Raw genomic sequence first — 72089 nt, 5'->3', positions numbered from 1 at the left:
GGGTATACAGTGGAATTCTTTAAATGTTTTTTTGGGAAGATCTGGGGAACTTCGTAGTTAGGTCTATTAATTATGGTTTTAGAAATAATCAGTTGTCTGTCACCCAGAGACAGGGTATAATAACTTGTTTACCTAAGGGAGATAAACTCAGGTATTTCATAAAGAATTGGCGTCCAAAATCGCTTTTAAACACTGTCTATAAAATAGCTTCAGGTTCCATTGCTATTAGAATTAAACCATTACTAGGAAAATTAACAAATGATGACCAAACAGGATTTCTATCGGGGAGATATTTGGGGGAAAATTCTAGACTTATTTTTGATATTATGCAATACACTGAAAATTGTTATATTCCTGGAATGCTTTTAATGGTTGACTTTGAAAAGGCCTTTGATTCGGTTTCATGGAAATTTATTAATGAAGTTCTGGATTTTTTTAAATTTGGTCATGACATAAAAAAATGAGTCAAAATTTTGCCTAGTAAAGCTAAGTCTGCCATAATTCGGGGGGAAATTTGTCAGATTTTTTTTAGATTAAGCGTGGTTGTCGGCAAGGTGACCCAATAGCACCATACCTGTTTATTCTTTGCGTAGAAATTCTAGCTATACATATAAGAAACAATAAAAATATTAAAGGAATAGAAATTGACAACTGTCCAATACTCCTGTCACAATATGCGGATGACACTTCCCTTATCCTAGACGGATCGGAATGCTCCCTCAAAGAATCCATTAAGGAACTTAATTTATACAAACAAATCTCTGGCCTTAAAATCAACATATTTAAAACACAGATTGTATGGATAGGGAGTAAAAAATATAGTGAGGAGGTTTTTGTACCAAATTTAAATTGGGGTGTGGAACATTTTACACTTCTGGGTATTGATTTCCATGTTGATTTGTTTAAAATTGTTAAACTTAATTATGACAAGAAACTTGTTAAACTCAAATCTCTTATCAAATGTTGGAGCCGTAGAACTATTACTCCTATTGGGAAAATAAGTGTAATTAAATCTTTATTGATCTCCCGGTTCAATCATCTTTTTATATCTCTTCCCAACCCGGATGAATCTTTCATCAAAAAACTGAATTTGATTCTTTTTAACTTTCTGTTGGGTGGTAAAATAGACAGAGTTAAAAGAGAGGTTATTGTACAAACTTACATTGATGGAGGCCTGAAAATGATACAGATTGATACATATATAGAGGCTCTCAAACTTGGTTGGGTCAGAAGAATTTTCAGATCTTCAAGTAAGTGGCTATTGATTTTGAAAAAAAAAAATGTGAATATTCAGATCTTAGCTAATTGTGGGAGGGAATATTTACTCCGTGCAAAAAATAGATGTAAAAGTACTTTTTGGGAAAATGTTTTTCAAGCTTGGTATCAATTTAGAGTTAAATAAGAACTCTTTAGAAATGATAATGAGGCCATACTTAAATTGCCTCTATGGTTTAATAAAATCTTTGACATAGATAATAAACCGCGTTTTTATGAAAAATGGTTTAATGCAGGAGTGAGAGTAGTAAAAGATTTACTAAAAGATTCTAGAATTTTTTTATTTGATGATTTTAATGAATTTTGTAATGTATATGGTCTAGTAACTAATTATTTACAGTACTATGGAGTAATCCAAAGTATAAAGAAATACTTGAGGCCTGTTCTTCCTCCAAGTGGATTGTTGATGTATCCCTCTATCCCATTGAGTCTTGAATCGATTTTAAGGGAAAAAAAAGGATCACAAGACTTGTATCGACTTCTCATTAAAACTGATGTAAACATTACAGGTCAACATAAATGGGGAAATATTTTTGATTTCAGTAAAGAGAAATAAAAAAAAAATATACAGTATTCCGTTTAGATCAACTCAAAACGCTAGACTCCGTTTGTTACAATTCAGGATTAATCACTTTATATTAACAACCAACTTATATGCACACAAAATTGGTATTTCAAATAACCCTAACTGTAATTTTTGTAATAGAGAAAGGGAGACAATTGTTCACATGTTATGGGAATGTAGTGAAGTTCAAAATTTTTTTGTCAGTTTTGAATCACTATTAGACGTTCTTACAATAGTGTTTCCTATAAATAAAGAATCTATCTTATTCGGTCTGGTAAATAATACTGGCATCTACAATCGAGTAGATAATGAAGTACTTCTTATTATTAAATCTTATATCTATAGGATTATTTTCATTTTCATAGATCAAATTGTTCAACGTTTAATATGTAAAGAACTGTGGGACTGTGTCATCATTTACGTTTTGACTTAATACAAATCAAAGGATTTTTTATTTTTTTTAAGTTCAAACTGCTAGTGGCGTTAGGTGGCATAAATTAAATGTAAACATAAGAAACGAAAGAGTCGTATCTGCCTATATGTCCACTTGTGTCAGGTTTAAAAGTAAAGATACTAGAAAGTTTTGTTTGAATCCATAAATACATAATAAAACCGTGGAGACACTACCTTAATGAATGCAAAATATTGTGTTATACGTTTACCTTTATTATGCACTAGAAGGAAAGCAGGAAAGCTTTCCCCTTTTCCTCGACTGTTTTCAACGCGACATATATACAGCCCGCTATCGTTATGTACTGTGTTGTTAATCACCAATGATGGTGACTCTGGGGATCCTCCATAATACTTCTTGTTGTCAATTTTGAGTACATGTTCCGTTTTGTCTTCATTGATTCGAAACCATGTTACAGAAGAAACAGCAGGAGATGACAACACTTTGCACGACAAAACTGTTATTCCCCCGGTAGTTGCAATATACCCAGCATGGTCAGTGCTTACTACAGGTTTATCCGAAGCAGTAGTATCTAAAACCGGAAGATATACATACTATTCATACAAACGTGTTGAAGACCACACCCATCCTAAATTGCTTGTACAACTCAGAATGATATCAAACAACCTCTTACAAGCTTTTTGGACTAAACCAACTCGTGATGTTTCTATGTGTTACTCTACTCAGAAAAGCAAACTGCAGAAAGGACGTTGTCTTTCCGTGTAAACGCGTTTGCATGTCTGTACCACGTTAGGTTATATTTACGAATAGGGTTTCTATTGTTCCTTCATGCATGTGATCTTTCTCTTGCTGTCAGACTTATTATGACAGCTCTGATATCAAACAGGCCTTTAATATTTTTTTAATATGTCACCTGTGAATAAAGCATTAACTGTTTATATGATAGTTTTTATATCGCTTATAGTTGATCATTTCTATGAAATGGATCCCAACATAAGGCATGCTTACATCTTAATCGTTGTATATAGAGTTTTACGAAATGAAATTTTTAGTTTGATATGTTTTTTTTGTGATCTTACTTTTTATAAAAGGACTTGTTTAATTCGGCTCAGCCCTTAATGACTCCTATTTTCGACAAAACAAAACAAAAACAAAAAAATAATAATGAATTAATAAATAGTTGTCATCACAGTAAAGCTTTCATATTAGTCACAAGTCCTTTCCGTTTATACCCATGTCAACTATGTGACCTTGACTGACTTTTGACATACATCTGAAAAAGAGTGCATGTAATTAGCACATGCCTTACACAGTACAGTTTCAATGTTCCACATCAGAATGTTGTTGCAAATGGGGACACAGTGTTTCATAAACACATCTCGTTTATTCATATATGCAACTATATGGATTAATTTAGCTGTCAGCAGATATAAATATGAGGGCATACTTTATATTTTTTTTTATGAAAAAAAATCAATGTATCTATCCATTCAGTATTCTGAACTTGAAAGCAGTTCATTGCTTTAGGAAAACGAACTTTCGTATATTTACCAGTCACTGTAACAATATTAATAATATTCAAGTAAGGTGTAATGAAGTATTTTTAGTGTGGTGGGATAGGCCTACATAATATTCCACACTAAAACACTGTATCTTTCATTCCAATGTTAACTTAATATTATAGTCTATTAAACATTCGTCTTGCGATAATGATAATGATCAATGTATATTGTAGGAGGTTGTGCGAAAATGTTTTAATGCTATTGTATATGTAGCAATCCGGGCACACGATGTCGGAAACTCCGTTTCAGAAATTATTTACCTGTACATTTGTTTAAATGTTTCCAGCGTAGAATGATTCATTTCTTGGTGATCTTTTTTCGATCAATTTCCGTGTATTAGTGTGAAGTATTTCGTTCCATCTCTTTACTTACGTATTTTCGTTCTGTTTGAGAGAAACCCGCAAAATGGTCTGCGTATCGAAACTTTTCCAACGAATAGTTCACGCGACGGGCAAAAAATTTAAAGAGGTAATATTACGAATTATTATGAAAGGAGTGTTCGTCGTTTATGGCCATTATTTGCTGTGCAGCAAACTGGGCATTTTGATGGTAAGATCACTGACCTCAGAAACAAAATTCCATACACACAACTAGGGAGTCTGAGATAGTAAGAGTGACACTGTTATCTCCCTTTAGAGTTCGGGTTCTGAAGTAATTCAGAAAGAGTATTTTACTTTTGTTTCAGACTGCCCAGGTATATCATTAATTTTTTACCGTATATATTTATTTGTAAGAAATTATATCATGTTACTGTGTTGTATATATCATCTGTTATCAGTTTTATCTAATATATAACTGACTCAAAAATAGTATATAACTTCAAGATTATTATGGAAAGCAAAACATTACATTTGTATCATCACATTATTCTCATAATACAGATAGATTGATGTATATGTGCTGAAGGTTATGCTGTAAACATTACGTAAATGTGTTGTTATCTACTTACCTTTGCTGTCATATGAGGCTTTTATCTTTATATTTGTAGAATCCGGACGTGTAGATAATGGATTTCCGGATTCATCACACAAACGAATGGAACCATTTTTTAGACCTGCTCTGAACCGTTCTGCCAAGGCTAACGCCGAGATGTCCCATGGAAAAGAGGCACCAGTGATGTCGAATGACACTATAATGCAATCTAAAAACAGACGAGTTTTGTCATATTTTAAGATTTAAATTATGCACTATAAAGAAATGGGTGTATGGGAGATGTTTAAAATACAAGCTTGCAGTATATTCATTCATTATTTTAGAACAAATATTGACCCAGTTTTTAGTACACTTATAACACATACACATTAGTGTACACATTCGAATGCATTTCCAGCTATTTTTGATACACATATATGTAATATGTACTACACGTTTTGTTTAAGCAAAATTTCCAGGATCACCCATGCATATATATAACAAAATAGCAAGTAATGAATTTCCATTTTGATTAAATCTACACCAATGATAACTACAAAATTATACTATCACGGAAACTTACAAGAAGATTTCATACATTGAAAACAAGTTTTCACTTATTTATCCGCAATATTCCTAAAGGCTTGTGTCATATCAAATCATTGAGCCCTTTTACATTATGTATAAATGTTGTGTATTACTCCAAATTCACATGCATTGTATCATATTGATTGTTTATATAAAAACCAGTTTATGATTATTTGTCACAATATAGTGCTAGGCAGATTTTTTCTAGAAAGCTCGGTTATTAAAATGACTTGTTTGTTTCCAGAAGTTTCTAAAGACACATTTCCAGAGAGAATTTTCTAGAAACCTTTAGTGTATATAAACATGATGGAACTGAGCCGGAGCAGCCTTTTTGAAGTAATAACACCTTGAGTGAGCTTACTCTGAGACTTCAGTCTGTGAAGTGTAGACTTTTACAATGATTTAGTGATAGTGCCTTGTGGACTTGCACTTATATATACCCAGCGAGGAAACCATTCTTGGATTATGCTTCGGTTGCCCTGGTTTCTGGACAATCTATTGTGAATTCTTCTGGATTTAGAGGATTTTCACAGAATGATAAGTTCTGACTTTTGATTAATAAGTAGCTAGCTCTGTACGCCATCGCAATATTTGTAATTTTACTGTATAGAATTTATATGTTGGTATCAAATTGTTGAATTTTAACCTAGCTGTTGGGTTTTATTTGCTGTACGTTAAATCTGTAACGTAACAACATATTCCATATTACATTGGCACTCATGTAAGATTTTTTACTTATTTATCTATAATACAGTAGACTGCAACTTAAAAATATCTGTTTTGTCTTACAACTTTAATATATTGTATGGTAACATGCTAGTGATTGAAGAGAAAATCTGTACTTCATTGATCAAGTAGTACATACGTTTTATCAATTCAACGTTGATAATCCTTTTATCGGCTTGCAATGCTTTTGCAATTTGTTTCTGTAGTATATTCGGCAACTCTTTAATGACTTCCACCTCCTCCTCCTCATGAACAGTAAACTTTACTGTGACTTCTCTGACATCCGGTTGAGCTCGAATCACGAATTCTAATACAAGTCATAACCATTTTGGAAAATTAAAAGGACAAAAGGTATCTGTTATTATTGAAATACATCAAGATTATACCAATATGATTATAATCCAATGTCATATTCCTTAAAACAAGAACAAGATGGGAACAAAAGAAAGATTTACATAGAGATTTCTGAAAACGTACAAGAAGAATAAGAGTAAGTGTCTTCTGCTTCATCGACACCCGTCATTTAAATCTTGGTCAATCAAAGTATGGAATGTCACGTTCTCAAATGAGAAAAATGTATACAACAACGGAACCAACAGGTAAACTAACGAGAATCAAATACGACCAGCTTTATATCGCACAAAGAAATAAAATATTTCAATGAGATCACAATGGCGACCATTATTTTTGTTTTTTTGTTTTTGGTGTTTTTTTTAAAAGAACCATGAATAACTCGTAACTACAGTTAATCACCTTATAAAAGCATTAGGTATGAAGTACAAAAATAATGGCAAATAACGATACTAATCTAGATTTAGATACACTAGAACCAAATACCTATATTGCATCATACAGCTATCCCTCAATTCGAATTTGGTCATAGGACCACCTTAACCGTTGAGTCCATTTTATTCCATTCCTGATATCTCACTATCTACTTACATTCATTGTTTTTCCTATCATATTATATCCAGAATAACGTAAATGGTAATAAGAATTTAAGAAATAACTTTCCTTTAAATCGAAAAATCATTACCGATTTGCTTCCACGAAAAAAGCAAGAAATATCAGGTTGCCAAATTACCAAGAAATGCATTTTTCAGTACCTGTCAACTGTCCATATGCTGCCACAAAATTTTCTGCTACAGATTGTGCTTCTCGGGTCCTTTCAGCAATACCTGCTAGCAACTTCTTAGAATCGCTGTCATTTGCAGCTAGATCAGAGGTAAAAGGTAAAACCATACTGCTCAAAACATTACAATCGAAACCAAACAAGAGGCCCATAGGGCCTGTACTGCTCACATTGATCAGTCACTTAGCTTTTTTGATGAAGCAAGACAAATGAGTCAATTCTTATATCATAACTTTCTTTCTCTTTTTATACCCAGTAAGAGTTTTTATATGGTTACCAGATTGATAACTCAACTATATCAAAAACATTACCAAGAAATAATGTCTCTTGAGGTGTGCCACACTCAAGGATCAATTCTTACATGACAAATTTGCTTCTTTTTCATGACAATCAATTATATATATTTATGATTATGGGGTGGAGATTTCAATTGTTTCATAGATATCACCCAAAAAGTCCAGAGGGGACGGGCAACAACCAAAGGCCGGTTCTTACATTGTGAATGTGTATATCTCTTAATGCCCAGCTTTGCCATATACATTGTCTAGTGTGGCGATCTCAACTGTTTCAAAGATATTACCATAAAAATGAGTCCCTAACGGCAATTCTGACATCACGATTTTGTTTATCTTGATATGCCAAACAATGCTGATAGTGATGAGATTAGGGATCTAAACAGTTTTCAAACATATTTCCCCCTATTGTAATAAGGGCGCTTAATGTAATAATTATCACAATAAGCGTTGCAATGGCTACGCTAAATGTAATAGTTATTTTTATTACATTAAGCGGCGCAACTGTTACGTTTAATATAATAATAATTATTTTATTACATTAAGCGCCGAAACTGTACTATTGACAAATTTAAGAAGGTCCATAGTGTAGTAAAGTCCGAAATGAAGGGGGGACATATTGATTCTTCTGTTTTGTATTGTTATGTCATTTTTGGTATTGTTAGGGCCCAACATCAAGATGCGGAAGCACTATAGAAATCACCCTGTCCGTCTGTCCATTCAGACAGCCGGATGTTCGGACGTCAGCACTTTTGTTTTCCGATGATAGCTTCAGTTATGATTAGATTAATGATTAGAATGCCATCAAACCGTTGCATGTGGCTAAAATGCCAGTTACCCCGTCAGCCGTGTCATATCAAAGACGTTTAAAATGGCACTTGAAGCCTCCCCCCTTAAAACATTAATACTGCAAGGAGCAAGGAACTGAACGGCCTGGGGTCAGTACAACGGTCAAATTGACGAGGAGAATTAATTGGTTGATTGTCCGATCAACATATTGCAGGTCATTTACAGATATGCCATTTTAAGTTGCAGAGGAAGACTCTAGAATATCTGCATAGAACCACCGACCTCCAGCAAGCAAATTTCGACCACAAGGAAAGGAAATCCCTAAAAATTATTATCTTCTCTGATTGGGTTTCGAACTCAAAACCTAGGAGGTGATAGGCTATAACGATCACGGGGCGCAACAGCCTAGACCGTTCGGCCACCGACACCCCGGCCCCTCCAAACCTTGACGGGAACATACACCATTATAGTATATTATTGTTATATTGTCTTGTAATCGACACGCAGTGTACTTCCGTAACAGTATAAAAATTGTTTCATTAGCGGTAATTTAAATACAACCATAACGCTTAGTGTAATAATTTATTTTGTATTACTCTAAGCGTAACAATTGCAACTCTTCATAACAAAGATAAGTTTATTACATTAAGCGTAACGGTCGCAACGCTTAATGTAACAATTATTGCATTAGCGCCGTTATTACATTTAGAGTTGCGTTATCCCCTCCGTTCCTAGGAGGCCGAAATCCACGTATAGAAAATTGATTACCCTTTGCCAAAACATGATTCATACCAAATTTGGACAAAATCCAATCATTCCTCCAGGAGGAGTATGATATTGAAGAACTTCTATTTCCCCTATTTGGTCCCGCCCCAGGGGACTCAGATCAACCATTGATACAAAATTAATCAAAAGATGCTCCTGACCAAATTAGGCTAAAATCCAATAATTCCGAAAGGATGAGTAGGGTTTTAAAGGATTTGCCAAATACCCAAATTTGAGCCCCGACGTCAGGCCCTGGGGGCCAGGACAAACTATTTATATGATGATGCTCATCTTCCCCAAAGAATGCTTATTACCAAATTTATTCTAAATTCCCTCTGTCGATCATGACTAGTAGCATTTTGCAGAAAAAAGTTGACAGACGGACGACGGATCTTGCGATAATCCATAAAACGCACTTGGCCCTTCGGACCAGAAGAGCTAAAAAGGATATGAGGAAACCCTGTACAAGTTATCTCTTAATGCGAGATATTAGAAACATGAAATATTGAATAGAGTTAAAGCTACATCAAATGACTAGTTTTAACAGACTTATCATTAAAACGTAAAAAAAATTCAAGAGAGATGAAACTTGCAGAATAAATATGACGTAATCTCATTACTTGCTCCTGACAACACAATGTAACCAACCAGGTTCTTGAACAGTATTACAAGTTTGTCAATCTCCGGTGAACATTATGGATGATTTTGTTTTCTGTTTGAGTTTGAGTTATACTTGTTTAACATTACAAACATATCAATTGTCTTCAGATGCAGGAAGGTTGTTGGAGACAAATAACTTTACTGTTTTCTTATTTCATAAGTCACCACAGATAAAATTGATTCTTTGTGTTTATTAGTTTAAGCATTCTAACTTATGTGCTGAATGTGATATAAAGATCTGCAATTTTGGATTCGGTTTAAATCTTTCTTAAAAATAGTAGCTTACCTTGATGGGCAATAGTGCCATCTTTACCTATGATGGAATCACGAACGTTGTTGTAATAGGTAAAATTTAATTTAGTATCTGATCGCTGTGCTATGTTCACCATCTCGTTAAATGCTGCTGGCACGACCGACACTGCATGAAAAATTGGGACAAAGCTAATGTATATTGCATATTGTATGTACATGGAGCAAAACATGGAATTCCATAATTCATATATATTTTTTGAGATAACGATAATCATTGAAATATGTTATCTAAATCCTCAATTTAATATAACGAATCGAGCATTTCAAGTAAATTGCGTAACAAGGGACTTTAATCCATTTTACTTATCCTATATAAGGAATGCACAAAGTTGTTAATTTGACATAATGATATCTGTAAAATATGTCATACATCTTATCATTAATCAAGAATGGACGATACCAACGTTGAAGTTATCTGTCTGTATCATGTTCTTATCATTTCTGTATTATTGGACTGATGCAATACCGCGTTATATATTTTTTGCTTTGGAGTTAATAAATTGATTGCAAACTGACTTTGAAATTAAAGACAAGAAACTTTATATTGACAACACTAAAGAGTCATTTCGTTTAATTTCCCTCAAAACTCGTTTCACGTCGGTGTTCAGAAACTTTGCTATCAGTTACCACGGAGTCCTTTGTTTGATTTCAATTAAGGTATCGGGGCAGAAATTTAAACATTGATAACAACAGATGAATATTCGAGATTCTTTTCCAGTGAGTTTTCATTCACAGGATTAAACTAGATCAATCAAAGAAATGTAATATTCCCCGAATGGAACAAAAGTTAAGTACGAAAAATTACAAAGGATAATAAGAGAGTTATAATTCTTGTGCACTGCCTCATTCTCGTTGAGATCAATCTATCTATGTCGGTACCTCTTATATTTTAAGTGTAATACTCCGTAAAGAATTCAAGTATTAAATACAACAAAGGGCAATGACTCCTAAATTATGCGAAAGCGAGTGGTGGTTCTGGCGCATTGCATTTCTTGTTGAGATTTACCTACTTATAAAGTTTCATGTTGATATCTCTTATAACTTTAGCGAAATGCTCCACACAAAATTTCAGATGAAAAAAAACCCACAGGGCAATATCTCCGAAATTATGCAAATAACAGTGATGGTTCTTGTTCACTGCACTTCTCCTTGTTGAGATTTATCTTACTATGAAGATGAAGTTGATACCTCTTAAAGTGTTTGTGCTATGCTCCGGAAAACACTTTTGACGGACGGACAAAGCGGCGACTATATGTTCTCCTTTCGGGGAGCATAACAATATAGGTACAGGTATTGCTATACGCTCATACCCTTGATTTTACTCTAAAAACTGAGAAGACATGCTATTTAAAGTGACATTATCTCAAAGATAAACTGCATTCACTGAATGTCTTATTTTCAACATTTTCTAAATTAGTTTATTCTTTCAAATAAAATAATATTTATTTTGGAATTGATATTTGTTGAAAAACAATAATTAGTTTATGTCTAAGGATTGACTATGCTAAATGAATGATGACCTCACTTCTTTAGCAAAACTGAAATACAATATTTTCAATAATATAATTCAAGAGAAAAAATGCGATGAAAAGATAATCCAAAACATTATATCAATTGTAAGTTAGAACAATGAATCATTTAGAACGCAAGGATAAATGAAATTCTACCCACTTTCTTTTTTTCTCTTCTCTGTAAAAAAAAACTTTTTTACGTTTTCCTTTGAAACTTCCTCAGTTTTGGCTATGGGTTGAGAAATCACTTCAGATTCAGAGCAATTCACTTAAATGTGTTTCTATCAATGCTATTCTCTCTGTAATATTTTACTTTTTCTTTCACTTCAAAACTAATAAAATGAACACGTAGTTACAAGATATAAGCAATTGAATAGAATCAATGGATTTCAAACACATAAGTTATATGCTGTATCAAAACCTTATGTTTCCGAAATCGCATTTTACAATGCAAATACGAGAAAAGTACATTAAAATAGCATAAATATGTTCATTGTATTTTCTTAAGAATCGATTAACTTCTAAACATCGATGTCGCTGCTTTCCTGTGATAAAATTTTGTAAACATACCATTTTCTTGAACAAGTGCTGTAACTGACACGTGAATCTCATTACTTTTGTCTTCTCCAAAGTCGTTGGTTGCATGACAGATATATATACCAGCATCCTGCTCTGTTGCTTGCTGGATTACCAGGGAAGGAGAGTCAGCAGATCCACCGATGTATTTTTTGTTGTCAATTTTTATATCGGTAAAGGTTTCATCAACTTCTTTTTTTATTCTCCATTGAATATTTACAACTTCATCTTCAACGTCACATTGTAGTATAACATTTTCTCCATTTGCGACATTGTAGGTAGCTTTTGATATTTTTACTTTTGGTGTACCAGAACTATTTTCTGCTACTGAAAATAAAAAAAGATCATCAGTCGGTGTTATAGCAATCAAAACAATCGAATGTTAACACACAAGCAACTAAAAACAATTGCTTCTAGTTATGTGTTTTCGATGATATATAGATATGAAATTAGGAAGATGTTATCTACCAGCAGTATCAGTGTCACTACCCTACAGGAATGGTTTTCCCTTTTGGTAATATGATATATAAAGTCGTAACAGAGGTTCTGGGTTGGATCCTGTGCAGAAATATATATATATATCTATTAAATTTAAAAGACCAACAAGGCAAATAAACTTGATTATGGCTAACGTTTTCAAGACGTGTTTCGGCTATCTTCAGACGATTGTTTTAATGTCTTACAAACAACATTATGACGTAATATCAACAATAATATATTAGGGGAGATAATGACGTTATTAATAATTTTAAGGCGTAACGACATTAATTAGCATTTACTGCCGGATTGAAGAGTTTGACAAACATGTCCTCTTTGCATAGTCTCTTGAATCGGACACCTTATGGAAAGAGTACACCCAGAATATATAATAATAGTTCAAAAATTGCCAAAAAATGCCCTGAAGGCTTTTCTTAGAAGTTCTTAGCCTTCGGCTGGTACAGATCGTTCAGCACAAATGTATTCTATGCAATCAATGTCAAAGTCAAGGACAAATTTTAAAGTATGGGACGTTATTGTGAGTTTGTTAAAAGTAGGTTGGAGGTGGGTTGATATAATATTGCTTCTGATAATCGATAGTGAAAATGACGACGGCATTTTCACAAAAGAACGTGTGTGCACTTTCCAAATGTTCTACATATCTTGCTAGGGATTTTATCATTTTCAAAATTTAAGAATAGATACATCTAAATGAAGCAAAATTTTAAGTTGTAATTTTCTTACAAATTCGAATAATCATTCGTATTGTACATGTACGCAGTCTTTCATGAGAAATAAAGATAAGATCACAATGTCGTTCTTTGAAAAGATAGATTCATTGTTCAGAATTCATTAAATGTTATTACAGCTATTGATTCATTATCAATAGTGACTTCCATATATCTTCATAATCAATATCAAGACTAACAATCGTATCAGATGTCTTCATAATAAAAGACGTCTATTCCCGGATTCGAAGACCTACATAGTTTCAGCAAGAGGGCTGTTGCAATGGGTTACAGAAGAAAAACTGTAAACATAATGTGACAATCGTTGGATTATATTAGGGATTAAATAATGTGTTTTCATTTTCACATCTCATAGAGATAGAGTTGTTCATAGGGTAGATGGGTACAATTCAGGTCTTTGCTTTATGTCAACCGGTGTCGTGTTCAGCTGTCAGATTACTAATATATATATGAATACCACAGGAAATAATATATTGTGTTCTTGTTGAGAAATTTCATTTTCAGATGTGTGCACTTTTAAAACTGAAATCCATATTGTACAGGGAGATTCAACCTTTGACTTCACACTGTCACGTGACCTCACAACTTATTTAAACTTTGACCTAGCGTATGCGGCTACTTTTAAGGAAGAAAACAATTTTCTTTTTAACTTTCAAAATAAATTTTCAAAATGTTTATGTTGTACAAAGATTTCAAAATAGTGTCCCATGTCTTTTAAAATGATAAAATCTGCATATTATAACAAGAGGCTAAAGGGGCCTGAATGGCTCATAATTCTAATTAAGCTATTTGATGAATAATTTCAAATATGACAAATAATTCTGATATAATTTCCCTATTTGGTCCCGCCCTTAAGGTCAAACAGAGGTCAAATTCACTATTCTTAAACAATTGCTTCAGACCAAACTTGGATACAGGAATGATTTTGAAGAACTTACATTTTCCCACTGGGTCCACCCCTCCTAGCCCTAGGGGATCGGGATGCACCATTTATACAGCACTTTTTCCGTTTCACCCAAGAATACTTCAAACCAAATTTGGGCAAAATCCAATCATTCCTACAAGAGGACCAGAGCTTAGAAGAACTTGCAAAATTTCTCCCTTTGGGCCCCGCCTCTCTTGCCCATATTAAGGAACCATAGTGAATCGTCATATCTTATTGAAGATAGTTCCATTAATTACCTCCCCTCCTCCTTGAATTTTTTTGTTTTTGTTACCCTTATTCGAAAAGACTTTTTCTGGTCATTCCAAATATTTAAAGTGCCAAAAGGGAACCCCTATGTGACATTTTAGAAAGATCCATCAAAACAGGTCACAAAGACCTTGCATAGTCGTTTAATTGACCATGCCAATCGTATATATCCAGCAGAATTGGTAATCAAGGACACAATAAAATTCTGCATCAGCCACTTATCTCAAATATTTCCTACAACGTAACTAACATGGATAGCTTTCCACTCAGTTTTACGATAAATTATTATTTCAATGTCCCTAGTGTGAATTTTCCATTTCTAGATGATTACAACTTACCTGCACCCCCAACCTAAGGTGTTTACATATCATCAATGTTTTTATACAAAAAAGCCTGTACCTATTATCTCAATTTAATTTATTGAAAGCGTCAACTTACGCACAAACTCGTAACACAGGGTTTCAAATGATGCAAGTTGATGGAAATTATAGGGAAGTTGTACGGTCGTCATAGTGAACTCATTATCCAATATTCTATTTCTTTGTACAATTTCAAGCTGGATGTGCTTGGTGTTCGTCAGTTTGCCTGTTGGTTCCGTCATTGTATACCTTGTTCTCATTTAAGAATGTGACGTTTCGTACTTGAATTGCTCCAGAATTACATGGCACGTGTATTTGAGGAAGCAAAAGATGCTTACACTTCTGGAACACCTACTCTTATTCTACTTGCTCTTTTCCAGGAGTCTTGGACATCCTGACTTGAATATCTAGTATAACACAATACTAGTCTTATTTTTGCGCCCGACTGACCGTTGAAAACCAGCTGAAGAGTGGTTTGAAAATTTCTTTCTTTTCTTGCTTTTTCTTACATGTTTTGTTTTAGATTTTTTATTTTCCCTTGGACATCTAAGATAATAATATTTCCTTTATTCCTTCGATGATTGCAAAACGTAATCACACATTCTACCGTGGAAGAAATATTAATCGATTTTTAACAGACAACAAACTAAAAACAGGAAAAGCTATGTACCTGCAGTATCAGTGTCACCAGCTTTCAGGGATGGATTTCGCTCTCGGTAATGTGAACTTAAATTAGGTCCTAATAGCGGTTCTTGGTGGGATTCTGTGGAGAAACAAAATAAAAAATATAATAAATCACAAAGGATATATTTGCAATGCAAATATAACTTTGATAAACAAAAGGCTAACACCACTCATCTGGCAAATTAGTGTTGAGGTATGTAATAAGATAATGCTAAGATCAATGGCCACATAGGTTAATAATGGGTTGGAAAATTGTTGTTTCAGCAGAAGTTATTAGTCAAAATTGCGGGTATGAAATAATATTTTAGTACATTTTTACAATTTGAATACAAGGAAATATTACATTGATCAGGGATAGTTTTCTTTCATTTTGGCGATGTGTAACCATATCACGTTGTACTTGCCTTTCTGGAATCTTTCAACACAAATTTATTCTATGCAATAAAAGTCAAGGACAAATTTTAAAGTTTGGGACGTTATTGTGAGTTTGTTAAAAGTAGGTTGGAGGTGGGTTGATATAATATTGCTTCTGATAATCGATAGTGAAAATGACGACGGCATTTTCACAAAAGAACGTGTGTGTACTTTCCAAATGTTCTACATATCTTGCTAGGGATTTTATCATTTTCAAAATTTAAGAATAGATACATCTAAATGAAGCAAAATTTTAAGTTGTAATTTTCTTACAAATTCGAATAATCATTCGTATTGTACATGTACGCAGTCTTTCATGAGAAATAAAGATAAGATCACAATGTCGTTCTTTGAAAAGATAGATTCATTGTTCAGAATTCATTAAATGTTATTACAGCTATTGATTCATTATCAATAGTGACTTCCATATATCTTCATAATCAATATCAAGACTAACAATCGTATCAGATGTCTTCATAATAAAAGACGTCTATTCCCGGATTCGAAGACCTACATAGTTTTAGCAAGAGGGCTGTTGCAATGGGTTACAGAAGAAAGACTGTAAACATAATGTGACAATCGTTGGATTATATTAGGGATTAAATAATGTGTTTTCATTTTCACATCTCATAGAGATAGAGTTGTTCATAGGGTAGATGGGTACAATTCAGGTCTTTGCTTTATGTCAACCGGTGTCGTGTTCAGCTGTCAGATTACTAATATATATATGAATACCACAGGAAATAATATGTTGTGTTCTTGTTGAGAAATTTCATTTTCAGATGTGTGCACTTTTAAAACTAAAATCCATATTGTACAGGGAGATTCAACCTTTGACTTCACACTGTCACGTGACCTCACAACTTATTTAAACTTTGACCTAGCGTATGCGGCTACTTTTAAGGAAGAAAACAATTTTCTTTTTAACTTTCAAAATAAATTTTCAAAATGTTTATGTTGTACAAAGATTTCAAAATAGTGTCCCATGTCTTTTAAAATGATAAAATCTGCATATTATAACAAGAGACTAAAGGGGCCTGAATGGCTCATAATTCTAATTAAGCTATTTGATGAATAATTTCAAATATGACAAATAATTCTGATATAATTTCCCTATTTGGTCCCGCCCTTAAGGTCAAACAGAGGTCAAATTCACTATTCTTAAACAATTGCTTCAGACCAAACTTGGATACAGGAATGATTTTGAAGAACTTACATTTTCCCGACTGGGTCCACCCCTCCTAGCCCTAGGGGATCGGGATGCACCATTTATACAGCACTTTTTCCGTTTCACCCAAGAATACTTCAAACCAAATTTGGGCAAAATCCAATCATTCCTACAAGAGGACCAGAGCTTAGAAGAACTTGCAAAATTTCTCCCTTTGGGCCCCGCCTCTCTTGCCCATATTAAGGAACCATAGTGAATCGTCATATCTTATTGAAGATAGTTCCATTAATTACCTCCCCTCCTCCTTGAATTTTTTTGTTTTTGGTACCCTTATTCGAAAAGACTTTTTCTGGTCATTCCAAATATTTAAAGTGCCAAAAGGGAACCCCTATGTGACATTTTAGAAAGATCCATCAAAACAGGTCACAAAGACCTTGCATAGTCGTTTAATTGACCATGCCAATCGTATATATCCAGCAGAATTGGTAATCAAGGACACAATAAAATTCTGCATCAGCCACTTATCTCAAATATTTCCTACAACGTAACTAACATGGATAGCTTTCCACTCAGTTTTACGATAAATTATTATTTCAATGTCCCTAGTGTGAATTTTCCATTTCTAGATGATTACAACTTACCTGCACCCCCAACCTAAGGTGTTTACATATCATCAATGTTTTTATACAAAAAAGCCTGTACCTATTATCTCAGTTTAATTCATTGAAAGCGTCAACTTACGCACAAACTCGTAACACAGGGTTTCAAATGATGCAAGTTGATGGAAATTATAGGGAAGTTGTACGGTCGTCATAGTGAACTCATTATCCAATATTCTATTTCTTTGTACAATTTCAAGCTGGATGTGCTTGGTGTTCGTCAGTTTGCCTGTTGGTTCCGTCATTGTATACCTTGTTCTCATTTAAGAATGTGACGTTTCGTACTTGAATTGCTCCAGAATTACCTGGCACGTGTATTTGAGGAAGCAAAAGATGCTTACACTTCTGGAACACCTACTCTTATTCTACTTGCTCTTTTCCAGGAGTCTTGGACATCCTGACTTGAATATCTAGTATAACACAATACTAGTCTTATTTTTGCGCCCGACTGACCGTTGAAAACCAGCTGAAGAGTGGTTTGAAAATTTCTTTCTTTTCTTGCTTTTTCTTACATGTTTTGTTTTAGATTTTTTATTTTCCCTTGGACATCTAAGATAATAATATTTCCTTTATTCCTTCGATGATTGCAAAACGTAATCACACATTCTACCGTGGAAGAAATATTAATCGATTTTTAACAGACAACAAACTAAAAACAGGAAAAGCTATGTACCTGCAGTATCAGTGTCACCAGCTTTCAGGGATGGATTTCGCTCTCGGTAATGTGAACTTAAATTAGGTCCTAATAGCGGTTCTTGGTGGGATTCTGTGGAGAAACAAAATAAAAAATATAATAAATCACAAAGGATATATTTGCAATGCAAATATAACTTTGATAAACAAAAGGCTAACACCACTCATCTGGCAAATTAGTGTTGAGGTATGTAATAAGATAATGCTAAGATCAATGGCCACATAGGTTAATAATGGGTTGGAAAATTGTTGTTTCAGCAGAAGTTATTAGTCAAAATTGCGGGTATGAAATAATATTTTAGTACATTTTTACAATTTGAATACAAGGAAATATTACATTGATCAGGGATAGTTTTCTTTCATTTTGGCGATGTGTAACCATATCACGTTGTACTTGCCTTTCTGGAATCTTTCAACACAAATTTATTCTATGCAATAAAAGTCAAGGACAAATTTTAAAGTTTGGGACGTTATTGTGAGTTTGTTAAAAGTAGGTTGGAGGTGGGTTGATATAATATTGCTTCTGATAATCGATAGTGAAAATGACGACGGCATTTTCACAAAAGAACGTGTGTGTACTTTCCAAATGTTCTACATATCTTGCTAGGGATTTTATCATTTTCAAAATTTAAGAATAGATACATCTAAATGAAGCAAAATTTTAAGTTGTAATTTTCTTACAAATTCGAATAATCATTCGTATTGTACATGTACGCAGTCTTTCATGAGAAATAAAGATAAGATCACAATGTCGTTCTTTGAAAAGATAGATTCATTGTTCAGAATTCATTAAATGTTATTACAGCTATTGATTCATTATCAATAGTGACTTCCATATATCTTCATAATCAATATCAAGACTAACAATCGTATCAGATGTCTTCATAATAAAAGACGTCTATTCCCGGATTCGAAGACCTACATAGTTTTAGCAAGAGGGCTGTTGCAATGGGTTACAGAAGAAAAACTGTAAACATAATGTGACAATCGTTGGATTATATTAGGGATTAAATAATGTGTTTTCATTTTCACATCTCATAGAGATAGAGTTGTTCATAGGGTAGATGGGTACAATTCAGGTCTTTGCTTTATGTCAACCGGTGTCGTGTTCAGCTGTCAGATTACTAATATATATATATATGAATACCACAGGAAATAATATGTTGTGTTCTTGTTGAGAAATTTCATTTTCAGATGTGTGCACTTTTAAAACTGAAATCCATATTGTACAGGGAGATTCAACCTTTGACTTCACACTGTCACGTGACCTCACAACTTATTTAAACTTTGACCTAGCGTATGCGGCTACTTTTAAGGAAGAAAACAATTTTCTTTTTAACTTTCAAAATAAATTTTCAAAATGTTTATGTTGTACAAAGATTTCAAAATAGTGTCCCATGTCTTTTAAAATGATAAAATCTGCATATTATAACAAGAGACTAAAGGGGCCTGAATGGCTCATAATTCTAATTAAGCTATTTGATGAATAATTTCAAATATGACAAATAATTCTGATATAATTTCCCTATTTGGTCCCGCCCTTAAGGTCAAACAGAGGTCAAATTCACTATTCTTAAACAATTGCTTCAGACCAAACTTGGATACAGGAATGATTTTGAAGAACTTACATTTTCCCGACTGGGTCCACCCCTCCTAGCCCTAGGGGATCGGGATGCACCATTTATACAGCACTTTTTCCGTTTCACCCAAGAATACTTCAAACCAAATTTGGGCAAAATCCAATCATTCCTACAAGAGGACCAGAGCTTAGAAGAACTTGCAAAATTTCTCCCTTTGGGCCCCGCCTCTCTTGCCCATATTAAGGGACCATAGTGAATCGTCATATCTAATTGAAGATAGTTCCATTAATTACCTCCCCTCCCCCTTGAATTTTTTTGTTTTTGTTACCCTTATTCGAAAAGACTTTTTCTGGTCATTCCAAATATTTAAAGTGCCAAAAGGGAACCCCTATGTGACATTTTAGAAAGATCCATCAAAACAGGTCACAAAGACCTTGCATAGTCGTTTAATTGACCATGCCAATCGTATATATCCAGCAGAATTGGTAATCAAGGACACAATAAAATTCTGCATCAGCCACTTATCTCAAATATTTCCTACAACGTAACTAACATGGATAGCTTTCCACTCAGTTTTACGATAAATTATTATTTCAATGTCCCTAGTGTGAATTTTCCATTTCTAGATGATTACAACTTACCTGCACCCCCAACCTAAGGTGTTTACATATCATCAATGTTTTTATACAAAAAAGCCTGTACCTATTATCTCAATTTAATTTATTGAAAGCGTCAACTTACGCACAAACTCGTAACACAGGGTTTCAAATGATGCAAGTTGATGGAAATTATAGGGAAGTTGTACGGTCGTCATAGTGAACTCATTATCCAATATTCTATTTCTTTGTACAATTTCAAGCTGGATGTGCTTGGTGTTCGTCAGTTTGCCTGTTGGTTCCGTCATTGTATACCTTGTTCTCATTTAAGAATGTGACGTTTCTTACTTGAATTGCTCCAGAATTACCTGGCACGTGTATTTGAGGAAGCAAAAGATGCTTACACTTCTGGAACACCTACTCTTATTTTACATGCACTTTTCCATGAATCTTGGAGATCCTGACTTAAATATTTACTATAACACAATACTTGTCTTATATTTGGGTGCGACTGACAGTTGAAAGCCTCCTTACGCATTCCTTTATGTTAAACGACGAGGATAACCCTCGGTGCATAGGAGGTGATGACCGTTAAACGTTTTTTCGGGACTGCATTGACCTTCTGTCTACCGGAGAATTTTTTATCGTAAAGTTTAGATGTAGGTCTGTATTATAGACTATTACTTACCATTTCAATCTTTTGTGATAATATAACCATTTAAGATTTTTTGCATTTGTCTTTTGCCTTTCAGTTTGTTTGATGTTATTTCTTCTACAAAATGATATTTACATCACTATGTCAACTGTCAACATATAGGACATCAATCAATATATCATAATTTTCCTTTGCGCATCTTTCAAAAATATTTTATATTCATGTATTGACAACTGTCAAAATAAAGGTTTTCCATGGCCACAAGTCCAGTTGTTGTTCCCTGGTATTGTTTCAAGCAGCAAATTCTGACATTTTTGCGTAGTTTAACACTCTAAAATAATTTCTGATTCATTCAAATTCAAGCGCTCATTGTAGTGGTTGCAGATTTGTGTCCTCTTATTGTCTATAATGTGTACAGAACTGCTATACGGTTCCCTTCCAATAATGCTGCAGTTTCAAGCTACAGACAGATAGTAATGCAAATGACTCATCAACGATATTCGAGTCCAAATGTATTACTTCTGATGATCATGAAACCATGTAATAGTCAGGGAATGTATTTCAGTTATGTGTTCAAATACGCTCTAAAGATTGCGATACTAAGTAACTGGCAACCAGCCCGGGTTTCATTTTTAATAAAAAGCAGTATTGAAAATTAATCAGGATACTCTATTGGAAATTTCATCCAAATTGGCAGAGAAAAATTTATGACTGACAGGTGTTAATTCATAGTAGGTGTATTTAAGATATCATAAAGAGCTAACTGTACAAAATTTTATTTACATGGTCAACTCATTTAAAATGTATTTATCCGGTGCTGACTGATAATTAACCGAAACATTACAAGCGCTAAGTCACATTATGTAGGTCCTAGTAAGATTACTTATGGACATATCAACAAATTCAAGAATGGCCTTCCGATGTATGTGAGGTGAGTAAATGAGTTCAATATAGTTTTGGGGAGGCTGCATTATGTTAAAGTAAGACTATTTGTGATAGTGCAGTGTAACAAAATGAGTAAAAAATGCGTTTAATGGTAACTTTGGAATGGTGTGTATCGTAGAGAGCAGCATCTTAGTTTAAAGTACACCAGGTCAAAGTCAGTCAATGCTGGACCGAGGTAAAAACCCCGTGGATGACAGGTAGTGATGCACGCCTGATAACGGGCGAGATGTGTACCCCAGTGTTGAAGCACCGTGGCAGAATATCGCCAGTATGATTGATCAGGACAGATAGATGCTCACTTTTGTATGCCTCGCGCTGGCGAACTTAATTGTAAGTAAACAATGTATAAGGTAGATCAAAGATGGGAAGTTGATAACGGGTACTCCTAGTCGTACGTGCCTTCATAATTAGATGCTCCGGGGGCTGGGTTATTGGTGTTCAATAGGGACTAGGCTGAAATTAAGGATTTGGGTATTATTTATACTAAGACAATAGCCAGCAGAAGTTAGTCGAGTCTGGGATCGAGTAGCTAGAGAGAGTTGGGAGTCGGACGTGGAGACGGGCAGAGACCCGTATGGGACCTGCTCCGCGATGGAGCGGGCCCTGGCCAAGTTGTCCCATGGACCTTTGTATGGAACTCTTTGATATGGACGGGCAGGTGTTTATCTTTTGTCTGCCTTACACAGGTATTTATTTTTTGGTGGCACGACATGCTGCTGTATGTTGATTAGGGACTATCTTTTGTAATGGATATTAACGCGAAGTACTAACTATGGAAAAACCATTATACGATGAAATAAACATTTCGGTCAACCCAAGTAAATACCGTGTTTCGTCATTGTGTAACATTGTGGTTATTTTTGGTGCCATGACCAGGATTCGAACGGGATGTGATGTATAACGTGGTCGCCATTAACAAGAATGAGAACTGTCCCTTGTAATGTTGGGCTTCACCTTTCGTAAAAATGAGAATTGTCACATGTAGGATTGATGAGAAGCCCAGCAAAGTGTCCAAACAGATTAAAGTAATATGTTAGTCATTACAGATGCACTCGGGGCTCGATGAAGATAGTGACATGTATACATGTACATGCAGCAACGTATCGTTTAGGTGAGCAACATTCAGCCACTTGCGGTACTATTCCATTTTGGCTACAAAGATTAAAACAATATGAAAATATGTTTATACTAAAAGTACAAAGGAACCTTTCAATCTTTCTAATCTAAATGATTTATATATTTTAGAAAATGTAAAATGTAGATTACTGTGTCTCCTTCCTCCTCTATTATCCATTTGAAGACATCCATCTGATGGCGCCGGGATATCATCTTGCATGTTCAATCTATGCTCCATTGCTGTCATTTTCTGACAGAATTGAATTGTGTGTTGCTACTCTTGATTTGTTCCTGCAACAAAAAACAATCTTTGGATTGATTGGCTACAATGTCTGTCGATTCATTTTACAATATTGACAGATAATGACAGAAGTATTTTATTGGGAGCTGGCATGTTTTTACATAAAAAGTAGTGTCGCAAATATTCCAAGAGAATTGACCAGATTCTTCAGGTTAACTCATGTTGTATAAAATAAAGCCAAGAGATTCCAGTGGAAGAGATTTGAAAGGTAGATGCGATTTTGAAATGATAGCGCGCTTTCATGATTTAACTGCATTTTATAGCAGCTTATTTTGACAACTAATAAACAAATAAAATACATGTATCATAAAATTTGCAAGGCACGAGTGTTACATTTGTGAGAGTGACAATAAACTGTCGGCCTAATTCGTTAGTAACTAGATGGTGCATGAATGTCAGTTATATACACAAAGACTAAATTCAAGCCAGAATGTTTTTTTTTATATTCTTAAGAGAACAATCACTTTTCATGAAAGCTTGGATCGTTAAACATTCTAATTAACGATACGAAATACAAAGGAATCGTGAAATATCGTTTTATTTGCTCTGGACACTAGGTAGCAAAGGTCATTTCTTCGTTCAATGAACTAAATTTGGATTAATGTAAGTATCGTCTTGACATCTGTTCCGGACCGTTATGTAGTTCGGAATGGTTTTTTGTCGAGCCGTATCACATGAACTATTGACCTTGGTGATCTTGCACCAGGATAATTATGGATGTGGTAACATGTCATGTTTCCATAAAGACTAAAAAATGTGATTTAAACCATTCACCATAAAATATTGGGGGTATATATTTCATTGGCAAATCTGTGTATTTTTCTTAATACACGTTTTAACATGCTAAACATCTTCCTAGATATGATGAAATAACCGATCAATTCCAATGTTTCGTTGTCGTCTGTCATGTGACTAAAAATCAATCAAGAATACTAGGCAACGCCTTCTCGCAATTTTGTGGCTACGAACGTCCAAACTTGTATTGAAAAAATGATGCTTTATAAACTAATGCGCCAAGGGTATTATTCGCTGGTGTCAGTGTTTTTGCAATCTTCAAGCCCTCCTCAGCAAACAAAAAGTGATAGAGGGTCATTTCACGTGGGCTTGGTTTTAAAATAATGAATATAACTGTTACTTCTTGTCACCTTTGGGTTTTAATTGAATATACGTATTCAATATGACAACAAAATTTTCTACTTTCGTTTTCATAAACTATAATTAACAGTTTTACAGGAAATAAAACAATGTAAAGTAACTCATTACCCTTGTTATACACAAAATAGTGACTGTGGGTGTTAATGTCCGTCGTTACGCTTAATATGGTAACCTAACGGAGGAATATTGACTTGATTTACCTGTAAGTAGACCAGTTTCTTGCAGTGATTTGTATAAAGTCCGGAAACGTTTTCTCTCCTCCCGTACAGAAGAGCTCCACATAAGTAATATTAAGGACTAAGACCACAATTAATTCACTATATGTTTCATTGTAACATTAAAATTCATAACTAAGTCCCAAAGTTTCATCTGCAAATTTCCATTTCACCTGGCCAAGATCAACATCTGAGAAGCAAAATGTAAAAGTTTTTTTGGAGATATACCTCCATATGTGTCACCAACGTCAATTATATACATCCGGGTCAGGGGTAAAGGTGAAAACAGGACTTTTTACACCGGATCCTGCAGCACAAAATACATGTTCAATATGAATGATTTACACACTGACAGCTAGATTTTCTCTATAACACATCTACAGCAAATTTATAGGCAAACATCCAATTCAAAGAGGCATATTATTTTTTTCCCAAATATACATACATTTTTTAGGGACTTCATTCGTGGGTACTGAACCCGGAAGTATTTAATTGTGGTCTTAGTCCATTTGTAGACACGGTAGACAGAACAACTTACGAATCAGTCACCAACACAATGCGTACAAATAAACCTCAGGCAAATGCCAACAGACAGGAAATACAACCCATGGTGGAATGACGAAATATAAATAATAAAACGCAGAGGGGAAATTATCAATGAAAAATCGTACGGAATTAAATATTCGGAATTATGAAATTGCAACAATTCAAGTTTAATAAAGTCTGCCCAAAGAACAAAGAGAAACACTAATTAGAATAATGTAGATTTTTTAACAAAACTAACACAAAAACTGTTTGGAATAAAAAAAATAAAGCCATTCAACGCATACCATCCAAAGAAATCCCTATATTAGGGAAAATGCAGAGGGTAAAACAAAGCAATTTCATAAAAGCATGCATAACAGATAACTGTTTTAAAGAAAATAAAACAATTAAACAAGATGAAATTAACGACAACCTCAAAGACACGAGTAAAGAAAACAATGACCTTAACATTTCATTTACATTTAGATGATTTTTTCAGGCGCTTCACTCCAAGAAAAGTACTTCCTCTGGCATCGATAGCCATATCTTACACAACACTCAAAAACTGCCAACCAAAAGTCAACGAACTAATCACAGATTTGATCAATAAAATCTGGACTTCCGGTTCATACAATTAGGCCTTGTAAATCCTAGAAACCATGAGTGAAATTGTTAAAGTTTTCCTCTATTTGATACTGCCCCTCTCCACCCTGGTGGACCCATTTTGATACAAAATTCATACCGCATTACCCAGGGATACTTCTGATCAAAATATCGTTATCCAAAAAGGAGGAGGATTTTAAAGTTTCCCTTCTGTTTTGCCTCCTTGGCAAAACAGGGATTGGGCCCACTGTTTCAAAATAAAACACCAACATGTCGTCATTATCCAAACTCTAATTCAATAAAATAAGACAAAATATAAACAAAAGAAAATATTACATGAAGACTCCTGAAACAGTACAAGTAGAATAAGACCAGGTGTCCTAAAGAGTAAGCATCTTCTGCTTCATCTGCCATGTAAACCATGATCAACCCAAATATCTTACTTACCGGTATGTTACATTCTCAAATGAGAACAACGGTTTACAACAATTGAACCAACATGCAAACAAATGAACATCAAACACGTCCAGCTTCATATAAAAAAAAAAAAGTTAAATATTTCACAATTAAATCACTCTGCCGACTGTACAACTTCCCCATAATTTTCATCAAACTACCTCTTTGGAAACCCTGTGTTACAGGTTTGTCTGCCAAAACTTGTACTAAAATCGTAATAATGGGGAAAGGCCAATGGATATCAAAATAACTAAGACATGTAAACACCATAGATTGAGAATGAAGGATTGTTGCTATCCAGAAATGGACAATTCACAATAGGGAAATTGAAATCCTCACATTCTCATACAGTGGAGAGCTACCCAAATTGGTGTCATTGTAGAAGATTGACAAAAGCTGCTGATGTAGACGAGTCTGTCATATCTTTGACTTCCAATTCTGGTGTGCGTACACAATAGATATGGTCAGTAAATTTCTTTTTATTTAAAGACAAGAGTTCAAAAATATAACATAAAGTGAGATTAAATAATTGTGAAAGCTCTTTGTGATCTGCTCTCCTAAGCTCTTCAATAAATTCAGCCTCATATGAAAACAAAATCGAGTCTCTGAATTCCCCCAAAATATACAGAATTAAGACAGTGTCCGTGATTCCTATTGAATAAGACTTTCAAATAATATGCTCAATTCTCCCTAGGTGTGCTGGATTTTCCTAATAGGACTCTGCCCCTTGGAACCCAGACCAACTATCAATACAAAAGTGGTTCCCTTCAGATTTGACCAGAATCTACTTTGTAGTTTACAACCTAAATTTCCCATGGGCTCCATGTTTTTCAAAGATTCATTATCACAGACTGCTTGGGACTGTCAAAATATGTGCGGAGGTTTGTAATGATGACGATGATAAGAAGAAAATGTTGACATGCAGTCTGACAATTGAGATGTTCCCTGGGATAAGCTCGCACGTCCTATGGACAACAGGATCTTAAAATTAATTGAAGAAAAAAAACACTGAAACTGTTAGTGAATGTTTTTAATAAGAAGCAAAATTTCACCCATATTATTATATCATCACACTACACCTTTAAAGCTTCTCATCCACAACAATGCACTTGGACAAATTATATACATATAAAACCAGGAATTGGAATATAAAAAGTACTTTAACTCTAGTTATTTTCTCTGGTCCAAAATCTTAAACAATGAAATTTTAACCCAAATATCGCACGCATTGTGAAGTTTTAAATAAAGTGGGTTGTTTTATCAGTCAAACCAAAAAATGACGATTTATAGTATATTCTATGTTCATAGTAACAATATGTATTGATTAACATACATTTTAACTGCAATTTTTTGTTAGTGACAGTAGCTATAGTCTTTTTTATAATATTCACACGTCATAATTTCACATGATCATGCTCATAAATACCCTACAGAAAAGGAAAAATATCCTAGTGCAAAGAAAAAAAAACCATCAATACACTGTTCTGTGTATCAAGTTCATTTAAAATTGTAGGTCTACTCTTCATACACAAAGGAAATATATACTTCTACCAGTAGTCATGGCATTCATAGAAATATAAATGCAATACAGGTAAGCATCACATCATATATCCATTTCAATAGTGACTGTTTCATTATTGTAATCATGATCTTAGGAATGTGTTGGTACTCATAATACACAAAAGTATGATTGTAATATATTTGTTTTCGGTTTTGTTTAGGAAAGTAGGTATGGATTAAAACAATTCACATGGCCATATTTCAAGTGAATTATGTCAAATGTTACTACAGTACTACAGAGCTATCAAATTAAGAATTACATGAAGACCATTAGTTTCCAAAAGGTCTTGTATTCACCCAGCTAGAACTTGCTGTTTTCAATGTTTGTGTATTGATACTGTTTTATGAATTGAAATGAATAAAAATATTAGAAATTCTTGCAGTGTTGCCGTTACAAAAAAGAAAACTTGCAGGTTTTTTCTCATTGCAATAGTTTGACACTGAATTTTTATGTGATTTGTGTACATAATATATTCTAATCTTGATATGTCTTTCATGCACAACAAAATTGTAAATCTCAATAGTATGTAACCCTGGATTAAAAAAAAAATAAATGAAAAAAAAAATTCTCACTCAAACTCAGACTTGAGATTGGCAATAAATTAGAATCGGTTTTGAATTCATTCCAATGCAACACATAGGTATCGCATTATCCAGACAGCCAAAATAGTATCATTTACTCAAAGTAAGGGGGTGGGCTTATAACAGAACAATTCAATTTTCCAGAACAGCAAATTGATACGGGTGGGCTTATTACCAAGCATGGGATTATTTAACTATACATGCAGTAAGTTTAGCACTGTTATCTTTAAAAGATATATACTTGACCCTGCTGTTTCATTATGATCCAATGATAATCTAATTACACAATAGCAGTTATACAGAGTGAACCCGAAAAAATTTTAACATTTTAACATGGTCAAGCCTGGTGAAAGTACACAAGTTTTTACAACATCATAAATAATTAGGATCATATCAATATTAATCACACCCATCTTTAATGTGAATTGTCAGATTTAAATTTCCCACAGTTAGTAGACATAATGATTTTAAGTATGTGAAAATAGGTCATCAATACTTTCCCAGTCAATCGATTCATCAAGATATGATGACTTTAAAAAAAAAACTTCCTTTTTCACACATTATACAAATGTTTTGAAAATACTACAAAGTAATTTCATTTAAAGATATCTAATACCTAAAATGACATATTTTCATTTCTTGGATTCTTGGATTAAGAGTTACCACAAAACTAATGAAAATGAAAGTATCAAAAGTTACATCTACCATATTGTCATCAGAATCATAAAGTTTTTCATGAAATAATTTAATTTCATCTAAAATATCTCTTGCTTTGTAATTATACTACCATCATCAAGTTGTAGTTTCCGAATAATTTTTGATGTAAAATTTCTGTTTTCAAGACTGAAAAAATGACTGGTTGGTTTCTCTCCTTCCTCTTCCCATTTAGCTCTAGATCTTACTATGCTGCCCCTAATTTTTCGTAATCCTAATTTCTTCCAAATCCCTTTTCTTACTCTCTATTTCTACTAAGTTAATAACATCTTGCTCTTCTAGTACCTTAATAGATTTAAATTTTGATAGTATCTTAATTCCCACCATTGCCAGCATGTACACTGTACACTCATTCTAATGTCCTACAAATTATATATATCATATTACACATATTAAACATAATTTTTAATTCTCATTGGACATAATAATACATAAAACCTTTTGTTAGATGTCAATAACATTTCATTGAAAATATAAACAATATACAGAACAACACACAAATGTAAACAGCATGAAACATTAAACAAAATGATAATTTCTAATACTTGATTCATATTTCTTTAATCTGTGGTAAATACTATGCATATGAAATGCAAGTTATATATTCAAACATCGCAACAATTTCTACGAAAAATGTATTGTGAGAAAACTCAATCTAATTACGCAGAATCTACAAAATTTTTATATCAAAATGAATATATTAAAGAATGTATATAAATGAATATAAAAAAAATTCCAATCCTAATACTACAGTTGGAAAATTAAGCAAATGAAGGCTTATATTATACACCTATTATATATATTTGTAGTACATGTAAATCATTCACTCTGTGTCTGAACTTGAAATTTTTGTTGGTATGTCTGTCAAGCATATGGTTAGCAACAGATATTTTCTAAGAGTCTGTTAAGATAATATGTGGTGGGTTACCTCTATATTATTGAGGTTCTACTTCAAGATGAATTCCAAATGACTTTGGTTGTCGTCAAGGCAACCCAGCAAACAAACAAATCATTTCAATGGATAGATTTGTTTTCTTTAAAACAATATACATAGCACTAATAATGAACCTCAAGACATTTAACACATACTTTTCTAAATTTCAATTTCTATTTTTTTTTTATGTTCGCCACATGTCAAATATCTCAGTCATTTTTTGGCTTGGGAATTTTTTTGATAAAATTTTCGATCATTTGGGGCATCAAAAAATCCAACATAACAATAAGAACAACAAAAAACATGAGTGGTCCCATGAAAGATTTCCCGACAATGTCCATTTTTCTGTCACAAATATCAGTCAGACGAGCGTTCTGAAATCCATGTGGGAAATGGGAGGTGTGACTGTCATAGCTTGTACAGATGCTAAGCAAATCCTGGTTCGAGATGGAAGGAGCAAGGCAGAAATAGACAAAGAGTGCTATGATAATTCCTTTGATGGCATAGGTGACCAATAAGGTAACAGGTGAGGTGTTTGGTCCCACTGGTGGACGTGGCACAACTACAGCTCCTACTTTAGGTGGTTCAGGAATGGTCTCTGGCACCACTGATGCTTGCTTCTCTGGAAACGTGTCGGTGAAAACCTCATGTCCAACCTGTACCTCATACACAGGGTCTAGAACCTGCATCAAAGATATGAATACACTAGAGATGGATACGTCAGTATAAGCTAAAGAGGCTCTGATGGCCATTTCAGAAGAGTGCCTATTTACAGGAAAATGATAGTGTATTCATTTAGATGATACCATACATCCAATTATGTTTGCATTCATGCCAATTAATTTCTCTATTTTACGATTTCATTGATATATTTTTGAAATAATGAAAAGTCTCCAACAGTTACATGAAGGAATAACGTCTAAACTGGGTTCTATGGGCTACAGCCATTTTTAAATGGTGATGGAGTGTGTTTTACGATAGTATGTATCCATGATACCAAGAATTGAGTAAAGAAGCAGTTCATAACTGCTCAGTGGACATGCTTGGTCTGGTTTGAGATTTTCATTCTCAGGCAGCTGAAGGTTAAAAACTAATTGCTTGCCATTTGGTAGCAGAAGAAATGTATGCAAGGTCTCATGCAGATATAAAAACATGGAAAACAAATCTGTTCTGCTACATATGACTGCAATGTCAAAGTTTGATTGATTTGATAATCATTGTATGTATTGTTTATCTTTATCAAATAACATTGTGCAAATCTGCTGCAAATTTGATTATCTTATTCAATGTTTAGCAATGACAAATGCATACCGATGTGTTCAAAAAGATAGATAAAAACTGAAATGAATTTCAGTGGATTTTGTTGGCAAGATCATTCCATGAAATCAAGTGCTAACGAAAGTTTGTATTTTTGTAAAACTAATTAGCAAAAGAGGTTGGTGTGCTAAAACTGACTTCAAATTGACTTGGAAAAATAGTCTTTTTGATTTTAATGGTTGTGTAAATGAAACAAATTATTAATACTCAAAACACTCATTGAAAATGCGCAGAATTTTGAAGCCAAAATTGAGACTAAAAATGCAATAATTTCTGTCATACTTGTCGCAGGAATTTCAAAGCAGGAACATCAATTCTTGGCAGAAACTTCTCTAGGCGTTCATCCGCTTCATCAACATCACTGCAGTAGTTAATCAGTCGAGCGTAACGCTGTTTAGCACCTAGTAATCCCAAACATTCTAAGAAATGCTTCTCCTTGTCCTTGAACTCTGTAGACTCCAGATTGACACCATCAATTTTTGTCAGAATTCCAAAGACTGGAATGGCTGTGATTTAAGAATTTCACATTAGATACAGCAAAGTATTGTTTTCACTAGAGTTTTTTTTATCGTATAGAAAAATCAAAACTGATATTATTTTTTTTATATGTCAATGGTAAAAGAAACAAGGCCCTTAAATATCACTTGTTATTAACACCTTCCTCTATGATGTAATTTACTTCTGTGAAAATCTTAAAAAATATATCTGTTATGTAAATATACATTAATATAAATTAATAGAGAAAAGGAAGTAGCCCCAGACTAGACAAATGCAAAATGCTGTGTGAATTAGAACAACTATATAAATGTAGTATATAACTGAATCCTTACCACTGACAAACCCCTATGATTCTTTGACATCTAAGCCACATCAGAGACAAACCTCTATAATTCTGTGGTAACTTATCCACATCAGAGACAAACCTCTATAATTCTGTGGTAACTTATCCACATCAGAGACAAACCTCTATAATTCTGTGGTAACTTATTAACATCAGAGACAAACCTCTATAATTCTGTGGTAACTTATCCACATCAGAGACAAACCTCTATAATTCTGTGGTAACTTATCCACATCAGAGACAAACCTCTATAATTCTGTGGTAACTTATTAACATCAGAGACAAACCTCTATAATTCTGTGGTAACTTATCCACATCAGAGACAAACCTCTATAATTCTGTGGTAACTTATCCACATCTGAGACAAACCTCTATAATTCTGTGGTAACTTATCAACTTCTGAGACAAACCTCTCTGTGGTAACTTATCCTTATCCGAGACAAACTTCTCTGTGGTAACTCATCCTTATCTGAGACAAACCTCTCTGTGTTAACTCATCCTTATCCGAGACAAACTTCTCTGTGTTAACTCATCATTATCTGAGACAAACCTCTATCATTCTGTGTGAACTCATCCTTATCTGAGACAAACTTCTCTGTATTAACTCATCCTTATCTGAGACAAACTTCTCTGTATTAACTCATCCTTATCTGAGACAAACTTCTCTGTGGTAACTTATCCTTATCTGAGACAAACCTCTCTGTGTTAACTCATCCTTATCTGAGACAAACTTCTCTGTGTTAACTCATCATTATCTGAGACAAACCTCTCTGTGTAAACTCATCCTTATCCGAGACAAATCTCTCCGTGGTAACTCATCCTTATCTGAGACAAACTTCTCTGTGTAAACTCATCCTTATCCGAGACAAATCTCTCTGTGGTAACTGAACCTTATCCGAGAAAAACTTCTCTGTATTAACTCATCCTTATCCGAGACAAACCTCTCTGTGGTAACTCATCATTATCTGAGACAAATCTCTCTGTGGTAACTCATCCTTATCTGAGACAAACTTCTCTGTATTAACTCATCCTTATCTGAGACAAACCTCTCTGTGGTAACTCATACTTATCTGAGACAAACTTCTCTGTGTTAACTCATCCTTATCTGAGACAAACTTCTCTGTATTAACTCATCCTTATCTGAGACAAACTTCTCTGTGTTAACTCATCCTTATCTGAGACAAACTTCTCTGTGGTAACTCATCCTTATCTGAGACAAACCTCTCTGTGGTAAATCTCTCTGTGGTAACTCATCCTTATCTGAAACAAACTTCTCTGTGGTAACTCATCATTATCTGAGACAAACTTCTCTGTGGTAACTCATTCTTAGCTGAGACAAACTACTCTGTGGTAACTCATTCTTAGCTGAGACAAACTACTCTGTGGTAACTCATTCTTAGCTGAGACAAACCTCTCTGTGGTAACTCATCCTTATCCGAGACAAACCTCTCTGTGGTAACTCATTCTTAGCTGAGACAAACTTCTCTGTGGTAACTCATCCTTATCTGAGACAAATCTCTCTGTGGTAACTCATACTTATCTGAGACAAACTACTCTGTGGTAACTCATCCTTATCTGAGACAAACTTCTCTGTGGTAACTTATCCTTATCCGAGACAAACTTCTCTGTGGTAACTCATCCTTATCTGAGACAAACCTCTCTGTGTTAACTCATCCTTATCCGAGACAAACTTCTCTGTGTTAACTCATCCTTATCTGAGACAAACTTCTCTGTGGTAACTCATCCTTATCTGAGACAAACTTCTCTGTGGTAACTCATCCTTATCTGAAACAAACTTCTCTGTATTAACTCATCATTATCTGAGACAAACCTCTCTGTGGTAACTCATCCTTATCTGAGACAAACTTCTCTGTGTTAACTCATCCTTATCTGAGACAAACTTCTCTGTGGTAACTCATTCTTATCTGAGACAAACTTCTCTGTATTAACTCATCATTATCTGAGACAAACCTCTCTGTGGTAACTCATCCTTATCTGAGACAAATCTCTCTGTGGTAACTCATACTTATCTGAGACAAACTACTCTGTGGTAACTCATCCTTATCTGAGACAAACTTCTCTGTATTAACTCATCCTTATCTGAGACAAACTTCTCTGTGGTAACTCATCCTTATCTGAGACAAACTTCTCTGTGGTAACTCATCCTTATCTGAAACAAACTTCTCTGTATTAACTCATCATTATCTGAGACAAACCTCTCTGTGGTAACTCATCCTTATCTGAGACAAACTTCTCTGTGGTAACTCATCCTTATCTGAGACAAACTTCTCTGTGGTAACTCATTCTTATCTGAGACAAACTTCTCTGTATTAACTCATCATTATCTGAGACAAACCTCTCTGTGGTAACTCATCCTTATCTGAGACAAATCTCTCTGTGGTAACTCATACTTATCTGAGACAAACTACTCTGTGGTAACTCATCCTTATCTGAGACAAACTTCTCTGTATTAACTCATCCTTATCCGAGAAAAACTTCTCTGTGGTAACTCATCCTTATCTGAGACAAACTTCTTTGTGTTAACTCATCCTTATCCGAGACAAACCTCTCTGTGGTAACTCATCCTTATCTGAGACAAACTTCTCTGTGGTAACTCATCCTTATCTGAGACAAACTTCTCTGTGGTAACTCATCCTTATCTGAGACAAACTTCTCTGTGGTAACTCATCCTTATCTGAGACAAACTTCTCTGTGGTAACTCATCCTTATCTGAGACAAACTTCTCTGTGTTAACTCATCTCTGTGTTAACTCATCCTTATCTGAGACAAACTTCTCTGTGGTAACTTATCCTTATCTGAGACAAACTTCTTTGTGTTAACTCATCCTTATCTGAGACAAACTTCTCTGTGGTATCTCATCCTTATCTGAGACAAACCTCTTTGTGGTAACTCATCCTTATCTGAGACAAACATCTCTGTATTAACTCATCCTTATCCGAGACAAACTTCTCTGTATTAACTCATCCTTATCTGAGACAAACTTCTCTGTGGTAACTCATCCTTATCTGAGACAAACCTCTCTGTGGTAACTCATCCTTATCCGAGACAAACCTCTCTGTGGTATCTCATCCTTATCTGAGACAAAATTCTTTGTGGTAACTCATCCTTATCTGAGACAAACATCTCTGTATTAACTCATCCTTATCCGAGACAAACTTCTCTGTATTAACTCATCCTTATCCGAGACAAACTTCTCTGTATTAACTCATCCTTATCTGAGACAAACTTCTCTGTATTAACTCATCCTTATCTGAGACAAACCTCTCTGTGGTAACTCATCCTTATCTGAGACAAACTTCTCTGTGGTAACTCATCCTTATCTGAGACAAATCTCTCTGTGTTAACTCATCCTTATCTGAGACAAACTACTCTGTGGTAACTCATTCTTATCTGAGACAAACTTCTCTGTGTTAACTCATGCTTATCTGAGACAAACTACTCTGTGGTAACTCATTCTTATCTGAGACAAACTTCTCTGTGTTAACTCATCCTTATCTGAGACAAACTACTCTGTGGTAACTCATCCTTATCTGAGACAAACTTCTCTGTGTTAACTCATCCTCATCCGAGACAAACTTCTCTGTATTAACTCATCCTTAGCTGAGACAAAATTCTCTGTGGTAACTTATCCTTATCTGAGACAAACATTTCTGTATTAACTCATCCTTATCTGAGACAAACTGCTCTGTGGTAACTCATCCTTGTCTGAGACAAACATCTCTGTGGTAACTTATCCTTATCCGAGACAAGCTTCTCTGTGGTAACTCATCCTTATCTGAGACAAACTTCTCTGTGTTAACTCATCCTTATCCGAGACAAACCTCTCTGTGTTAACTCATCCTTATCCGAGACAAACCTCTCTGTGTTAACTCATCCTTATCTGAGACAAACTTCTCTGTGGTAACTTACTCATTTTTCCTTTTCCTGCTTTAGATCCAGCTGGATTGGCAGCGTTCATGACACAACTGATGAGTTTTTCTGGAATGTTCTCTCGGGCTGAAGCCACAACAATAATTCTGTCAACCTTTAGTAGCTCCAGATTCTGGGAGTATTTCTCTCTCAGTCCCTTCATACCAGTCTTGTGGTATTCCTCTTGCGCTGCCTGTTACACCAAGAAGATAATACCCTGTCTGATACAGCCGGTATAACTTGGCCTAACTCATATCATTCTCTCTACATTTGGATATGTGTATTGTAAATGCCACATTTTCATATGAATTATGGCATATTGTTCAGAGTATAACTCAAGTACATGACATTTTTGTAAAATCAATCAATATTCAAAAGTATGAAAACCTTGAATAATGGAGATGATGCATACTAATGTCTCAGGTGACCTAAAGAAAAAATTATTACTTGAGAAAATGGAGACAGTTTTGAAATTGCATCAAAAATGTTACTATTGAATAGATGTCAGATGATTTCATTGTCTGGACAACAAATAAACAAGAAATTCCTCTTATGATTTTTTTATCTATAAGTCACCCAGATATAATATGACAACCATTCAGTGTTTAGTAAGACATGACTCAGATTATATCCACTATTTATGTAATCTAACTTCTTCCATTAAAATAAACTCTGTATATGTGTTAGATCTCTCTATTAAATGTGATTTATACCTTCAAGCTATCTTCGACAGGTAGACGGCCATAAAATACAATTCTCAGTAACTCTTCAGTCAAATCATTTTTTTCATTGTCAAATCCAGCAATATCGATAAACGTCGGGTAGCATGCATTGTAATGGGCCGGCTGTCTGTAAGCCTTCTTTGGAAAGCTGCAACCACAAAATTCATTCATATTGTGATTTTTCATTATAAAACAAGTAAAACAGTTGAATTTAAAATATAAATTCAATAACATATGATCAGCCATGTGATTGTTTTGAGGATACAAACATTTTAAGTCTGCTATCTACATACAACCAGGCCCAAGGATCTCGAAACTTCTTAAATCTGTCCTCAGTGCTTAATATTGAGAATATGCTTATCTTTCAGCATATTCTCAAAAAAGAGTATCTCGAAGATTTTTAAACCATTCTCAGTTCTTAACTTTGAGAATGTGCTTAACTTTAAGTATATTCTCAAAATATGTGTATCTGAAAGATTCTCAACTGCCCCATTCTTAATTTTAAGTTCATATTGATATCTTTAGGACTGTTGGCAATGGTAACATAAGGGCAATGACAAGGGGATAAGGTTGGTTCTGAAGGTGCAAGCTATAGGTTTCAATTCTCAAACAAGAGAACCAAGATGGATCATGGCATCTACCACTGTTTGATCTTTATTTGTTCTTTAAATGTTTAATCTTTTCCTTTCATACAAAGTTTTTAACAGTCCTTTGAAGGCAAAGCAATTATAATCTTTAACTGTCAAATCCAAGATGGTTGCCGGTCAGTGAATTTGTTTTTCTGATCTGTCCGAAATCAAACAAGGAACCAACTCACAAAGATATTGCTTTTCTCAAGTACTAACGATAACAAAAACTGGTTACAGATGGACCCAGGACCAGGGATGACTTGAATAGCCCACCATCCGATGGACAGGTGGGCTGAAACTCTGTGTCCTGAAATTCATTGCTTTTCATATATTCCTAAACAGTTAAGAAATTCTTCTTTTTTATGTAGGTAGTTAATCAATCTGCATTTTAACTTGAGATAGGGATAAAAAATTGTGCTGATCTTTAAAACTGATCATTTTTTTTCAAAGAAAATGAATTCTGTTAATTCTGATCTAGAAATTATCATGAATTTGTATTTAATCGATCATAAATATCATTCCTACGGTGTCAATGATTGTTGTCAGCTAGATCATTTACAGCTACAATATATTCCATATGAATACAATAATATTTACTATAATGTTTTGTTCACAAATCCATGTCAACAGCTATACCAATCCCTTGAAGACATTAAATCAATTGACTCCAATCTATATTTAATAAAATTTCTTCAAATGTTTAAAACTGTGAAACACTTTAATGATTTACAAACCTTTTTGTGAGATAAGTCATTTGTAGTGCCTGGCCCCCAAAGTTTCCAGTCATCGCATATTCACGATATTTGTCATCGTTCATTGCCGATATGAGAGTATTTATGGTCGAACTCTTCCCAACTCCAGGCACTCCAATGATGGCCACATTCAGTGGGTTTCTCCCAGCAATGTCGATGCCAACTTCTGTGGCAATATCTACATTCAATTTCTCCCTCCTTCGTTTCAGTTCTGCTTCAGGATCCTCCAACTTTCGTCGTCGACGTGTGGATTTGCTCACATCTGTATCTGTATCAGATGTGTCATCACCGAAAGAATACACATATCGATCTGTAGGATAACTTTGCTGATCCTCCATTCCGCCCATACTAGTGTCCTGATTAGCAGCTGAAATTGCAAAAACTACCCTAAATCAATATGTTGTATGTGCATGTTAATCAATGTCTTCATATTGTAAAGCCGTGAGGTATGAAAAAAAGAGGAATATTTTTACTGTTGTACGAAATGAAATAATGCACTGCACTGAACTGTTAGTGTACAATGGATATGTAAAGATTACCTTAAAACACCAGAAAACATGATGACTTACCCCCAAACCGTAAATCATCTAAAAACACCCAAAAAAAGATGATTTACTGTCAAACTCCAGAACCATCAAAAACATTCCAAACAAGAGGCCTAATGGGCCTACATCATCACCTGGCTTATTTAGTAACCAGCCATTTAATAAATAATTTCAAATATGTCAGACAATTTCAGATATAATGTCCCTTTTGGATCCAGCCCTTGTTATCAATCAGTGGTCAGATTCATTATTGATAAAAATTGCTTCAGACCAAACTTGGACAATATCCTTGTATAGGAGAAGGCCTTTGAAGAACTTACATTTCACCAATTGAGCCCACCCCTCCAGCACTAGGGAGCAGGGATGGACTATTTATACAGAATTAAGTCCGCTTCACCCACAAATTTTAATTCAGACAAAATCTGGGCAATACCTGTTTATTCTGATAGGTGAAGTAAGATTTTAAAGAACTTGCGAAATTTCCCCTTTTCGGCCCTGTCCCTAAGTCCCTTGGGAGCTGAGAACCAATTCTTTCACAAACCTTGTTCCCCTTCACCAAAGGATATTTCTGACCAAACTTCTTATGGAGAAGAAGGATTTTAAGGAATATGCTCTATTTCCCCAAATGAATCCCACCCCTCCCATTTCGGGTATAGTGTCATGTTAACGAAATAAGGAAATCCGGACTTATGCAAGTCTATTCCTTCGGAACAATTTACCAAATACCTTTAAGATAAGATAAGTTTATTTCCGGTTCAGGACGTGCTTGAGTCCTCTATACCAGACTCAATAATTTTCCGAATGCATTTCTAAGAAGCATAATGCAACTTACTTTCGTTTTCTTTGTCTCTTCTGAAATTTGTCTCAAATTAAATATTGAACGATTAAGCATTGCAATCACAAAACATGCGAAAAAGGCGTAATCTGGGAATTTCCTCATTTCTATAAATAGTTTGTTTTATTGCAGTAAACCTCATAACACGTAGTTTAAAAAATGTCTTTAACGAGAATCACCAAAATCGTGTCATGTACGGACATTGGTCAGAAATAAGCATATAGAAACTTTGATTTGAATTAAGAATGTCTCACCTAATCGTTCCTGAAAACTTCAAGACCCCAGCAGTTGAATGATCACAAAACGAGTGCTCGGTCGTCTAACTACCTGCAACACAGTAAATGAAGTAATATATTAATCCGCATTGTAATTAACCATGGCAGTCTTAAATAAACGCAAATAAAAGCCAAATATCTTGACTCAATCATTTGATAAAATATCGTATTTAAGAAAAATGTAGTTTAATAATTTGATTATACGTTTTGAATGATTAAACTTTGTATTCAACTATGCACTACTTCTTTTGGCGAACTGATAAAGAGATTACATATCCACAACTAAACGTATATTATTTTGATTGGTACTTTCGGTTTGCCGTTGCTGCGTAATGAAGAGCATGTAACAAAAGAGCATATTGGGAAAACCGAAGCGGTCAGTATATAAAAAGGTTTTTTTTGGGGGGGTTGTATAAAAATATTTAAAAGGAGATCATTAGATTAATTTAACCACAGCAAGATGACTCTGAAAAGGTAAAGTAATATTATATTTACGTCTACACAGGCCTCATTATAATTATGACATCTAGAAGGTTACCCATGCATGAGATCGGTGATCATTTGTATGTAAGTAGATTTGCACATAACTGAAATGTTCTGAGCACCTGTCAGGGCTTTGGAAATAATTATTTGTAATTTGTATATCCTATAATGACTTCCAACATGCGCGGTACCACAAAAATTAAAGAACTATTTTTGTTTTCGTGATATATATACATGAATACAGGAGTATACTGATTCCTTAATCAGTCATTCAACACATGGATTCTGATCTATTTGGTTAATTTTTTTGAAAGGAAAATGAAGTGATAAATGGAGGTTCCGAATGAATGACGGTTGTTTATCATGTTTATCAAACTTGAGTTAGTTCATTTTCAAATTTAGAAAATTTATAAATTTCAAAGCCTCGGATTCAAAGCCAATCAGAGGCTTTGAAAGTGTTGACACAACACAAAAACAATAACACAGTGCTACAAATTTTACCATGTGACATTTTGGTTTTGTGAACCAAACATAGTTATGTATATACACTGTCTGTATAGCTTTAGTGGTGTAAAATCTGACAGATAAATACAGTGTGTTTGATATACACTTTCTATGTATACCTTTAGTGGTGTAAAATCTGACAGATGAATACAGTGTGTTTGATGTACGCTGTCTATGTATACCTTTAGTGGTGTAAAATCTGACAGATGAATACAGTGTGTTTGATATACACTGTCTGTATATCTTTAGTGGCGTAAAATCTGACAATTAAATACAATGTATATGATATACACTGTCTATGTATACCTTTAGTGGTGTAAAATCTATGGGTGGATAAGGAAATACAACCAGGACTTAGCAAATAATTTTTCATACAAGGAAAATAAAATGCACTTTAAGTAGTTTTCAATTTTTGAAAACTAATTTGATCTTTGAATGGATTTCTATCAATTTATTACTTTGGAGATAAACCCATTTGTTACTTGTTATAATTTGTAATGTAATTACAATATTTCTATTGATGCATTGTCATAATAGAGATCTCTCACACTTGGTGTTAAATGCACCAAGGGCTTGTAGGCACTTTATATATGTGTACTTAAAGTAAAAGAAGTACTCTGTGTATCATACATATAAATATAGAAACAAAATGGCAACTAAAACTCCAAATCAAAGTCACTAACATTTTCGAACCTTGCAGCCATCGTCAGGTGATGCCATAGGTATGTTACATAGTAATCTATATTGTGATGTCATAGTAACTGACATTGTGATGTCATAGTAACCTACATTGTGATGTCATAGTAACCTACATTGTGATGTCATAGTAATCTGCATTGTGATGTCATAGTAATCTACATTGTGATGTCTTAGTAACCTATCCTACATCGTGATGTCATAGTAATCTACATTGTGATGTCTTAGTAATCTACATTGTGATGTCATAGTAATCTACATTGTGATGTCATAGTAATCTACATTGTGATGTCTTAGTAACCTACATTGTGATGTCATAGTAATCTACATTGTGATGTCATAGTAATCTACATTGTGATGTCTTAGTAATCTTCATTGTGATGTCATAGTAATCTACATTGCGATGTCATAGTAATCTACATTGCGATGTCATAGTAGTCTACATTGTGATGTCATAGTAACCTACATTGTGATGTCTTAGTAACCTACATTGTGATGTCATAGTAATCTACATTGTGATGTCATAGTAACCTACATTGTGATGTCTTAGTAATCTACATTGTGATGTCATAGTAATCTACATTGTGATGTCATAGTAGTCTACATTGTGATGTCATAGTAACCTATATTGTGATGTCATAGTAATCTACATTGTGATGTCATAGTAATCTACATTGTGATGTCATAGTAGTCTACATTGTGATGTCTTAGTAACCTACATTGTGATGTCGTAGTAACCTACATTGTGAAGTCTTAGTAACCTACATTGTGATGTAATAGTAACCTACATTGTGATGTCATAATGTGCCATTTAGGAGAGAGTGTTATCCATATGATATAATGTCAATGTTTTATACAAATATTAGAGATTTATGAACATCTGGGGATATACTGAAATTTGTAATTGACATTTTTTGAATGGCATGCAGCCCAGTTATCAGAATGACTGATAATATGTAATTAGCAAATGATATTTTTGTGGTTATCAGTAAACAAATGGGTAAACATCAGTTACACAGAGGTTTTCCCACTGAGATTAGTGCAGTTTAAATGGCTGATTGTATTGTATCAGTTGTCTGTCAGGATCATTATATAATTTGGACACACCAAATTTCTCATTATCAAGATGTGTCCATCCTTAAAACAAGGAAGATATCAATGTACAGTTATGGGAAATCTCTGACAGGTATTTTTAACGCCTTTTACAGTCACAGTAGGGTACTGCAATACACTTTGGATAGATTACATTAAACGGGGAAGGGACCTATATATTGAAAAAGAATTCTGGTTAAATAAGATTATACATATACACAATCTTATTATGCAAAAATGAAAAGTTTCATAAAAAAATTATCAATAGATGGGGAAAATTCAAAACCCCACATACCACATGCTCAATAGCTGACTGGTTCGGGTTTGTGCCTTGCATATATGTATACTGCTGGGGATTTCTTTCCAGATTTGTGTACTTGCTTATGTTTAGTATAAACCTGATTGCACATGTATTTTCAATATCGTATATTTTTTTTTTGTTTCTTGTAGATTTCCAAAAGCTACCCAAAGATCTACATCCTGCAGGCTACTGATAACTGGTGTGGTTGAGAAAGTGAAAGACCAAGTTCATTATGAGTAGTATTGGTCAAGTTCATGAAGGTCATATATCAGATAAAGACGATAGCGAACAACATTTAGAGTTGAAACATCAAGTAGAACCCATAGGTCAAGAAGAATTAAAAGGTCAAGCAGAACACAAAGGTCGACTAGAGTCCAAAGGTCAAGCAGAACACAAAGGTCGCCTAGAGTTCAAAGGTCAAGCAGAACACAAAGGTCACTTAGAGTCCAAAGGTCAAGCAGAACTCAAAGGTCAACTAGAGTTCAAAGGTCAAGCAGAACTCAAAGGTCAACGAGAGTTCAAAGGTCAAGCAGAACTCAAAGGTCAACGAGAGTCCAAAGGTCAAGTAGAATGTAAAGAAACACAAGAGGAGCAGAGGTCAGCCATACAAGTCTACTTAGAATTTCTTGCATTCATTTGGAATAACGGAAACTACAGATACGGCCTCATAATGCAAACAGGCGTGACGTACGTGTTCATTTATTTTCATTTATTTATTAAACTTCTTGTAATTAATTTTAGTTGCATTGATATATTTTAATTGTGGTATTTTGTCAGGTTAAAAAAATGTTTTGCACAATTATGTACTTTTCAACACTGAAATGAATAACAAAGTTACATTTGATTTTTCTTATTATAGAATTTAGTAAAAGAAGATAATTTACATAAACACATACTTTTTAGTTCTCTTTGTTTTTTCAGGCTGGCTTTGATAGTGTCATGGAGTATTTTGTGGCCACCAGCAAAAGATACTTTTTACAATATGGTTATGAAAACCTCTGAAACTTCATCGACGAGCTCCACTGAAGATACTGAGTGTAGGGAACAATATAGAGTTAATTCTGCTTGTGATTTGACAGAATTTCTGACACAGTATCAGGAACTTAAGATAAATTACAGTTCACTGCAAGGATATGTCAAACATTTACAAGAGGATGCTACAGCTTTCAATCAAACACTTATAAAACATGCTGAACAAATTCAGAATACCAGTTTGTCAGTGAAAAAGATTGGTTCAAATGTGACTGACTTCAAACATCAACTGTATCACCAGTCTGAACAGACACACAGAGTACAAAAGGATATGGACAGGACTGTCCTCAAGCAGATATCTGATGGTAATGCTGATATATACTTAACATATTTCTGTCATTTTTATGTAGATCATACCGAGTAAAACCACCATCAACTTTCTTTGTAGTAAATATATCTGTCACTTAACTTTTAAATCCCAGAGCAAGGGGGGGGGGGCCATTGTGGCTTAGTGGTTAATGCTCTGACCATCTTTATCTCTAGACCTCCACCTCTGTGTTGTGGGTCGAGATATACATGGGGAAGTTATCGGTAATGGCAGTAGGTGGTTGGTTTTTCCTTCCAATTTTCCTCGAACACCAAAACTGGCATGTCCTTAAATGACTCTGGCTGTTCATAGGACATAAAGCAACAAAAAACCTCCTTGAGTAACAACCAGTGTAAATATATGACACTCTTTACTCTCAGATACAGCAATAGAAACTATATAATTGATTAATTTGGAATACTTGTGTTTAGCAGAGACTGGGTTGTTTTTGTTACGTTTTTTTTGTCCTTTTCTTTTTCCAGGTGAAGTAATTAAATGTTTTTAAATCTCTTCTTTATAGATCCATTGATTAAGTTTTGATAGATTTCGGTTATTTAATTGAATTTGTACTTATACAGCTTTAATTGTTTTCGACTTGATTGGTTAAGTATAGATGATATGTTTTCATTTTTATCAACAGAGGCTTGGCAGTATTTATGCATCTTGCTAGCTGTAGGTGAAATTTGCCTGGTGCTTTATGTGTTGAGGTTGAAAACGTTGCTTAGAGATGGGCGAAGAGAACCCCAGGTATTGGTAAGTTTAATAAAATGAAAAATTATCAATGTCTACATTTGATAAATTTTTTGTGGTCAGCAGTCGTGGTTAAAGGTCAATAGTCACTCTTGACCACTTTAGGAGCAAAAGAGCTTGACAAATATATATATCACGAATTCTTCAACAAAGTTATTACAAGGTTAAAGAGCAGGGAGTAGAGGTGACTGTGTTTCTTATTTTGCTGCAAGTTAGTTTTATATAAAAATCATACATTTTCTGATATAGATATATACAATATATATCTATACTGAACGGTATAAAGTATGTTTATACTGAACGGTATAAAGTATGTTTATACTGAACGGTATAAAGTATATTTATACTGAACGGTATAAAGTATGTTTATACTGAACGGTATAAAGTATGTTTATACTGAACGGTATAAAGTATGTTTATCCTGAACGGTATAAAGTATGTTTATACTGAACGGTATAAAGTATGTTTATCCTGAACGGTATAAAGTATGTTTATACTGAACGGTATAAAGTATGTTTATACTGAACGGTAAAAAGTATATTTATACTGAAGAGTATAAAATATACTTTATTGATTGCTATAAAATATTTAGGTCCTGGTGAAAATGGTGGTGTACTTCTAGGTGAGGGTGATAATATGATGTTAATTAACATGTGCCAGGTTGATTTTGGGACTGATATAAAAAACAAAAAGGTTGACAGGTTGCCATCTTTGAGTTTTTCAATGAAGTTTGTTATCACCATTTAATGAGAACTACTTGATAGATCTCTCTCAAATACGTACATTGTTCCCCTGGTCCCTAGTTGTGCACATCTCATTTTGGGACTGATTAGAAAAACAGAATGGTTGACGGGTTGCCATCTTTGATTTTGACTTTGCAAGTGTGTTATAACTATTTTCATTATTTCTTAACAAGTAGAGGATGGATTTCTGTCAAATTTTATATTTAGGTTTCGCTGGGTCCCTAGTTGTGCTCGTTTGTTTTTGGCTGTGATCAGAAAATAATAATGGCCGACAGGTGGTCATCTTGGAACTTGTAAGTTTGTTTTCACTTGATAGAGAGTACCCCGAGACATTTTGAACCAGTTATACGTCTTCTATGTTGTTCTTTACTTACTTGCCTATACTTTCCCATCTCTAGCTTTACTAACAGGTATACATCTATCGTCATGTGTTTTGCTATATGTGTTGATATCTTTCACTATATATTTTTGTCTTCTGGGTCACAGGGAGTAGAACTTAATAGATTACAATTACATGTGGGTGGATAGTGAATCACTTCAGCTAATGTACAGGAGCTGTCAAATAGGGAAAAATGTAAGGACGTCATTTCGTTTTTATCTGAAACTTATCAGAATATATACTGTTTACAGGCTATACATCATGATAATGAAGAATTAATTAGAAATGAGTGGGGCTTTGAATTTTTTTTCATCTTTTTGTGGAAATTCTCACAGGGTTTCTATTCTTCTGAACAAGTAATGAATGAATTACAGGTAATTAGCTTTAGATAGAGAAACAGAACATATCACTCTTGTTAATATTTATGGTCCAAACCAAGATTGTCCTGAATTTTACTCGAATATTTCTTACATAACTGATGTACTCAACAACGCTTACATTATAATCTGTGGTAATTTTAATCTTGTTTTAACAGCTGCACTGGACTACGATAACAGTTATAAAAATATAAACAACCCACAGCAAAGGCTAGAGATAAGGTATCAGAAATTAGCGAGAACTTTGCACTTGTAGTTGTCTTTAAAGAACAACATGATACTCTAAGGAGATATACCTGGAGAAAAAATAATCCTATTAAACAGGCACATTTTGATTGTTTCCTTGTGTCAAAGAATCTCTTATCTAGTGTTAGTTGTACGAATATTGAACCTGGTTACAGAACAGATCATTCCTTTCCTAAATTAGTGCTTACTTCACATAATTTTAAAAAGGCAGAGGGAAGTTAAGCAATTCACTTCTTCATGACTTAGGATATATTCATTCTGTTAATTCATGTATTACTGCATTTGAAAACAAAAAATGTGTTCCTCTTTATAATTTGAAAAATATTGATGATATTTCAAACTCTCAATTACAATTTTCTATTATTAAACATATATTGTTAGAGACATTACTTATGGAAATCAGAGGTAAGTCAATTTCAAAGGCATCATTTAAGAAAAAAGAGCAAAACATTGAGGAAAATATCTTACAAAATACAATGCAATCTCTGGAAGCATCTGATATCATTGATTTAGAAGAGTAAGATAGGAGAAAATCTGAATTAGAAGAAATTAGAGAGCATCAGACAAATATAAGTGTTATAACGTCAAAACAGCTCAGTGGTTGAAGAGGGGGAAAAACCTTCCAAGTATTTTTTTAAATCTAGAAAATAGAAATTATGTTTCTAAAATAATCCCTAAGCTACAAAATGATAATGATAAAGTTATCATTAAACAGGAAGATATTTTACAGAAAGTTTGTTTATTTCATAAAAATCTTTATAATAACACTGATACCACATCTGTTCATAACACCTGTCTGATAACCTTAATGATTATAGATCAGCTAAGCAACCTGTCAATTAAAGAATCAATACCTTATCTTAAAGAATTTGCCAAAGTGTCTGGTTTAAAGATAAATGTTGATAAAATGTGGTATAAAAGTGGTATAAAAGTGGTATGGATTTGGAGCAAAAACTGCAGGGCAGATAGTTTTTTACCTGAATTCAATTTACAATGGGGCAGAGAAAGATTTGTATTATCAGGAGTAGAATTTAGCATGAATCTGCATGAAATCACAATGTTAAAATTTGATAAAAAACTCACCAAAGTAAAATCCCTTGTAAAGATATGGAAAAGGAGATATACCTATTGGTAGAATTAGTATTATTAAATCTCTTCTCATATCACCTGTTTATCTCTTTACCTAACCCTGATGAAAAGTGTCTCAAAAAAGCTAAACTCTCTTCTCTATGACCATTTTTTGAACGAGAAGCCACATAAGATCAAAAAGGGAGGAAATCAATAAAAATCATGCCAGCGGTAGATTAAAACTGATCACCATCACTGTTTTTATACGGGAATTAAAACTCACCTGGATCAGGAGACTTTACCAAAATGCAGAGAAATGACAACCTATACTAAAATCATATACTGAAAATATTGATGTTCTTGGAGTTAATGGGGATGAATATATAAAGATTTGAATCAACAAATGTAAATATAAGTTTTGATATTTTGAATGTTTGATATAAAACGCAGTCAAAATACAATAATAAAATATTTCATGAGAACATGAACATAGTTTTAATTTGCCATGACGGTAAAATTGTTGTTGAAGGAAAAACACTTTTCTTTAAATAATTGTATGAAAGTAACATAACTAACATTAATGATTTGATGGAAGACTACTGACACATTTTACTTAGGTGAATTTATTGAGAAATATTGAGTAAACAGTAATTTTCTTCAGTATCATAATCATGTCTCAGCTGTAAAAATTCATCTCCCCATACAATATATATATAGCATAATTACATACCAATTAATGATGATGATGATTGATGACTGATGATGATGATTATGGAGATGATGTTTGAGATGATGTTTGAGATGATGATGACGATGATGATGATATGATGATGATGATTAATGTCTGATGATGATGAATGTCTGATGATGATGATGATTAATGTCTGATGATGATGAATGTCTGATGATGATGATGATGATGATGATGATGATGATGATGATGATGATGACGATGATTAATGTCTGATGATGATGGTGATGACGATGATGATGATGATGATGATGATGATGATGATGATGATGATGATGATGATGATGATGATGATGATGACGATGATTGATGTCTAATGATGATGATGACGATGATTATGATGATTGATGTCTAATGATGATGATGACAATGACAATGTCGATGATGATGATGATGATGATGATGATGATGATGATGATGATGATGATGATGATGATGATGACAATGATGATGATGATGATGATGATTTTGATTTTGAATCGGTTGACATGGAAGTCTGTATTGGGTCTTACTGTGGAAAGAAACCTGAGAATGTTTATGGGCTTATTAGTAGACATAGGGCAAAGAATAAAAAATTACATGAATTTCATCTTGAAAAAGTAATGATGTAAGTTATCTTAGGTGTTTTTTTTCTTTCTTTGAAGTTGACATCAGAAAGCAGGCAGTATGCTAACAGCAATGTATCCACACAACAGCCTCATTCAGTAATGGATAGAATCTCCAAAACATCAACCGAGAACTCAGTGTGTATCCTGAGCTTCAATGGTGACCCTGCACACAAAAAACATATGACAGTGTCAAGGACATTCCTAGACAAAACGGTCAAGGTTACTGAATGTGTGATTGACAGAGAGGAAGACATCTTGAATGTCCCACCATCAAAGGTAAATGCTGAAGAAATTGAGAAAAGATCATATACTCAGTCTGTTATATAATGTAATAACACCATCATATACTCAGTCTGTTATATAATGTAATAACACCGTCATATACTCAGTCTGTTATACAGTGTAATAACACCATCATATACTCAGTCTGTTATACAATGTAATAACACCATCATATACTCAGTGTGTTATACAGTGTAATAACAACTTGATATACTCAGTCTGTTATACACCATCATATACTCAGTCTGTTATACAGTGTAATAACACCATCATGTACTCAGTCTGTTATACAATGTAATAACACCATCATAAACTCAGTCTGTTATACAGTGTAATAAGATCATCATATACTCAGCTGTTATACAATGTAATAACAACATCTTATACTCAGGCTGTTATATAATGTAATAACACCGTCATATACTCAGTCTGTTATACAGTGTAATAACACCATCATATACTCAGTCTGTTATACAATGTAATAACACCATCATATACTCAGTGTGTTATACAGTGTAATAACAACTTGATGTACTCAGTCTGTTATACACCATCATATACTCAGTCTGTTATACAGTGTAATAACACCATCATGTACTCAGTCTGTTATACAATGTAATAACACCATCATATACTCAGTCTGTTATACAGTGTAATAACACCATTATATACTCAGTCTGTTATACAATGTAATAACACCATCATATACTCAGTCTGTTATACAGTGTAATAAGATCATCATATACTCAGCTGTTATACAATGTAATAACACCATCATGTACTCAGTCTGTTATACAATGTAATAACACCATCATATACCCAGTCTGTTATACAATGTAATAACAACATCTTATACTCAGGCTGTTATAAAATGTAATAACACCATCATATACTCAGGGTGTTATACAATGTAGTAACACCATCATATACTCAGTCTGTTATACAGTGTAATAACATCATCATATACTCAGTCTGTTATACAATGTAATAACACCATCATATACTCAGTGTGTTATACAGTGTAGTAACAACTTGATATACTCAGTCTGTTATACACCATCATATACTCAGTCTGTTATACAGGGTAATAACACCATCATATACTCAGTCTGTTATACAGTGTAATAAGATCATCATATACTCAGCTGTTATACAATGTAATAACACCATCATATACTCAGTGTGTTATACAGTGTAATAACAACTTGATATACTCAGTCTGTTATACACCATCATATACTCAGTCTGTTATACAATGTAATAACACCATCATATACTCAGTGTGTTATACAGTGTAATAACAACTTGATATACTCAGTCTGTTATACACCATCATATACTCAGTCTGTTATACAGTGTAATAACACCATCATATACTCAGGGTGTTATACAGTGTAATAACACCATCATATACCCAGTCTGTTATACAGTGTAATAACACCATTATATACTCAGTCTGTTATACAGTGTAATAACACCATCATATACTCAGGGTGTTATACAGTGTAATAACACCATCATATACTCAGTCTGTTATACAGTGTAATAACACCATCATATACCCAGTCTGTTATACAGTGTAATAATACCATCATATACTCAGTCTGTTATACAGTGTAATAACACCATTATATACTCAGTCTGTTATACAGTGTAATAACACCATCATATACTCAGTCTGTTATACAGTGTAATAACACCATCATATACTCAGGGTGTTATACAGTGTAATAACACCATCATATACTCAGTCTGTTATACAGTGTAATAACACCATCATATACTCAGGGTGTTATACAGTGTAATAACACCATCATATACTCAGGGTGTTATACAGTGTAATAACACCATCATATACCCAGTCTGTTATACAGTGTAATAACACCATCATATACTCAGTGTGTTATACAGTGTAATAACAACTTGATGTACTCAGTCTGTTATACACCATCATATACTCAGTGTGTTATACAGTGTAATAACAACTTGATGTACTCAGTCTGTTATACACCATCATATACTCAGTCTGTTATACAGTGTAATAACACCATCATGTACTCAGTCTGTTATACAATGTAATAACACCATCATATACTCAGGGTGTTATACAGTGTAATAACACCATCATATACTCAGTGTGTTATACAGTGTAATAACAACTTGATATACTCAGTCTGTTATACACCATCATATACTCAGTCTGTTATACAATGTAATAACACCATCATATACCCAGTCTGTTATACAGTGTAATAACACCATCATATACTCAGGGTGTTATACAGTGTAATAACACCATCATATACTCATTGTCATACAATATTGTAATACAATGTATATTCAAGCTGTTATATAATGAAACAATGATTATATTGTTGAAGGTTGTTTTGGTTCATGTTGACTACAATTCTCGCAACATCATCCTTGAGAATCCAGAACGAGAAGTTGGCGAGTTGAAGAGGAAAACAGTACTGGCTTTGTGGAGGATGAATGGTATGTGTTAAAGACTAGCAATTCGTTTGACATGTCATTGCAAAATCAAAATACTGTCGTTTGTATTTCTTGAATTATCTCCCTTTGTACACTTAGGGAAATAATTTTTCATGTGCAATTAATCTTAATCTATCTATGTAAACAAAAAGGTCTTTTCTTGCTATCTGATATATGTATCATCACTCAGTTTCTTCACATTATACGTGATACGTGAATTATCTATAGATTTTTATAAATTATCTCCCCTTTCAAGCTGATCTCTCATTTTATACAAATATTACCTCCCCTTGTCTCTGGATACATGATTAAACTCTCATTATATAATAACTACATGGTAAAACATGTTCAAAGGTTATCTCCCTTTGTATGGTAAGAAATATTTTTGAGATGAAATCTGTCAGTTTGGCATAATGGATATATTTTGAAAAAAAAAGTTAATCTTAAACATAAATTGTATTTGAAAAGCTTTGGAAAAGTTTCCACCAAATATCAGAAAATAAGAATGAATATTTCTTCTAAAACAGGACAGATAGTTTTTTACCTGAACTCAATTTACAATGGGGCAGAGAAAGATTTGTATTATCAGGAGTAGAATTTAGCGTGAATCTGCATGAAATCACAATGTTAAAATTTGATAAAAAACTCACCAAAGTAAAATCCCTTGTAAAGATATGGAAAAGGAGATATACCTATTGGTAGAATTAGTACTATTAAATCTCTGCTCATATCCCGATTCAATCACCTGTTTATCTCTTTACCTAACCCTTTAATGTTTTAGAAGAGATTGATCATTTGTCTTAATGGGATGAAGTAAAGATGAGATTTAAACGTTGTTCCCTAGATGGCCCATTAGCATCCAGACCTCCAACATTTTAGGCTAACTTTTCTATATACATATGGACCTTTCAGCCACGGTCTGTCTTTTTTTCTTTAACAATTCTTGTTATTGTTATTTATACAGTGTATAAAAATGTTCAGTATATGTCCTCTTGTTCCCTGGTTGGTCTTTTTTATTGGAATATATAGGGAAATTGCAACTTAGCAACCATTTAGGGTTTTGTCAGTTATTGAAGTTAATTACAAATAGTTTATTACATGATGGGTCATTATCAAAGTTTATTTATATTCATAATATTATGGGATTCTATTATATTTCACAAAATACAAGCTTATAAAAACAAAACAAAATGTAATAAACAGCTGATTATTTATAAGAAACTGATGACCATGTTGATGAGGACAATATATCATAAGACCAACACTTTTATATATTACGAAACTATTTCATAATGACTCAAAGTAAAATTTATCATAGATGTTGTAGAATTAAGATATCCAATTTGATGCTTCTTAATCTACTGTTAAAGTAATATGGTCTTTGTGATTTCATCCTCACTTCTATTCAGCTTAATAATTTCTGTTTACAGCTGATGTGATTCTGTTATACCACTATGAGGATAAAGATGCCAAACCTCTTGGTGAACAAGACTTGTACAGCTCTGACCTGGTATCTGTCACAACTCAAACAGAACTTAAACATATAGAAAAACAGCAACGTTTTATCAGTCTGAATGGGCAGCTGTCAATGAGACAAAAACAGCATCTGGATGGATTGGTGAAAATCAAGATCGGTTAATTCCTTTGAAAATTTTGACAGAGAAAATTGCAGATGAGTAATGATTACTGAAATGGATGTAAATTTTGTTATCAATGTTTGGAACATAGTGCTTTTTAAGTGGATGTTTTAATGTGTGAATACATTGTAGTAGATAATTGTCTCTGGAAAGTACATGTATGTGAATTATTGTACAAATTATAAACAGACTATGATTTTCTGAAATATTGATATGAAGATTTGTGTAAAGCGTAAAACACAGAAAAGTTGAAGTCGACAGGTCCAAATGAAATATTCAACTTATCTCATGGTTCGAATTGGCAGTGTTTTTATGAACGGAGACATTTTGCATGAATATTTACCCTATTTACATCGGTTGTTTAATGAATACATGTCTCATGGCATGGCATGACAGTAATGAATACGTAATAAATAAATGAAATATGATGATTAATATAAAAAGTAAATGAGAATTGCATTTATAAGTTATGGCACCTTGTGGCTTATTGGAGGACACCGAAGTGGATATTCTAGACTGTCTGATACAGTTTTATGTTTTCCAATCTAATCTGTTATGAATCATGTATTTCAGACTAGGGAAGCAGGATGTTGCATAAAGAAATGATATATTGTAGATATACACATACTTTAGCAATGCTCTTATTGTTGCACTGAATATGATAGTGATGACTGTAGTTAATCTAGGTTGCTTGTATAATAACCATTATTGGGGGCACATATTTATTATTGCACTTATTTGCCAATAAATAATGATGTGTTTAATTTTGATTGTGCAAATTAAGAATGTTTTTCGTGATTATACCATTATTTTTGCAGCGATGATAATTTCGCTATTTTGAAGTATATCAAGGTGATTGTAAAAATGTAATCCATGAAATAATGAGATGTGTGTAATCACTGCCCTTTGAATTCAGATAATGAATTTTTTAATTTGTTAAAATTCGATCATTTTTTTAAAAATGATTCACAAAAATTTTGATCAGTGACAATAACCAGGTATTTGTTATCACAAGATACTTAGAGGGACAGAAACCAATGAATGGATTAAAACACCTGTACATATAGTATGTAGGTCTGTATGTAGAAGATTAACCTTCAAATACTACGAAAGTCTAACCTTGACCCTTTCTAAAGAAAATATTTGTGTATAAAAATCTGATGATCCTCATTAGAGATGAAGATAAAATGAATGCTTGGAGAGGGAGAGAGTTTATCCATGCGAGCCCCTTGCTTAATTTGTTTTTATATTGTGGTTTTATAATAATTATTAATTGTTCCCAATGCATTTTTAATTCATAATACACTAACATCCTTCTTCTGTAGGAATAGCAACATTCTGCCTCAATTTGGTCTGAAGCATGAATGGTTTGGATGTCCGACATATTCTAGAGATTCTATTATATGAGCATGGAATCATTTACCAATAAGGTAGAGAAGATATATTAAACTCTGGTGGATTTGGTGTGATTCATAGTTGTAAGATGAATCTTAAACATTTTTTTTTTTTTTGATAGACAGCCTCCATCAGTTGCTAGTTACACATGCATAAACATAGATTTGTGCTATCCATATTAAGATAAAATATCACTGCCCCATCTTCAGTATTCCCTTCATAAAACAGTACAACTCCAACCCCAATTTAAATGTTTTAATTTTATGTGTCAGTGATACTTATATCTCAATACCTATTTCAGATTCTAGCACAGCTACAATTATCAGGCATAACTTAGAAAAGTGTAGGTAATTAATCAAACTGTACGTTAACTTATTCAATATTCAAAAGAACTAGATTACTGGATTTGTATGAAGCAAAAGAAGAGTGAAGTTTCTAGTTGAAATGGGTTTTTTTTTCAAATTTGATGAAGCATAATTAATATTGTGTTTTACGGGACAGGCTATTTTGGAAGAAAAGGAAAGCAGACTTTTAAATTGTGCCATTATGCTTACTAAAGCAGTATTTACATGGGCTCAATAAAGTATTTTATATACATGACATTGTTCTGTTATAACTATTTATCAGATGTGTGATGTCGTCCGTGTTGTTTCGTGTACCTATAAAATTACATGGCCACAAGGTAAAGTGTTTTTATTCATCACTTGAAGTAAGACCAATTAAATATCTGTTGTTCTTGAAATGTGAATATACAAACGTTTTCTTTTATTTTACAACAACGGTGACAACTTACTTTATTCAGTGTTGTTGGCACGGATGGAAGGACATAGGATCTTACCGTGGGAGGAAACTGGATTACCCAGGGACAGCTCAGGTGTTTAGGTAGATAACCCTTTCAGGTTTGCCCAAAGAATCAAATTCCAAATGTGAAGGTGAACGGAGAGAGCGTTATAATTACCAGCTGGTGTGGGTGAAAGGCAAGTGCGTTAGACTTGTGTCTAATCAAAGGCAGTATATTACATCAGCATTTAGGTATAAAGTTATTGTGTTACTACAGCACCACCTGACCACCAAACTTATACACAGGAACTACTATTCTGTAAAATTATCAACAAACGCTGTTTCCTTATCCTACAATAAATCCTCTTATTCAACATTTTCAACCATGAAGAAATGAATATTCATTTATATTATGCAGGTAAGTGTGATAGTCTCCAAACGAAGTAGTGGGCTTTTTGTTTTCACCCCGCTTCTTCTTGTTACAAGTTAACTGTTAATGATTATTTACATATTTGTGTATCTAAAACGCAGCAGCTGTGCCTAACAAATAATGATTCTTAAAATATCCTACCGTTGACCAAAGGACCGCTGACAATGATGGTACAGCATAAAAACTTTGCACTGGGATTTTGGTGCCGTAAGTGATTTGGTATCAGACTAGAGGAAATATAAGTAAACAAGTTCCGACTGATTTATTGACGATTTGCTCCTAACTATGCCATCATAGCCAACCCATAAATATTCCGGTAATACCTTGCATCGTAAGGAAAAAGTAGGCGATAAACGTGTGGAGTAACTTCCGAGTCATTTAGAAATTTCACGATACTGACTCCTTCAAACGCGGATATGCTTCAGTGCATGATGCAGAATTTTGAAACGAAATAGCGGCCTTGACAGACAGCGAACATATCTATTGGATTTAAAAAGCATATATTTTCGTAAATAAACCATGTACAAGTCGCCGTATGGTCACATCGTCTAATTGAATACTGAAATCAATCGCTTAGGCAATTAACATAGAAAAGTAGTATTATGTCGTCTAGACATCTGACCGATATGTATTTCGGAATAGCCATTTTGTCGAACTTTACCACTTGTCACTATTGAAGTTGCCATCAGTTAAAACCACACAGGTACCTTTATGTGTCAAGTGAAGCCTAGGTCACTGGTCGGAACGCAGGTTGTGTAAGTCTGACTACAGATGGTGAGTGCAAGTCTTATAATAAAGTATTTACGAAATCACATTCTGCGTGTGAAACTTAAAAGATCCTCGACAACTGGAATCAGTGAAGGGGGATTCCCTAGTTCTATACTTTGGGACATTCTGACTGGCCGTAAAATTCGCAAGTGGATTAGGTGTTGTCAAACGAATCGGGTACCTAAGAAAAAGACATATCACAAACAAAGTCACAAACTATAAACATTTAAACCGAAAAGTGGACGGCACAGTATCGGACGATATCGCATGCATGCAAAAGCGCGCGTTCCCAGCATTACCAATAAATCTCGTGTTAACAGTCTCAAGACTTCGTACTAATAGATGTGCTAGGAATTGCGCCGAAAAGAAATCTGTAAATGCTGTGCTTTGTGAACTCTTAAGGATAAACATACTGAGCGTGATATAATCATTTTTTGGTAATGCGTTGTTGACAAATGATACAATTTGATAAAGGCTGTTGCCATCTCATGGTGAAGGTTAACTCAGCTTGAATAAATGACGCTTTTTTCTCCGAATGCTGGTCATTGAATTCGATAAATTGGCCTTTGTAGCATATATAATATAAGCACCTACAAGAAGAAAACTTATTGTTTGATATTTACACTTACCTGATTGTTTTCCAAAGCCTTACCTTACATTCTGTATGCCAACATGTTGAGGGTGAAATTTGATATTTTTATACAAAACATCAAGAAAATAACAACATGTCAGCATAATGCTAATAATCCAAACTCAAATTCCATAAAACTATGACGAAATATGAACAAAAGAAAGATTTACAAAAACTCGGAAGGTGTTCAGAAAGAGTAAGCGTCTTCTCCTTCATCGACGACATCAGTTAATGCAAATAAATGATGTCACGTTCTCAAATGAGAACGACGTATACAACGACGGAACCAACAGGCAAACTAACAAACCTCAAACACGCCCAGCTCCATATCATAAAAAGAAATGGAATATTTCCCAATGAGATCACTATATTGACCATGAAATTCCCCATAATTTTCAAATATAACTATCAGTTTAAGTATTTATAAGCATCGTTACAACAAGAAATCAGTGAGAAAATTGGTCATCTGAATACGTTCTGATATATAAATATATCACATGCTGCTATTACTTTCCATTTAAGCTGCTTGCATTAATATTTGAAGTTCAACATCAGTAACAGCTGTCTAGATGAATAGAAGAACACCTGTGAAATATTCAAAAAACATTATCTAGTAGGTTATATGATCTTTCAGATGTCAGCAACCGGAAGTTTACGAGAAAAAAAATTACAATTCACTTAGGGAAATATCGACACTACGATATTGAAATGTTTAACAGCTATGTATTTCATGAAAACAACAATTTTTCACCAGTAATACATTCTAAGGGCACAATTTTTCACAAAATCTCCATTTAGGTAGTGGCTCTCGGAATCCCAGGCGCTTATTAGCCTACTTATTGGCGTGGATCCTATTGCAGTTATGCAAAAGTTTTAAGCACATAAATGGTTAGTCGGGGATGCTAGCATAGAATCTGTTAAGTTCACTCCAACCAATCATTTAACGATCTTTGTCAGGTGTTAATTAAGTATTGACCTCTTTAAAAGAACTTTCTTACATGTTTACATTTATACCACAACTATGCGCCGTACCTAATGTAAGACATACGGAACAATTAGAAAATCATTGCTTGCATCGACTGTGGAGGAAGGGCATTCGTAAAAGGTTACTTATCTTATTTTTTGTAAATAGTAGGAAATATTAATTAACTTTTTGGTTATGATAAGATTTGTTATCATGTAATACACTTTAGTAAAACATAGTACTTTTAACAGAAGCTTAAATTTAGGTACAGTAGCGCCAATGAATTACACTGCACCTTACTGCTATTTCTTCCTTTTAGGTCTAGTCAGTAATGCATAAGGGCTTAATGTTTAAAGCTTAGCGTGCGACTGACGAATGTCCAAGATGATCGAAAGAAAAGTCTAAATGTAGAAGGGGAGGTGCAATAGCCCCAGAATGAAAACAAATATCGATAAACAGGCTCACGTACATGTGTAAATTCTGAACCGTGGACCAGCTTGAGGTTCGTTATTATACCTGGTTCATATTGTTCCTATTTTGAAACTTGACACTACATACTTAAATTAACCGTAAATTACATGGTGGGTTTCATTCATTAACATGAAGACTCTACCAGAACACTCGGTCTTATGTTTAGGGGTCTTATTTTTATATGTTTCATCGAATTTGAGCTTAAATTAAGATTCTGTTGATATTTTTCGATTTAATTTCAAATTGCACTAGGGAAAATTTGATTTCAAGGCGAACTTGATAATAATAATAAATCATGGATATTTTAATAGAAACGATGACAAAAGCACACATGACAATGTCACATTACTTTATTTGGTGCTACAATAACAATTCCAATACATGAGTTAAAAAATTTTAGTTTCATTGCTGAAAAGTGTCTGGTTATGTTCAATTTTCAAGAATTCATTTACAATGTTGATCACTAAATTGATGTTGAAAAATAATAATACGAAAAGAAATTACTTAGATGTTACTTTTCTTACGATTACATATCGATACAGTGTTCTCTCCGGATTCTGGATGTAAGTAGGACATTAATAATTTGATTAATGTTTTTAAAACAAAGCAGTTTTATGCTTTTGAAACGATAGTACAAACGTCGTTGTACAAAGGTAGAACATAAATGGAAATTATACTGATGAACAATCACTGATCGCGAAGATTTCTATTTTTTGGCTTCATATACAAGATTTTATTATCTTACCGAATGTTTGAATGATGATAAAAAGTGGTAATGATGCTTCTAGGTTATTTTAATACAAATTTCGTCATGGCTATCTTCTTTAAAAAAAATTAGTTCTCTATACAATATGAAGCTAGACTTTTTGATGCTCGTTAATTTGCCTGCTGGTTCCGTTGTTTATATTTTGTTCTCGTTTGGTAACGTGATACTACTTACATGAATTTACATGGCGGATGTCGTCGAAGTTGCAGAAGACGCTTACACTTCCAGAGCATTTGATACTATTCTTCTACTTTTTCAAAAGTCTATGTGCAGATTTTCTTTTGTTCATATTTTGCGCAAAATTATATTGAACATGATTTTGAATTATCATTCTGTTGACTGACTCAAAGCGGTTTATAACTAAGCATCTGTAGAAATTGGGATCTTGCTATTAGTCATAAGCAGCCAGACTTTTCATTCTTTCGCCAATAGCTATTTTTACACAAAATATCTAGCACTACCCAACCGCGCACATCCTATTCGTCAAGCGGCTTAAAGTAGTTATCTTGTTCAAAGATACAGCACTGTGTCCGTTCCGGGATTCGTAATCATAAACAAGTGATGACTTTCTATGAATGTCGTGAAATCAATTATAATTTTCGTTCTTTTGGGTTTTTCATCAAATCGATTTTTAATTTTTATACTTTATCATATCCTCGATATTAAACAGAATTCTGAGTTGGGTATTTATTTTCTGTCGACTTCCAGATCTATAGAATGATGGTTAGCTGGCTTGCCCGGGTACTTTGTTTTCCTCCTACAGCAAGACCTCTGGTGCACTCACACCCGGGCCAACAGGAGTGATTGATATAAGCTGATAGCTTGTTTCGCAATTGTTGTAAGAGAATAAAGTTTATACTGACATTTACCGATTGTCTATATTCAGATTTGGAATAGAGTGTATCTTTTCGTCCAAAGCATGTGAGAAATATCATTCACATGACTTTCTTGAAAACGGCAAAATATTCAAAGATTTTCTGAAGGATGAATGTAAGTAACTTTGTTAAAATATTACCATTGATAATGTGCAACTAAACCTTCTTTGGAATGTCATGTTGTCTGGTAACACTTCATAATTTTAAGTTCCTTACACATAAATTTATAGTAATTTGGACTTGTTATTATGCTGTCGACGTGGTAGTCCCTATCAAATAGAGCTAAGACAGTTACATGTAGTCATTGTATCGCTGTACTCTTAAAGCAAGTCTTTACAATGGGGCAAATCTGTAATTAACTCATCGACCAGCAAAGCCATTTGGTTTCAAATTACAATCAGTATGCGGAGTTTTATCGTTTTTTTTATCAATATCTGATGGACTAGAATTATTTATGGAATTTCTTATTATGGAATATAGCGAGGAGAACCTCGAATTCTGGAAAGCATGCGTGGAATTTTCAAAGTTGAACGAAGGAGAGATTCAACATGCTGCACAATTGATTTATTCGACGTACGTGACGTCGGGGAGTTCAAAAAAGGCAAGTATTTTACGTGCAGACTTGAACCGTGAATGGATACATGCATGTCGACTGGATCTCACTATAATCATAAATAATGGCCATTTCCGTTCCCTCTTCTTACATTTATAACTTTGTATTCTTAAATAATATCTGAAATGAAAATGTAAGTAATAAATGACTGTGTGTATTGCTAATACGTCATCTGTTACCTAGATGGCATTTGGAATTACAGTAAATTCAATCAGATTTTCGTACAATGGGTAAATAAGTTGTCATTTTCCAAAGGACATTTGTTGCTATTCTTAACTCAAAACTAAGACGTTTTTCAATTTTCTACTCTAGGCACCTTTGTGGTAGGTACGTTCATAATCATGGTACCCTTAACAAAATCACCTTCAATCTTATTCATATAAAAAAGTGGGACACTCATGACAATGCTTTTAGTTGATCAGACATTATAGAGTGATACCGTCGGTGTTTCTTTGGCTACAGTTATGACGTAATCATTACTAGAATAATAATGGAATCAACTATCTGATGGGCTTATTAAGGGTAATGTAATAAATGCATAGCTGCACATTGAAATGATCTCTTTCAGGAACAATGGAATTTTGCCCACGCACCAAATTAAATAAAAGTGGGCGGTATTGGTAGCACCTGGAGTGACTACTCATAAAAAAAATTAAAAATCAAAAGGTCCATTAGGCCTGTGCTAGACCAATTAAGTTTCGTAACCATAGGAGTATGACAGGGTTCAGTTTAGCTTCTGAAAAACTATTAAAACCACAGCGCACATTACCAAATTATACACTATTTGATTAACAATGATCAGTTTGACAATATGGTAGTAATATATAGTAGAATATTGCAAAATTTGAAACAAAAATCATATCGGTTCAAAATTGAAAAAGTTTTTTTTTTTTTTTTTTTTGACATTTTTTCAGCTACGACATCTTTCAAAGATCAGAAGCATGTACTTCAAGTTTGAGTACACCAATATATATATATTATGTCAAGATAATTTAGTGAAAATTTCAAGAAAATTGAGAACTGGTAAAGGTGTCGTTGCAAAGCCAAAAGATTAGTATTTCAAGTCAAGTTCAATCAATTTCATATGGGTTCGACAAAGGTACGTGTTTCCCCCAAAAAACTCACAACAATGGTTAACATAGACATGAGATGTCAGGTTTGAATACTTTAGTAAGTAGATTATGCTACAAGTCTCCATGTCAATATATATATATATATATATATATTGTTAACTAATAAAAAATAAATATCTCGAACTTTAACAGTTTCTCGGATGAGAAAAGTATTCTTGAAAGTTTTAAATCAAATATTTTTATTAAATTACTTGGCGCATTATTTGAAGTGTATATAGTGAAAATTTCAGAAAAATGAGAACAGGTAAAAATGAGATTTAAAGGCACCAGCAAAGTTACTATTTTTCAAAAAAGGAAGAAGACTAAAATTATCTAACAGTTATTCTGACAAGGCAAGTGTTTACCAAAAAAATCACTTGAATTTTAAATTTGCGAACTTTTATCATTTTCCAGATGTCATTGAATTGTATGTATCAATATGAAGTAACTAATAATGTTTTATCAAGAAGGTACACGCTTTAGTTTTAAAACATCACATTACAACGATTGTCATTCCTCTTAATGCTGCTTTTTTTAGAAATTAACTAACTCAGTTTCGAATTGCTTTCATGCATATCAATACATTGTTTTTCAGATCAATATAACCTCTGACATTAGGAAGAATATCGAAGAAAACATGGACTCTGCGACGAAAAATCTATTTTGTGATGCACAAAGACACATACAATCGTTAATGGAACAAGACCCTTTTAAAAGATTCTCAAAAAGAGTATTATGCCTTCAAATCAAATGCCCTTTTCGTAAATCTTTGTTCAGAAATATTCAATGAACAATATCAAATATATCGGGTGGCGCCGTGGTAGCGCCTTTCACCTAGCCGTCCGAGGTTCAATTCTCAGAATGGACGTGAAAACGTATGAGGTCAACTGCCCGACTATTTGGGTTTTCCCCCAGATACCCTGGTTTTCTCCCTCTCGCGCTTACATCCGGGCCAACAAAAGTGATTAATGTAAGTCGGGAAAACTTGTTTCGCAATTGTTGTAAAATAACTTAAGTATATTAGTTATCTTATAAGAAGTCCTGTGATGAAAGATTTACAATGTTGGTTTGATAAAGTTAGTAGCAAGGATTACACTTTGATGGCGTAAAGATAATAAGATATGCAAGCGGGAAGTAAAACTTCGCCCTCTTATAAATTTTGTGTTCAATGTACGATGACCGGACTGATTTCAATCTTGTAAATGACCTTATGAATAGTAAATTAGATGAACAAACATTTGTGCACTTGCTCACACTATTCCTATTCCTGAAATATCGGAGGGGCTAGAAAAAAAATGGTTATAGTGCAAGGCATTTGTCACGATTTCCTGTCGTGCGACTGCTGTCGTGAATGGTGTTATGAACACATTCGCCCGTTTGGGAAATTCCTGTTCCAATTGTTGGTTCTGAATATGAGCTCTTTACAGGGGCTTCAGCGTAGGTAGTGTATTTTGTATTGTTTCATTTGTATCGGTAAATATCTTTAGCAAATATTTTACGACCTATATGCAATGAAAAGTATACCTAACAATGACTGGAAAATATTGACTTGACCATTACATAAAGATATAGAAAGCAATATTTACATTTACTGAACCTCAAACTATTAGAGAAAATCACATTCATTTTTGTATAACAACAATGATCTGATCACTTTTAGTGGAACTACATGTAAGTAGTAATAAATCGATACTTCACCGTCGAGTCATCATACTTCAGTATTTTTTTTTAATTTGTTGCAATTAGAGATAAGCAGCGTTCAATTTATTCTGCGAATATGTTTGACTTGGATTAAAAATGTAAATAAACGTGCAACTATTTTCGTACAAATGAACTTTGTTAAATAAAGAACATCTCTTGCATTGTTGTAACAGTTGTTATACTGTGTACTTATAATCCCGCAATGCTGTTCCCTCATCCATCACTTCGTACAAACCCAGTAAATTAAGTTTATAATGTATATATAAGGAGTGTTTTATGCAAGATGAAAATCATGGAGCAGTTGACTGGTTGTCATAGTGATCTCATAGAGAAATATTTTAGTTCTTTTGTGATATGCAGCTGGACATGTTTGAAGCTCGTTAGTTTGCTAGCTCATTTCGTCGCAAAATATCTGGTTTTCATTTGATAATGTGACAGTACTTAATCGGATTGACCAATAATTACATGGCAAGTGTAGTCGATGAAACAGAAGACGCTTACTCTTCCATGACACCTGGTCTCACTTTTCTTGTACTTTTTCAAAGTCTCCATTTAGATCTTTCTTTTGTACATATTTTTACTTAGTTTTTAATTCGAGTTTGGATTATAATTATGTTGACATGTTGGTTGTGTGTATGTGTGTGCGGTTTTTTTTTCAAAGTGAAATGTCTTCTGTTTTTTGAGAATAATTACGATTTCGTGTCATCGAATAGATTTCTATGATCAACAAAATAAAATGAACATGAAACTATAAAAGGACTTCGCTCCTGTAAGTAAGTGACAACAATCAGGTGGACATTTGTATCGATGTGTGGACTGTCTCCCAAACAACGCTGACAAACTTTGTAATCTAGCATGTTAGGTGATAATAAGAATCTTACGGCAAATTATGTAGCAATAAACTTGTTCCATTAAAATGTCATATCTTTGCACAGTCACTTTATTGTATGTTATTGAAGTCCTCTTTTTGAAACAAAATAACTTTTGATGTGTCAGTATATTGATATCGAATGACATCTTCGGCCATACTTATTTACTTCGGAGACATCTAGATTTTTCTAGATTTATTCCCATACAGACTGAAACAAAGTAACTGGAAGTATCGTATATTACAATGCTATATACACAATACACAATATTCATGTTTATAATAGGATAGGAAATCATTGAAAAAATTACCATACATCTTGATAAAGGATAAACATGTATGTACACAGAACAACACTGGCAGAAATTTAATCATTTGCAACACTGATTTTAACATTAATTTTTTTCAGAATATCAGTATTGATATTCACATTGATAATTTTTCGTCTTGATAAAATCAACGGCTGGATCCGGTACATAACAACATTTTCATTTATTATCGGTTACTACAGGAATTTAATATTTTGCAGCTGATTTGGTTCTATTTCTTAGTTTTTTGGATGAACTGATGTATTACAAAATTCCATAAGATGAAAATCTGGAAAAGAAATTACTTAAATGCTATCCTGGAACTAGGGACCTCAGTCGTAGTAACGACACTCAAATGAATATTACCTTTCAATGTAAGAGCAAAATCCTAAATCTAACTTTATTATAGATGTTTTTCATTCTGGAAATCGTCAGTGATCCCAGGAGCCTAACTTGTTGACACTTTGAATCAAACTTAAGAAGATCCAACATTTTTTTGTGTTAGTTGAAAGAAATATGAAACTGAATTTTAAATGAAGCTTAACCACGCGATGTTAGTCACAATACGATTTTTAAGATTTTTACCGTCAACAATTACTTTTTACAAACATGTTTCAACTCTGTTAAAGATAGCATTTGGATGTTTAAAAAAACTAATAAAAATGCATTAACTCATCGATACAATTAAATCATATAATATATAATTTTCTAACAGCCAGCACCAACAAAACTTATCTAAACAGAAAATAGGACAAACAATATGATATATTCCGCTCTTTTATGGTGAATGAAGCCTCACGTTCAGACGGTTTCAGACTACCGTAATGCTTCACAAAAGAAATTGCCTGATAAGAGCATAGTTTTAAACCGTAAACTTTGGAAGCCGATGCACTCTTAAAACAATTAACAAGACCAGGTTATATTTATAAGAGATTGTACAAAAGACAAGAAAGTGGAGAGTGAAATAATGAATTAAAATGCATCCTTCGAGGACACTTCAGTGATGCTAAGGGTCAAAAGTTTGAAACTCAGTAGGTGACGGAGAGAAACAAATATTAATCTAATAATGTGAGGATCAAGACGAGGATTCGTACTAGACTGATGATTCAATAGATTTCGAAATTTTCATATATCTGATAATTTAAGTACATATGAAGACTGAATTAAAACGCAGCATGCAGGTTACTCTAGACCTCATGAACTTATATCACCAGCGTTATATACCACCTGCAAACAAGAACTTTAAAGGTGATTTTGACACTAATATATCTGATTACGAATTGTAATACCCGGATGGGGGCGCGTAATGGGTCTCAACTGGAGTGTCCGTGTTAAATACATGTAGCTCATTTGATATTTTTAGAAGCATTGCTCTGAACATTGAACACTGAATATCTCCAAACGAGCTAAATTAATCATTAAAGCAATCATTCTAGGGGTTCAATGTCATTGAATAATGCCAGTCTTGCTGTATTCTAATCACCCGAGATGAAACGCACTGATCTGGACCACAGAGATAGATTTTCGTGCCCCGTCAAATGAACCTGTGCTCCTGCCATGGATACATGCTGCTGATACGTCTGTATAGTTGAAATATTGTTTGGCCTACCATCAAAGTCGACCACAGACGAACGACTAATGGGTCCATTTCCTTGAGATCTGTTTTGATTGGTAACTGTGTGCTGATCATCTTCAGTTCCGTAAGGAAATTCTGAGGTTGACAATTTAACTTTTTGGATAAAGCGATATATTTCAAAAGTCCAAAAGATGAAAATCTGGAAAAGAATATGACTTAATTGCTATCCTTGAACTCGACACATCAGCCGTACAACCGACACTCACATGAATATTATTTTCCAATGTAAAATCAAAGTAATGAATTTTATTTTATTATGGATGTTTTTCCTTCCAGAACTCGTCACTGATCCCAGGAGCCTAAATTGTTGAAACTTTGAATCAAATTGAAGAAGATCCAATCTGAGTAAAATTTATTTTTTTCTCCCTTCTTTAATTATGCGGCGAGAATAGGAGTGTAATACGGACCTGTATTTTAATCAGATTTTGGAAAATCCAACTCGATTACAATGCATATCTTTATGCTCAATTCCCATCCATATAAGTAAATAATAGATACCCGATTTGAAGCTTGGCTAAGCTCAACATTTGAATCGAATTATTTTATTATCAAACATGTCTTCTAGAAACTATCTACTGATCTAGTCAGAAATTATGTTTCAAACTCGGTAGGAAGAAACTTGTTTTTTCACTAAAGTAAGCTGTTGACATATGTGTATCAAACAATGGACTGTCAACAGTGTAGATATCGGCATCATTCATTTGATGGCTAAATGATTTGAAACTTAAAATGTGACAAAATTGCTTTAAAATCAGAATAAGGCATATTGCTTAAAGTAGCTATTAATACAACTATAAGTCGTATTACTTATGTTTGGTAATCAAATTTTGTGTTTTACAAAATCCCCCTTTTCAATAGGTGAAATTATTACTCATTATCATGAATAGTATCCACACAATTAACGGTCAGAAAAAGTCCATGTGATTATATGATAACAATATTCTATAGTTAAACGTGTGTAAGCGTTGATTTGCAATTGCAGCTGATTCGATATAATGGCCAGCTCTAATTATGCAGTAGTTAAAGACGGACAAACTCGTAACACAGTTTTCAAAAAGTTGATGGAAATTATGAGGAAGTTGCACAATCTACTTCTTTGTGCAATATGAAGCTGGTCATGTTTGATGCTCGTTAGTTTGCCGTTGTTGTAGTCCTTGTGCTCTTTTTAGAACGTGATATTACTTACTCAGATTGACCAAGATTTACATGACGGGAGTGGTCGATGAATCAGAAGACGCTTTACTCCTCCGGACCACCTGGTCATATTATCATTTTGTTTTTGCTTGAGTCTTTGTGTAAATCTTTCTTTAGTTGAACTTTTGCACTAATTTTTATTATGACTATGTTAACATGTTTTTTTTTCTAACGAAACATCAACGGTTATGGATATTCAAGGGAACTGCGATAAGAGCAAGTGACGACATTGTAATGAAATCCTTTATATTACCTGTATCAATGTGTAGATGGCGGACGTTATACACAGGTAAAAGGAATAGCCAAGGGTAGCGTCCGGATGTAGTGTGCTTAGAACGATACAGCCTATAATGCTCAGTAACCCTGCAGAGAAAACAGTTGACAAGATTTTAAAGCTAAGTACAGTATACAATAAACAGCTTGAATGTCACAATAAACCTTTAAATACGTACATGTTGTTATTATCATATAATTAAGATATTTTACAAACCAGTTCACAAAAAGAAATATTTAAGCTCGTGATGCTCCAAAAGTAATTTGATCCAGGACAAAAAACTGTTCAATCCCTGGCTCCTTTTGAAGATTACAAAGGAGATACTTCAATGACATTTTAAGTGTACCGTTATGCGAGTTCGAGATTCGTTTGAAGCATAGTAAAAGGATCACCCTAGTTTTAGCATATTTGTCATTGATTAAGTCATCTCAGTCCTCTCGCTTAGTCTACTTAGGTATGAATTATGTGTTTGTTATTTTTGATTAATGATAAGTTGTGTTACATTGTCATATGTATATATCATTATGACAAATTACCGTCATTGAGAATTTCTTACGTTAGGTTACCAAATAATATATTTGATATTATATACATATAACTTATTTATGAGGTGTTAAATTGCATCAAATCGTTAGATAAAATATATCTGTAATTACAGTTTTCTCAAAAAATACAAATCAATCATTAGGTTCCAGTTTTTCTCCATATTAATTCAATATACACAAGTTATGATTTAGCATCGCGTTTTTATTAAATGATAGAACTAAAGCAATAAGAAAAATAAAATCATCTCGGTCCACTCCCTTATTTTTGTATGCAATATGTGTACAGATAAATAACACTAAACACACTTGTGTCACGTGCTGACTCGACAAGTCTAAAATATAACTTTATACCCGTACAAAGGTAAGAGATCAAACAAGGTTGGTAACGACTAACCAGACCGTAATGTTAGTTTGTGGATCGTTGTATGTGTCTTTCTATTTTCAATTTTAGAGCAATGCTCTCTGTCATGATAACGAGGAAATACATATATGTGAAGCACTTTTATGGACCTCTATATATGTCTAATTTTTAATATTTTCTAGAGAATAATTGGATAATAAAAAATATAATATTTTCAGTCACTAGATTGAAGGATAATGAAAACATGTTGATTTAGTAGTATCAGTATACACTCGCATACAGTACATCGTTTGTCTGTCTATTCAAAAAAGAAATAATTTCACAGTTTAAGTTGTGAAATGTAATTTCTATATTTGTGTAGCACTTGAAATATAGCCTGTAGAAGTTCTTTTCAACAGATTATATCACATAAGTCGCTTAAAAGCTCAATTATCGAACACACAATGGACGCTTCCAGGTATATTTCTATAGGGCTGTTTAAACATTGTTGAACCTGTGACGTCACAGGTGTGGGTTACCAATAACGAGTCCAAGGTGTGCATTCAGATAAATCACAATATCTCGGAAATGGAACTAGCTACGACATTTGCACTTTCTTGACCTTTTATTGTACTGTGAATTATTCCATAGCTAAATATAGTAAAGCACTCTGATAATCCGACCTTAGATAATTTTCGACGCGAAGATCAAAGACTTTCCGATAGAATAAAATGTTTCACTTTTCATTTGTTCAAACATTATGTACCTTTCGAGCCTCGGCACCAGTTTCGTTACCAAAAGAAACAACATCATTATTAATTATGATGGCATTCTATTCTCGTTTGATATAGAAAGGATATTTACTGGTTTCCTGTTTCATATATAATTTATATATTTCATGAAAGAAACCGACATGTTAACGAGAGAAAGATATAAGATATTCAAAGGGAACATTCCAAAATTGTGTCTGAAAAAAGGCGGGAAATTTTACTATATTCTTTGATATCAAATAGTAGTAACATTGCAATTGACAACAAGACGGCGCCATTTTGTATTTCATTATATGCAATAGTTTACTCGTGGTTTTATAACGTCCTCTGCTTGAAATGGTTGTCATTATGGAATGAGAAGTAAATCTGATAAAATCTTATCAATGTGATCTATACATTACATTCATCCCTGTGAGGATGTTAAAGTTTTCATCGAATTTTAATATATTTATGTTTTTACATTTTACTAGCAAAAGATACTAAACGCACCTACAATTTCAGTGGACAGCCGATTATAAGAAAGAGATTAATCTATGTCAAATAAGACAACATTCGCTAGTGCTCTCATTGACAACTGACGAAGTTATATTGCTTTGCTGAAGTGCTGATATAGTGACAGGGTCAAAAAAAAAAATCGATTCACATAGAACAAACATGAGTCCTGTTATCTCCAATATGTGTTTTACCCCCTGGCATGGCTACGAAAATATATCACTGTTATGGATACGTATATTGTATTATTGTAGCAATGCAATGTTAGGATATTTCCTATAAAGATATATATAAAGTTGTAATTACTTACCTCCTAAATGGTACAGTACAAATGATATTGCACACACACATAAACACTGCCATTCGGATATATGTTTGTTCGTGACGATAGCAGCAAAGAAGCCAGTAGCGGACACTACATAACAGAAAAATGCTGCATACTGGAGCCCAGCAAGAGGAGTGGTATCTAAAGAATGAGTGTAAAACAAATGCACATACTTAAATCGGTACATAAGAAATAGCTCACAATATAACACCATTATATTTGAGAAAATATCTTAATTGCCATTTGGCTTTATTTCATGAGTTCTAAACAAGGAATCTTTGCCATTTTACAGTCGCCCTTCGTAATCACGAACTCATGAAGCTCGGAGACCTTTATAACTCGAAGTATTCCCTCAAGCGCCTCCTAGGATTAAAATTAAGGGCCATTCGGATCACTGACGTGTCAAAGAAGAGCGAAACATCTGTATGATTAAGTTTGATTCAGATTTTAGATCTTCTATATCTAATTATGAATTTGGATCAAAGGTGTTTTTTTATGTTCTACCTGTATATTGTTCCATTTTTGGATAGCAATATCCCTGCCTCTCCAACATATGCTATTTACATGTCACAATTGATTCGATATTCAAGGGCTTGTTCCCATTATCACGATTTTCGTGCATGAAGTCGTCAACTGACTGACAAACCCCTAACACCATTGTTCAAAAGATGCAGGTTGATGATAATCATGGGGAAGTCTTATGGTCGCCATAGTAAATGAGAAATATTCTTTTTCCTTGCACGACATGAAGCTGGGCGTATTTGATGCTCGTTAGTTTGCCTGATGGCGGATGTCATCGATGAAGTAGATGACGCTTACTCTTCCGAAA

At 33.7% G+C, this 72089-nt stretch overlaps 3 protein-coding genes across 3 annotated transcripts; 1 reads left to right on the top strand and 2 right to left on the bottom strand.

Moving 5' to 3' along the window:
* Nucleotides 1–12294: 12294 nt before the first annotated feature.
* LOC132559265 (uncharacterized) lies at nucleotides 12295–23612 on the bottom strand. Its single transcript, XM_060223882.1, has 5 exons — nucleotides 23516–23612; nucleotides 18454–18546; nucleotides 15526–15618; nucleotides 12377–12405; nucleotides 12295–12306 (listed from the first exon to the last, which is right to left on the bottom strand). Exons 1-5 carry the CDS (start codon nucleotides 23610–23612, stop codon nucleotides 12295–12297), a joined length of 324 nt encoding a protein of 107 aa, XP_060079865.1.
* Nucleotides 23613–30056: 6444 nt separating this feature from the next.
* On the bottom strand, nucleotides 30057–40323 carry LOC132559251 (uncharacterized). Its single transcript, XM_060223870.1, has 6 exons — nucleotides 40236–40323; nucleotides 38584–38968; nucleotides 37212–37368; nucleotides 36499–36691; nucleotides 32010–32233; nucleotides 30057–31093 (listed from the first exon to the last, which is right to left on the bottom strand). The coding sequence occupies exons 2-6, from the start codon at nucleotides 38946–38948 to the stop codon at nucleotides 30620–30622; spliced, it is 1413 nt and encodes a 470-aa protein (XP_060079853.1). The 5' UTR covers nucleotides 38949–38968; nucleotides 40236–40323; the 3' UTR covers nucleotides 30057–30619.
* Nucleotides 40324–43499: 3176 nt separating this feature from the next.
* Nucleotides 43500–55994, top strand: LOC132559248 (uncharacterized). Its single transcript, XM_060223866.1, has 6 exons — nucleotides 43500–44019; nucleotides 44254–44669; nucleotides 45312–45424; nucleotides 49630–49869; nucleotides 52257–52368; nucleotides 53796–55994. The coding sequence occupies exons 1-6, from the start codon at nucleotides 43565–43567 to the stop codon at nucleotides 54002–54004; spliced, it is 1545 nt and encodes a 514-aa protein (XP_060079849.1). The 5' UTR covers nucleotides 43500–43564; the 3' UTR covers nucleotides 54005–55994.
* The last annotated feature ends 16095 nt before the right edge of the window (nucleotides 55995–72089 follow it).

Source organism: Ylistrum balloti, unplaced genomic scaffold, assembly GCF_031769215.1.
Source record: "Ylistrum balloti isolate Yb309-2 unplaced genomic scaffold, AGI_CSIRO_Ybal_v1 Utg370882, whole genome shotgun sequence".
Lineage (NCBI taxonomy): Eukaryota > Metazoa > Mollusca > Bivalvia > Pectinida > Pectinidae > Ylistrum > Ylistrum balloti.
This window is presented reverse-complemented; position numbering and strand designations above follow the sequence as displayed.

Coding starts and splice junctions, on each gene's coding strand:
- LOC132559251 (XM_060223870.1), bottom strand. CDS start 38,948: ATGGGCGGAATGGAGGATCAGCAAAGTTATCCTACAGATCGATATGTG. Junction 32,234..36,498: donor AGCAGGAAAAGGAAAAATGA/GTAAGTTACCAC, acceptor CTTAAATCACAG/CCATTCCAGTCTTTGGAATT. Junction 31,094..32,009: donor CTTTGAAATTCCTGCGACAA/GTATGACAGAAA, acceptor TCTTTGATGCAG/GTTCTAGACCCTGTGTATGA.
- LOC132559248 (XM_060223866.1), top strand. CDS start 43,565: ATGAGTAGTATTGGTCAAGTTCATGAAGGTCATATATCAGATAAAGAC. Junction 45,425..49,629: donor GAAGAGAACCCCAGGTATTG/GTAAGTTTAATA, acceptor CTTTCTTTGAAG/TTGACATCAGAAAGCAGGCA. Junction 49,870..52,256: donor TGAATGTCCCACCATCAAAG/GTAAATGCTGAA, acceptor ATATTGTTGAAG/GTTGTTTTGGTTCATGTTGA.
- LOC132559265 (XM_060223882.1), bottom strand. CDS start 23,612: ATGACAGCAATGGAGCATAGATTGAACATGCAAGATGATATCCCGGCG. Junction 18,547..23,515: donor TAGAGGAGGAAGGAGACACA/GTAATCTACATT, acceptor GTTTCTCCACAG/AATCCCACCAAGAACCGCTA. Junction 15,619..18,453: donor TGGTGACACTGATACTGCAG/GTACATAGCTTT, acceptor GTTTCTCCACAG/AATCCCACCAAGAACCGCTA.